General features: G+C 44.2%; 1 protein-coding gene across 1 annotated transcript; it reads right to left on the reverse strand.

Annotated features, from left to right (window-relative positions):
- Positions 1–51,965: 51,965 nt before the first annotated feature.
- amy2a (amylase alpha 2A) lies at positions 51,966–58,281 on the reverse strand. The gene is made up of 9 exons (XM_056597673.1): positions 58,045–58,281; positions 56,283–56,429; positions 55,291–55,488; positions 54,462–54,692; positions 53,855–53,988; positions 53,383–53,605; positions 52,942–53,063; positions 52,511–52,636; positions 51,966–52,196 (listed from the first exon to the last, which is right to left on the reverse strand). The coding sequence occupies exons 1-9, from the start codon at positions 58,210–58,212 to the stop codon at positions 52,007–52,009; spliced, it is 1,539 nt and encodes a 512-aa protein (XP_056453648.1). The 5' UTR covers positions 58,213–58,281; the 3' UTR covers positions 51,966–52,006.
- Between the last annotated feature and the right edge of the window lie 4,219 nt (positions 58,282–62,500).

Genomic DNA, 62,500 nt, shown 5'->3' on the forward strand with positions numbered 1-62,500 from the left:
CAATGTGTGCAATCATATTTTTAAATGATATGAGCAATGGACTAAAGAGAAAAAGAGAGTGAGGAAGAGAGACCGAAGAGAGAGAGAGAGAGAGAGAGAGAGAGAGAGAGAGAGAGAGAGAGAGAGAGAGAGAGAGAGAGAGAGAGAGAGAGAGAGAGAGAGGCCAAGGATACACCAGCAGAAAGAAGCCTGCTTCACCTTGCTGATCCCGTTGAAACTTCCATGACAGCCTTCCATGACAGTTCAGCGTTGGTGCTCAGACAGACACTGAGGCACCACAAGACGGCCCCCCCATCCCCATGCACACACACACACACACATATGCACACATGCACACCCACCCACACACGCACACACACACGCACATGCACACCCACACACATACAAACACGCACACACACATAAATACACATGCACACACACACACACTCAAACACACACACACACACACACACATAAATCTTCCATCAATATTTGAGTTCCTAGTTAGCATTTTCAGCGAAACAACCTTGGCGGACTCAATGTGTTTTTATTTTCTTTCTTTCTCTTTTCTTTCCAATTTGTTGTACCGCATGTTTCCCCCCCCCCACCCACACCCTTCAAGAACCCCAACCCCCCTCCCCACCAGCTGCCAGTCTCTGGTACCACCACCACCACCAGTAATGTGGGAAAGCTTTGCATTGCTAATTCATGGCAGGTTTTTCTTATTGTGGGTTATTGATTTTCCCCTTTTTGCTCCCTTTTAACGTGGTTGCGACGGCTGCATTTACGGTTGATAAATAGATCAAGCTATAAGTGCAAGGAAGATGTGCAACAAACTATGCATTATGTAATACTGTTCAACATATATTTATACACCACTGTGTAGAGAAGAGGCTGCCGCTGTATTTGTATTGCTGGTTATACATTCCACACAGCGTCTTTAGCTCAATGAATACCAAATATATACGTTACGTTATTGATATACCAACAACGTATATGGAATAAAATTGTGGCTAGCTGTTTGATTCAAAGAGAAACACATCTTGTAACTGTACCATATTTGATATTTACGCAGCTTGCTTGCTGCACTTAAGTTATGATTCATACACTTTAAGGCCATGTTTACGATTGAAGATCTGTTCTGAAAAAGATTTCAGAACTGAATTTATAAATTTATTTAAATTCTTACCAAGCAACGAAATAGATTTTTAAAGCATTAAACTTCAGCATAAGCGCATAAGCACACGTGCGCGCACATGAAAACACACACAGACACACAGACACACAGACACGCACACACACACACACACACACACTCTGTCTCTCTCACACACACACACACACACACACACAAACAAACAGACATACAGACGGAAAAAACACATAGTTGTGTTGCGCTCAGGGAGTGTCATTAAAGGTCATCCAGGGACCGTGGAGCACTCTAGGTCTTATCAGTGTGCAGACAGGGGGGGTCATCACGGAGTAGGGCAGCACAGGGATAACCATCTAGATTGAAAGTGAACCCCCGTCCACCACCACAGCCGAGGCACTGGCTGGCGCTGCAGAGAACTCTTTGGGGACCCCAGGGAGACTCCAGCGGCACAGCAGAAACAGAGGGAGCCTGTTCCCATCCATCCGAGACAAAGAAAACAAAGAGAAAGAGAGAGTGTAACATTTTAATTGAGGGGATTTTAGTGAATTTTTTGAAGGGGAATCTGAAGTTTGCAACACGAGCTAGCTAGAGATTATACTGTAAGTGGAGTGACCGTCATCGGGTAAACGGGAGTTATTGTTTGCTTGTCAACATTTGACACCGCTCCCAAAGCCATGTTTTGACCTAGGGCACATTCTTCTACCAAATTCACAGCCATATATGTGTCATCCAGATTGGCGGAGATCATCTACTGAGGGTTTTCTCGCACAGAAAAGGGTGGCTGCACATTCAGGTTCATCAAAGAGATCCTGGCCGTTCTCATTTGAAGGAGCACCATGATGATGATGATGAAGACGATGACGACGTCATGGCAATGAAAGACAAAGTCTTCTATTCTGCCATGTTTCAAATCCTCCCTTTCAAACCTTACCTTTTTGCCAAATAACAGGTCAGAAAATATACCATGACGAACAGGACAATCGACAATGGTGGATTAGGGAGAACCGACTTAGCTAATGCCAGAAGGGATTCAACAGACGGTTGGTCACCGACAAATGACGACCGCCGGTTATTGGGCCAGAGTGTCATAGCTGGGACGACACTATTGTTGACCTTGTGAACGTATTTTATATATTTTAACATTTGACGTCCTGTTTGACTTCTCGCTCCGACACCGACATGAAACAGAATCCAGATCTTTTGAAGTCGAGTGTCAAAAACATGACATTGACTTGTGAGGGAATAAGTAATGGCAATGCCACTTGGGGTCCGAAAAGGGTTCCTCACAAATCTCCTGGAAGATGTTTGACACGTTCCCAGTTTGTAGCTGCTTTTAGCCTAAGTTTCGAAATTCCCATTCCCAGAAAATGAATTGTTAATTCATCAATTAAAAAGGACATAAGTGGTTTAAATAAGTAATACAGGCCATGAAGGCCTACTTTGTATAAATTAAAGACATCGGTTCAGGTTTTCGTTTAAAGGTTTCTTAAATTTGATAGGGGCTTTATGAAGCATTGTAGTTTGCGAAACATTCTTAAATCTTCTTCTTAAATGTCAATTCCCAAATAAAAATTATCATCCACAAAAGACCACCCAAACCGCCAGTAGTCCCCAGACTGCCGGAGGGGTCACAGCGCCCTGTGAACTGGAACGCACCCATTCCCCAGAGCGGGTGTAGAGTGGTTTAATTGTTACATTGAGTGTTACATTGAGTGATATGTTTGCTGCGAGACTAACACTGATTCATAAATACCCCCCGACAAATCTATTGTGGGCTTTGAGAATCTGGTGGTCTATCCCCCAACCTCCGCCCCCCATGTGAATGAGCGTTGAACCCACACACACGTACACACTCACAGAAAAGCCCTCGATCCTAGTCCGACTCCCCCCCCCCCCCCCCAACCTTCCTCACTGCTCATTAAATGACTCATTTCTTGAGTCGCTCTAATGGCTCCTTAATTGTTTATGGGCCAATTTATTTTGTGTGTATAGAATCCTAACACACAGTCTTGGCATACAAACAAGTAATTATACGTTTGGCTGGATAGATAATTGGATGGGCCCCGCTCGGCGATAGATGAATGCATCTGTGGAATACCGCCTTTCAGACACGCTTTGTGGCTGGAAACTACAAGGTCTGCATCGCTGTGTCCAATAGGACCAAATCAATTGGAATATTTAATTTCACCCCGTTCCATTGGCTAATCAAATAGCATTGTTTTATGGGAGATAGATACAATAGAAAAGTTGAACACGTTCGGTCTGATTTGAGAATATATACAGGGCGCATGCTGAGCCAGTGTTGCACATGGGTTCATTGCATAGGACACAAGCTAAAAACGCATTATTACAGGTTTAGTGTCACATTTTAATATACTCTACTCCCACTGGAAAAGCGAGTTCTACATATGATTGACATATTATGACAAATTCACAAACTCAGGGGTATGTCAAGCACCAAAAACCTTATAATAATGTATTTATATAGACAAAAAAAATACATAATGAATGATTAATAACAGAGGCTGCAATACATTCATCCTGGAGTCATTTTAATCAAAGAGGTCATCGGCATCGCAACTACACACAACAAAATATTATCAAACAAGGTGCTTGCATGGCGGAATATCACAAGCCTGTTTAGAGAGTGGCAGCCCCACCGCGGTATAGATATATATATAGATATATATATGTAGAAAGAGCTGGCGGCTTTTGAATTGTGAGAAAAAAAACACCTCTCTCTTTGTTTTTTCTGATGGGAAATCTTCATTAATGTATTGCGGCGCCAGAACTCCAACCTCGCGACCGCGTCAACCCTGCGCATCCCCCCTCCGCTCGCCAGAGCATGAATGATTTATTCACGTGTCATTCCTCATTTGTTGAAACAAGGTGTCAACGTATTTGTTCTGTTGTGCCAGTCAAGTCTGTCGAGACGAATGGCGGAGGTATATCGGCGCCAGGACAGGCTCGTCCTTGAACAGAGCTAAAACCGGGGGAAAGTCAATGTGGTAATTTGCTTTCCGTCCTCTTTTTTTTTGCCAGTAAGGGCTGTTTTTTTTTATTTTCTCTGCTCGCTGTTTGTTGCTTGGGGCCGTTGGGGGGGGGGGGGGGGGGGGTGTAGGGAAAAAATGCAATTGCAGGAAGACAATGGCTTTTTGAGTTGTTCATAAAAGCCGGGAGGCGACCGCACAATGCTTAGGCGTGTGGCGTAGGCTTAGAGATAGTGAGGTGCTCTGAGGATGTTTTTTTGCGATGACATGATACACTGTCTGTTTTTTTCCCTAACACTCTTTGCTCTTGGCAGCGTCTGCACGTCACGCGCTCTACACATTCATGAATAATTAATTTGTCCATTTGGACTCTTATATCGGATTCAAACAAATTGGATGGCCCTGTCAGATTGTCAGGTAATAAGAAAATTGTTGGACAATCGATGTTTTTCAAATTGTCCATCCGAGGGCCAGACATAAAACCAACCTTTCTTGTTAACTGCCATACTGAGCAGTTCATCAGAATGACTGACTTTGATGTTTGCCCCTTAGCCAAGAACCACAACAGCCTGCTTGGCTTATCTTTTTGGCCATGTGATCTGTTGGTTTAAAGACAATTTCCCGAGGTAGGCAAACATTCAATGATCATTCACATATGTACATATTGTAAAGCTATGAAAAAATTGTATAAATAAATTATAAAATATAAATTATATAAAAAAGCGAATATAAACTGCTAAGTTTGCCAAAGGTTGATGTGTGCTGTTCTTCTCCAAAGCATTGACTTAGTCTTGAGCTGTAAATTTGCATGATTTTACGCAGCACTATGCATTGGTCGTTTCTTTACCCGACCATCTGACGTTACACAGACATATGCAGGAAAACCTTACTCTCTGACGATCCGAAAGCTTGCCTCTTGTGCTGCTAATCTCAGTTAAACTGTTTCAGGATGCAAATTTGGGATGAAATTAAACGTGATTTTCTTCTCCTGCGGGTGCGACAGGCTTTTGCAGATGAAGCAGGTATCTTTCATTATGGAACCTGAAATAAACCACAACAATCGTGGTTTTTCTATGTTTTCGGTAAACGCTTGACTTCAAACATGGTTGGCTGGTCTCTTCGCTGCCATCACAGCTGTTACCACCAACATAGACTTTGTCTTCAAAGATCAAATTGATGTGCCTGCTCATGTCAATAGATACCGTCTGTGGTGAATAACTTGCTCCAGACTGTTTTGAGAATTTTATGCAGAAGGCAGAAGGTTTTTGGGGAGATTTAGAAGGTTCTAGGGGGCGTCAGACATTAGAATATTCATGGATCGTGGCATACTAGATGAGGGAAAAGATCTGGAGTAAATATAAGCCATTTTAAGTCCTGTAGGGATTTCTTCATTTTTAAATAAATACTTTGCAAGTACTTTTATTGAATAGAGGAGGATTTCAACCACACCAGAAACGGGACTTTAAGAAAAATATCTAACTGCAGGTGTTTATACAACTTATTATGTTGTCTTCAGTTTTCGTGTCAAAGCATTTACATTTTACAGATCCAAAGTCATTTAGCAGACACTTATTTCCAAAACCAACTACACAAGAGGCAGTTTTATTTTAAATAATACTTCTATCTCCGTGATACATCTCAGAGATGGTCCACACCCTCCCCCCCCAACATGAGAGCTGAGAAATACAACAAAGTCCCCCAGTCAGTTTATGAGACATTCTGTTGGGGCACAGGGACTTTGCAGACTGTGGGAAGCTTTGCTAGATGCCTTGTCTGACAATTTTTATTTAACCCTAATGGATCCTGCTGCGTATTAATGTGTAATTGTATATGATCCATCACAATTCCTTCACAATGCAGCTAACTGTAGTATTTCTGTGCGATGCAGGCCTCCCTGAGGGGATCTATGATATTGCAGACCACTGGGCTGGGTCTTTAAGACGTGGATTCATAAATAATTAGATGTAGCGTATTCCGGTCGTGTTCCCCTGCATGTTTTGTTTTTGCATCAGTTAGTATGTTGTGATGGGATGGTTTTCAGGGTGTGTATAAACTCACACCAAGGATTCAGCTCATTCCCATTCATGCACAGACCGTGGCGAGATTGCACCCCCCCCCCCCCCCCCCCCCCCCCACACACACACACACACACAGACACACACACGTGCGTGTGCAGACACATACACACACACGCACCAGCTTAGCCAAACAAACGCACACCCAAACACCTTGGAGCGCAAACAAACAATCAAACACACGCACACACAGACACACACACACACACACACACACACACACACACACACACACACACACACACACACACACACACACACACACACACACACACACACACACACACACACACACACACACACACACACACACACACACACACACACACACACACACACACACACACACACTCCTGTTTGGGTGAGCTTGTCCTCATCCTGTCAGTACCGAGGCCGACAGACAGGCCGCTGTGTTACAAAGGAAGTGGTATGGTCTGACCCCATGGGAATCACTAACTGCACACTGCTGAGGAAAGACAGTGAAGGTGAGAGACCGAGAAAAAGAAAAACACAGCAGGAGAACGGACGAGAGGCAGACGAGTACTGCAATACAGAGGGGAGAGAGGAGAGAGAGAAAGACAAAGATGAGTGGAAGCGGAATAGAGAGGAAGAAAGGAGTGTGAAGGGGTGTAGGTGTAGAGGTGTGTACATGTGTGTGCGTGCGTGCGTGTTTGCGTGTGTGCGTGTGTGCGTGTGTGCGTGTGCGTGTGTGTGTGTGTGTGTGTGTACTGATGTTCCCCTGCTCAAACAAGACAAAACAGCATCCCTAAAATAAGCTCCAGCATCCTATCTTGTAAGGGCAAGAGGGATATTCAAAGTTCACGTTGCCAATATGCTATTAAACCCCTGGGAAAGGTAGCCCCTAAAAGAGCTCCTCTGCACCCAATTCCTGACTGACTCATTCAATTAAATAGCGCAGAAGAAAACTGAATTGTAGAAACATCTAAGTTGAGCATTTTTTTTTAACAATGGCATTCTTGACAACCCATTATAATGTTCTTGCTTTCTGAGAATAAAATGAAACCTCATTTATTCACTTGAAAAGTTGTTTCTTCTGTCAGGACAGCACATTGTCATATGGAAGCACACGCACAAAGACACTCACATGCAACAACTCACATTTCTGTTCTGGACAAACCTCTGCGGCAAACATTTTAAAATAAGACAAAATAAACCTTCAATCCCCGGACGGAAATTCAGATGTCATAGTAGCAATAGCCCTGACAAGAGGAGAGGTACAGGTCAGATAAAGTACAGTATTTTAAGTCGTTTGTGAATTATTATGGACCTTTCTGTTGCTAATAAGGCTAATGCTATACCTATGTAATACACATGAATGTTACTTCCTCATGAGTCCAGTAAGAGAAAGAAAACTAAAGGCACCGGGCTTTGGACATAGAAAAGGTCTAATGCAGGAAGGGATTCTGCTTGGTAGTCCAATTATGATGAAAGGGACATTTGGAAAAGCTGACATCAGAGATTGGGATTAACCATGAGTTTGTGTGTGCGTCTGTGTCAAATTTGTGTCAAATTTTTGCCTATTTCTGTCTGAAGTCTGCCTCCGAACCATTTTAAACTTTCTTTCTAGCCTTTTACGTGATTAGAGGCTTGATATGCTTTGCGAAAACAATCCCTGAAGAATTCCTCCAATTGAACTACTAACCGTACTACTAAATATATTTAACTGATATTAAATGTACATAAAAATGTATTGCTATATGTACATAAGTATACCGTCAGTATAACGTTATTAAAGCGTATAAAACCGTAGAAACTTTAGAAAAACATAATATATAAATTGTTCACAGCTAGTTTTAATAAGGCAGACACCAATTTATAGATGTTTGCGTCCAAAAGTCATCTTAAGCAGTTTAGCACTACGAATTTGAATAGGAATTTTCCTAATATTTATTGATGCAGTGCACCTAGATATGGTATTTCGAGTCTACAAAATGTACCAAAATTGGTTCAGAGCAACTTCAATTTCAAAAGCAATGTAAAAAACAGACTGGTCGGGTTGCTGTCACCAGGCTCCAGTGGGCCAGCAGAGTGTAACCTGAGACTTGGGGGATTTGATTAAAAAAATCCAGTTGTTGTTTTTTTGCAAACATTTGGCAAAAAACCTTGTTAAACATTTGAATAATGGCAGGCTTACAAATACATGCAGCTAGCATGTTTATAGCGGAGCGGGGTTCTGAACGCCCGAGGCCATCACAGCAGAGCGATTTGTACCCACGGTATCTCTCCTGACAGGGCTTCACATTTAGTGTTCCTCAAAAACGCCCAGAGTATTATGGTCTGGATAGCTAGGTAGATGGATGAATGGATGGATGGAGGGATGGATAGCATTAAAGTCAGTTATTCTAAAGTGCCACCACAGATATATTGATGTATAGGATGGATGGATATATAGATAAATACAACAACACACACACACACACACACACACACACACACACACACACAACCACACACCTACACATGGACACACCTTTAACCCATTTCTAATGTCTGTATTGATGTGCCATTTAAAAAATGAAGGAAAAATAAAAAGGCTGCAGAATGCATCATTCAGCATGTGCTCAGTGTGGCTGAATGGGGGGGATGACAGCCTGGGGTTGTCCTGCCTGACCGCAGAGATCCTTTCTACCTTAATCTCCACACTGGATTAAGATGTCACAGAGCAGGCTCGGACACCTCTCTATTCTATAGGAGCCGCGCTCTCCCCTGTGAACGTATATATATATATATATATATATATATTATACAATCTGCTTAATATTCCCAGACTGCAGCTCTGCGTCCTTCTGTCCTTCTACCCTTTAATTGCATATTAAAAGGGAGGTTCCCTGATCTTGCACATTTTAAGGCGAGCCGCCTGTTTTCCAACATGGCCCGCTTACCGCACAGCCACGACCCAAGACGACACAAGCTATTTTGCTGGGAATTAATGATGGGTTATTGCTTTTAGTTTATTTATTTATATATTTATTATTATTCCTTTTCAAACATATCCTGTCGAGGGAAAGTGTTGATGCAAAATGGGAGGTATTAAGGATTTTCAAGTGGTCCAAAGAGATTAACTTCATTATCCATTCATTAATTTAAATAAAAAAAGGAAGAAAAAGAAAATGAAGAAGGAGAGGAGCAAGAAATGTGGACGTGTTTTTGAATCCACACTGGGAGGACGATACCGGTGATATGTAAAACGACTGGAATAATTTAAACACAAGTCGATCTCATTTCCAGGCAGACAAATAGAAGGCGAGACAACAATATGCTGGAACGCCGACGTAATTACTTTTACAAACTAATTTCCTTCCTGTGCTGAATTAATATAAGTCATGGAAAAACATTGTTATTCTGATATTTTGCAAAGCCCCCTGAAAATGTCGATCGACAAGCAAGGTGCAGAGGAAGACCATTGGTCAAATAGTGCATCGGACTCACCTTTCAGTGTTCTGATAAGCAGTAAAATCAATAGGATGAACATACAATGTATATAAAAAATATACAAGATGAATGCAATTAAAAACGATTCTACTGTGCATTTGCTACTCCAAGCAGCAGCATCAAACAGGTCCATTCAGATGTCAACAAGACATCTCCCATAGCCATTACACAATACCTCCTAATTGCACTACCGCACTCCCCCCCTTTAAGACTATCCTGTGTGACCTTTACTTTGAATTGTATAACTCTGTAACCACAGATGCTTTCGCACAATGGGCTAGAAATTTCAGGTTCAGAAAATAAAAGCCCTCCCAAGTATTTAAAATCAACCATCTGGGTTTGATAATTGACAAAGGCTTGGAGAGGTGTATAAAAAGAAAAAACGTAAGTGGTCAAATGAGCTGGCAAAATGCAGGGTTGGAACAAGGCAGGGGACTCTCACTCTGTGAACCTGTGAGGATTATTTTTATCCACACCGCTGCTGTTATCCAGAGAAGTGTCTTCCTACACCTGACCACTCCTGTATTAGCGTTTTCTGACTGGTTCTCCGCTCTCAGTCGATGTCACCGCGGGGGAGCCGGTGAACTCTGACCCCGCTGGTGTGAGCGCCTCTGAGTTGAAGTTGTTTTTATTTATTTGTTTTTTATGAATTCATTTTCTGCCGTATTTCTCCCTCTCTCCCTCTCTCCCTCTCTCCCTCTCTCTCTCTCTCCCTCTCTCCCTCTCTCCCTCTCTCCCTCTCTCCCTCTCTCCCTCTCTCCCTCTCTCCCTCTCTGTTATTGCGGGCCCATAAGCGGCGACCTTGAGCATAGCGCTTAAGCATCACAGGCAGGGGTGGAGGATGTGGATGCTGTAGCGGGGGGGGGGGGGGGGGGGGGGGGATGCGTTTCGAGAGGCTGGGCGCTAACCAATCACAGGTAACGAGGCAGGGGAAGGCCAGCAGGAAGCCCTGTGGCTGTCGTTAAGCTCGAGGCACGGGGCTTATGGGAGGTGGACACACAACGCCGCGACACGTTCCGCCACTTCTCTTGATTCACTCCTGCTCCGTTACGAGTGCGCACTCTTCCTCTGCTATCTCTCTCACTCGCTCTTTAAACACTCTGTTTTTTATTTCCCTTCCCCTGCTCAATTGTCTGTGTGTGCGGTTGGGATCAATGTTTGTGTGTGTTTGTGTGTCTTAGTGTGAGTGTGTGTGTGTGTGTATGCATTTCGGGGGAGGTCGGTGCCTGGTGGAGGATATGTGTATGGAGGGTGTGTATGGGGTTTGCATGTTGCGTGTGTGTGTGTGTGTGTGTGTGTGTGTGTGTGTGTGTGTGTGTGTGTGTGTGTGTGTGTGTGTGTGTGTGTGTGTGTGTGTGTGTGTGTGTGTATTTCATACAAATAAGTATTCACTGTAGCAAAACAACATATATTGTAAAAATGTGGCAGTTGGGCGACCATGGTTAGACTAAGATGCTCAGATTTACCGAGACAGATTTAGGAAGATTCACATATTGCTCATCAACAGGAGGGAGTGATGGAGAGGGCAAAGGAAGTGAGTAAGAAGGGTCAGAAAGAAGGCAGGAAGGAACCATTGAGGGGGTAGGAGAGACGACGCATGGTGGGAGAGTATTTTCAGAGGAGAAAGAGAGAGTGAAGAGAGGAAGATTAAAGGGAGAGATGGAGAGGGAGATGGGGTGGATAGAGAACATGAAGGAGGCGATTAGGTGTGAGTAAAGTAGGATGGAGGAGGGGGGGAAGTGGTTTCGGGTGGGGTGGGTCTCATCTGTAAGCACTCGCTGAATGACTTGAAGAGTCTGATGGAGTAATCATACCCTGTGTTACATGGCCATAATATCAGCGCTAGCACGCGGCTAACAATGAGTGCCTGGCCCATCAGTGGGCTGGCATTAATGACTTCTCCCACTCCTTTCTCTGCTGCTCCTCTCCAGCTTCTCCTCCTCCCTTCCCATCTCTCCCTCCTTCACCTTCCTCCTCCTCGTGGGGCCTGCCCTATCTCTCTGTCTCTCCCTCATGCATCCCTCTCCTTGTCATTTGGTCATTATTGAGTAGGGACTTGGGAATTAAACATCCAGAAATGTTTTAATTATTTTCTAACGTGTAACTAGGCTCTGTTACATGCCCTAGGTTCACAGATGTTTCCCGGGCCCATATCAGTGTAACACACGCTTTGTGTTACATGCAAAAAGAGCCAAACCCATCAAACTTTTGAAATATGTCAGTCAAACTAATATAAAAGCTTCGATGAAAAAAGCAGCTTGCCCCTTCATGTCAAAGAAACCCCAGAGAATCACTATGAATTTGTCAGTTGATGGCATTCAGAAATGTCTTCTTCAACGTGAAGAATATATGATCGCATGAGGGACAAAAAGGATAGACTTTTGGTCTCTTCTACTCAACTCAAATAATGATAGCGAGAATGTACAGAGCTTGCCTTGTTGGTTTGCATGGTACAGTGCCAATTTCTTTCCCCCTATTTCATAATTATATTTTTAATTCATAATGCTAAGGTTGGTTTTCTGATGAGGAGGCCTTATCTTGGTTCTCTGGGTTCAGTTATGTTGAGAAATGGTCCATGTGTTGGTTCATGTTATGGTCATATATACACAAGCAAATCGATTTTCGGTTTGTAGTCGGGAGGTCTGAGGTATTACTGCAGAGCAAACGACCGCAATCAATGTGCCGAAAATCTCCAAACAATGGAGTTTGAAAAAAAAAAGGCAACAGAAGGAGATGATTGAGCAGATGAATCATCAGGAATACTGAGTGTGTTTACCTAACATAACAAAGTGAACACAACCCGGCACCAGATAAACTCCACTGGGACGCCTCGCTCAAGTAGCTCTCCTACCTGAGATTTTTCTTTACTCCATTATCTTAGACAAATATACAGATAGAACTGATGGCGTTTTGAAGAAATTTACATTCCAAAATGATTTCAGGTTTGGGGTAATTGCCTGTGCTCCGACTGGGAGTGTGCTAACAAAAGCCTTTTCATTCTTACTCATCTAGTCTCATCTTCCATGGTGTGTGTGTGTGTGTGTGTGTGTGTGTGTGTGTGTGTGTGTGTGTTTGTGTGTGTGTGTGTGTGTGTGTGTGTGTGTGTGTGTGTGTGTGTGTGTGTGTGTGTGTGTGTGTGTGTGTGTGTGTGTGTGTGTGTGTGTGTGTGTGTGCGTGTGTGTGTGTGTGTGTGATCAATTCATCCTGCCAATCACTTAAGATGTTAATGTTTTAGAGATTAATTCAGGGTGTCAGCATTTGAAATGAAAGTTATCTACACAAAGAAAGTCTAATAAAGGATAATATTCTACTTCCCAAATCACTTGAACCACGTCCTTCTTAATAAATTGCATATAGCAGACTGCCATACAGCAGAGAAAATGAATGAGTGAAAGGTGAAAACAGACATAGCACAAGTTTGAATAAGCTGGTCAATTGAAAGCCACCTAGAAATCAATTGTGAGAGAGACAATAATATGTGTGTGGCTTGTCTGTGGTGGAAGGCTGGGTTAAGCAGCCTCTCCTGGCCGCGAGTCAAACTGATTTGACTCTGGATGCACAACGACAATGCACCACAAACACCTGACTGATCAATGCACACAGGTTAGACCAGCAATCTGTACACACACTCAAGGAGATCTCTGGCATGGCAGTAAATACAACCTTGGCAGTAAACATGGTTCAAACATCCACACCCTGTGTCTTGGTCATGGAGGTTAGGGTTAGGGTTAGAGTGGAGGTGCCCAGTCACCGATGGCTGTTCTGGGCCCACTGTAGAGCGACCGCCGCAGCCAAGCTCCACCCAAGACCATCCAGACAGCCCTGCTACCGCCATGTCTGGCGACACCTCCCCCTGTCGCGGCAGCAGCCCAGGCCTCCGGTCTCCAGGATGGAGGGGGGCTGGGGTGGGGGGGTTGGCGTGTCGCACTGGGCAGGTGTGGGACAATGTCGTTTGGGGGTTGTTTTATTTTAGTCCTGGCAACTCTGGAAAGAGTCCAATTGTTCTTTTTAGGTATGGTCTTCTTTTCGTGAGGTGATTTTCCCCGGCCTCAATTAGGTGTGGATTGTGTTTATGTGGTTGTTTTTAAGCAGCCTCACATATCCTGAGTGAGACTGATTGGACTCTGGGGTTGGGGTGAGGCTTCACACCTGTTGAGTAATCAATGAGCACAGGTTAAACCAGCCATCCCCAAACACGCACTCTGGGAGATCTCCTGCATGGCAACATGGAGCACCATCTGTCTATCATTATACAAAACCTTTACGATAAACTGGGTTGTAACATCACCACTCTGCATACCCCCAGTAGAATGTTTTCTTTTAAGGCAGGCGGATGTCTAGGATACTATCAGTGATATCACTCGCAAGATGGCAGAATGGAAAATGCAAAAAAAGCCTAAACCCATCAAACTCTTCACTTACATTTTAAATATGTCACAGTCAAACGAATATAAAAGCTTCAATGAAAAAAGCAGCTTGCCCCTTCATGTCAAAGAAACCCCAGAGAATCACTATGAATTTGTCAGTTGATGGCATTCAGAAATGTTTTCTTCAACTGGAAGAATATATTATGTTAAATGATCGCATGAGGGACAAAAAGGATAGACTTTTGGTCTCTTCTACTCAACTCAAATAATGATAGCGAGGAAGTACAGAGCTTGCCTTGTTGGTTTGCATGGTACAGTGCCAATTTTTTTGCCATATCTTAAAGCCTGACACAAAAATCTGGCAACATTTGAAAGTTGAGGGATGAAGCTACAAAACTGTTATGAAGCATTCTTGCATGTGAAGCCACAGAATACATTTAAAATAAATAAGCTTGTCCAAGTCAAGTTGGACACAGACATACCGATACATTCATCTACATTCATCCGATCAAATATGTTTATCCATCTGTCAGAGTGACCATCTGTCTGTTTGTCCCTCCATCCATCCATGCATCAATCAATGGTATCAATGGTAGCACTTCAGAATGCCTTAAACTCTGCCTGAATTTCCATCCATCAACTAAGCTAGCTATCCAGACCATAATACTCGTTTTTTGAAGAACACTCATTGTGAAGCCCTGTCATGAGAGATACCATGGGAACAAATCTCTCCGTCTTGATGGCTTTGAAACAGTGGCATCATCTCCTGAGATCCAAACCAATACCCAGTGCTAAGCGTTGAAGTAGCTCGTTGTCTATATATGTGGGCCTAGGATAAACATTTGATAGGACTTTTCTGAGAAGTCTCCTCTGTTTTGGCAGACAAGGTGACGAGGATGAGTCTCATTTGTCAGCTGATTGACAGCCATAACGACCTCCATCCATAGAGTGGCGCTCAAAGGGGTTCATTTGCATATACAACGAGATGGGAAGATTTTTTTTTTTTTTTTCTGCCAATAACCCAGCTGTTCACCGTGGGTAACATTATGGAGATAATGATCGTACCTGAAAGATTTAGTGCAATCAAAATCTTCTTGGTAACCCCCCCCCCCCTCATCCCCCCCTCCCCCAGGCACCAAACAAACCCTTCCCAAGGATTTGCTTCTTTGCTTCAGTTCTGCACGTTCAACACTAACAAGGGCATCTTCAGGTAACTTGAATCCCAGTAAAAGCCAACGAAGACCACAGTGCATAATTTATTTACATAATTTATTTACCACGTCCGTTGAGGGTAATTGAGTTTTAAAATGCCCTGCCTCGACTCCCTGATTTATGACTTATCGATATACACGTAAACTAGTATTGACGATAGTTTAAAAGGCTGTTTACTTTCTTTCTGTACTACTGACTATACATGAGTTTCAGCAATTGAATAGAAAGTTATGGTGTGAAAGAAGAGCATAGAGACGGCCATCTAGGAAGAGAGACAGTACAAAGGAGAAAGAAACATTGATTGACAGGTGCTATACGAATGAGAGACAAGACAGATTTAAAATGTGTCAAAGAGCCCTCTATCCTGCAGAGGATAAAGAACATCTTCCAAGCCCAAACTCTGGCATTGTTGTTTCCCTTTGCATCATAATCATTATTCCAACCATGTGTGTGTGTGTTTGTCTGTTTGTGTGTGTGCGTGCCTGAAGTCTACATGTCTGTATGTATGTGTGTCTGTGTGTGTGTGTGTGTGTCTGTTTATGATTGTGTGCGTGCGTGAAGTCTACATGTCTGTATGTGTTACTGAATGCATATGTGTGTGTGTCTGTGTTTGCGTGTGTGCATGTGTGTTTGTTAGAGACATTAGTGTGTGTTTGTGTGTGTGCATGTTGGCACACACATGTCTGTTTCTGCATTGTGTACACTTGTGTGTGTGTGTGCACGGGTCAGTCTTCTGTAGTAATATTCCCCCAATGTCAATGTATGATTTCATACGATCAACAAAGGCCCACTATTGGGAGAGCAGCCTGTGTCTGTTAAAGAAAAGAATCATACCATTGCTCACTAGGGAACCACAAAAACACACAGTCCATCAAACAATGGGAAGGAAATAAATATAGGACGCGGATACTATACATAGAAAACAATATAGTATATCGACATAGCATTTATAGTGAATCCAATTTAGTATAGTGTTGAGTAATGCTTAATTTGGAAACCGATCATGCTCTGTTGTTCTGAACTGTGTGTGTGTGTGTGTGTGTGTGTGTGTGTGTGTGTGTGTGTGTGTGTGTGTGTGTGTGTGTGTGTGTGTGTGTGTGTGTGTGTGTGTGTGTGTGTGTGTGTGTGTGTGTGTGTCTGTGTGTGTGTGTGTGTGTGTGTGTGTGTGTGTGTGTGTGTGTGTGTGTGTGTGTGTGTGTGCACGCGCACGCGCGTGTGTGTGTCATGTGCGTTAGATGAAATTAGACATTAGATAACATTTGATTTCATTACGGTAGATTATCTTTATTGTGCTTTTCTGGAATTTTGGCTTTGGCTTCCCAATATCCTGGCCTCACAACACTGTATTGTAATCCCACGCCCCCCCCACCGTGGTCTCGGAATGTGATCCATTTCCAAACAGAGCGCAGGCCGTATCGACAGCACGATGGATCTGGTGATTAATGTACCCCCCACTCCCCCTACCCCCCCCACCCCCCAACTGGCATTCAAGCCTGGAGACATCATTTCCCGTGTGCATGATCAATAGAAGCAACAGCATAAATAAAGATTGGGAAAGGGAAGGGAAATAAATGTTATTTGGACGGGGAATTGGAGCCAAACGTCCCCCCCTGAGTAATTGTCATTATCCCCTCCCCCAATTACAGATCTCGTTTGGTTTAGTATTCATTTATCTTTTTTTACTTTTTGTTTACCGTTTTCAATTTACGCACTCTCACACACTCACTGAATAGCAATTGCAAGGGTTGAACTAGCCATTGCAAAGAGAAAAAAATATTGTGGACGAATATATATAAATACTGATACATTTTAAATAACTGAACGCTGATGACCAACTGGTTGCCAAAACAGGTTTGTTTGGCGATATTCCCTATAGCTCAGAGAAAGAAAGGTATGCAATACTTCAAAGTAGTACTACTGAGTCAAGGAAGTCCATATAAAACAAACCGATAATAAGACTTCAACTAGTCCTGCTGACCGATAAACAGATCAACTTTAGCCATTAAGAGTGTTTCAATTGCAGAGGTTTGATTCTGGGATATGAACTAAGTTAAGTAGTTTGGAATCATATAATCAACTAGGGCAGAAGATGATGGATGTATACATATAAAAAAAGGAAGCGGAAGTTGTGTGACTACAGCGAGACTGCTGACCTCTCACTAACGTGACGAAGAGAGATAAAATATGTATAGGCAGCCCACTAAATATAGCCACCGTCTCTTCCATCATCACTCTCCAAGTTTGGTGCTAAAATAAGGACCAGGGAGAAGGCGTGGGTCATTTGGAAACCTTATTATCTTCTAGGAATATTACAGAGGATTGTCCAGAGATAGAGAGTGTGTGAGGCTGTCAATGTGTGTGTTGTTTTTTCATTACACCATGAGCCACTAGCATGTGAGTAAATGGTTTCTATCACCTGCCTGGGAGAGCTCACCTTTAATAGAAGTGCCAAAGTTTATTATTATTGAGACACAAAAAAAAAAAAATATATATATAATGACACAGCTATTGCGTGCAAAGATTAAGTAACATCCTGATCCTGCCAAATTGTTGGAATGAAATTCATCGATAGTGTAAAAACAACAGTCGTTTCTATACTGAAGACTTAATTTCTAATCCAATGATTGCATAGAGAATCTTAAACATATACAACGTACGTTCTTCATTTTTTTATTTCAAAACAAACGCCTCTTTATCGGAGAGCTGTCGCAAACAAACCAACCGGCCCATCGACAAAACAAAGAAAAACAAAAGGCAAAATAAATCCATAAATTAAAACGTGATTCATTGATAGTTTTCTCAAGTTCAGTGTCGGTTGGCGGCCACTGATGACTTTGAGAGAATAATTAAAGTGCAGGCTGAGCTGTTGCCCGGGGATATTTAACATGCAGTTGGGGTGGAGGGGGGGGGGGGGGGTAGAACATTAGCAAGGTGGCACGGTGGGGCGGGGGTGGGGTGTCGTCGGGATGGAGAGGGTGGAGGGTTGGCGGGTTGATATTGATTACAGCTGGGATCCCAGCACCACAAGCAAAGCTCTCAGTCCAGACGATGTAATCACCTATCCCTGTACTTGCAATATGCAGGTCACTACAACCACCGCAATCACCTCCTTTCTCCTCCCAACTGAAGAGGAGCAACGCAGGAGGGAGGAGAAGGTGGGCACGTGGTGTGGGTTGAGTGCAGGAGGAGGAGGAGGATGGGGAGGGGGGGCTCCAGGAAAGCAAGCAGATGGAGGGCTTAATGTTTTCATCTGCCGTAGTGCTTCTGCGTCTGATGAATTTGAGGCCTTGAACTCACGGAACGGTGATCGGACGAGGTCTTAAAAAATGAGAAAGCAGCATTGAAGGTTGATAATCCAGATCACAATAGACCATGTCAAGGTGTGAATGGAGCCGAGTTGGGGCTAATGTAAAAAAGAAAGGGCTTTCATTTTTGGAGCACCTGCTCTGATGGACAAACGGCGTCCCTTGTTGTTGGTGTTATATAAGGCATGTAAGATGTTTGCTAACATCCTGAACCCATTCTGTCCTGCGCTCCATTTGGTTGTCGTCCGGAGCTGTTGGACAGGATCGACAAAAATGTAATATTGTCTTCCACGCCTACTTTACACTCTTGTCATTGTATAAAAATAGAAAGATATTGTTGATTGTAGTTTATATTCTAAATACAAAACAAAAATAATAATAATTAATTGAGGCAGCCAGCCCTTCAGTCCTGTCGGCTCTGAAGGCTTCCTAAGACGGATGCTGAGACTCATTATTTTTTTAACTCCTTTAACTGGCACTTTTATGTTCTGTCGTCCATCATTTGAACATTCATCAAATGCCGATAGAGGCCCATTAAAGGCTGCAACCCTGGCAGACGAGGCTGAGGCGATGCTAATTAACTCTTAACGCGGTCACGTTAATTGGCTTGTGTTAAAAGGTGTTTGCCACCTCTTTCCTCGTTTGTGAAGATAAAGTTGGGCAACTATAGGGGAACACTTTAAGAATGACTGCAACTATTGTGACTACGTCAACAAGGCCATAACTCAGGGGTTGTTGTGAAACAGGGCAGATTAAGAGAGCATGACTTTTTTGTGCCCTAAAGCGAACACACATTTAATAAATCTATTTGTGTAGGTTTTTCTAACTATAAAGTCTCATACTTAAGGGAGCTCACGGTAGCCTATATGGGCGTACGTTATAGTTATGTTCCTGAGAGTTTTTTTGATGATGCTGCCAACACTGCCCAGTCGGGGCAGAAGCAATTGTTTCACAGTTTGGATGTGACAAAGCTTTCAAGGGGGAGAAGTTCCAAAGGAGCGCCCTTGAGATGGTCAAGGGTAGCACTTTATTTATTTATTTTGAGGACTTCTTTTGTTGCGCCGTACAGCCCGGAGGGCGTCCCTTGAAACATCTTCCGTCTGAAGCGCCGCGTACGAAGCCAGAACATCTGACGTGCGCCGGGCCAGGTGACAGCACGCTCAGGGTGCCTCTGTCCTCGCCAGGCATGAGTGACATACATTTACCCAGCGTCACTGGCAGAACTTTACTCACAGCCTCACACAGGTGGCACGACTCACGCCTAATCCCACGACGAGCCCTGCTCGATTACGACAAAGAGAGTGAGCGAGAGACGAGACGTGTTGAGGTTTTGTTTTGTTCCGTTTCGTTAGCCTCATAGCGTAATTGCTGAAGTCGTGTTTAGGCCAGATTCTGATATCTAACCTAACTCTACTCTCCTAATGCTGCTGATTCACTGTGCCTCAATGGCTGTATCCTAAGCCAGTGCTTTTTACATTCCATAATCACTTTCTGCCCAAACCATCTATCTGACTAAGGCATTTTTCCCTCTAAATACGTGATGAACCTTAAAATATAAGTTATTCTTATTTTTACTATTTTTAATGTTCGATTTAAACTTAAAGAATTTAGACTCCAAGTAATATAATAGGATTCTGTAAGAACAATACTTTTATAAGGCACGGAGGCCCTTTTCCATCAAGGCTTGTGATATTTTGTGTTTTTCTTACCCTTCATAAAACACCAAACCAACAACGTGCTCATGCTCTTAGTATTGACTTTCTAGTCAAAGGGAAATAGATACTCACCTTCAATGCTTCCTTGTGATCAGGGGGCAGAACACTGACACAAATCTCCCCTTAAAAAATCCCTATGTACATCTTCCCCTTTCCCGAAAATATTTTTTGTGTACCAACTTTCTAGAAGATTTGGGTGTAGGGAAAACACTGCATATGCAAGCGCTTATTCACTTCAAAGCAGTTTTATGGAATGGAGATTAGGAGAGATCAACAATATAAAATAAATAGGAGTAGGCCGACCCTAATAATTTGTGATAGCCCTTTTAAATTCACCGCTTTTAAAAAGAAAAAAATCTTTTGAAAAAAAGCTTTAAATAGTTTTCATTTTCTACATCAAAAATACATATTTGATCAAGATTGAGTTCAAAGAACGGTATAAGATTTGGTTGGAATTAGTGTGCACCTTTCGTACAAATGCCAGAATATAACAGAATACCCAAATATTTGAATGTGCGGGTGAAAACAGGGCAGTTAAACAAGGAAGAAAACCCACCATCCTTTTTCTGATAATCAAATCCTGTTATTGTCAAAAAAACCTCATGGAGAGTTTGGGTGAAATGCTGTTTACTGCCAACCAACTAAGAGTTGAAACACCTTCACTAGGCTGATGGTGGTTTGGTGTAGCAGCGTTTAGCGTACATCTTCCAGTACCCACAATCCCTGCTTCCCCCGAAATCCAATCACCAGCTGCAAGTTAACGTTTTTCCAATTTACAGACAGACATTCCAAGACTTTCCTCATCCACATTCGAAAAGAATGATTAATTTTGCATTTCTTATAACCTTCAGTGGAGAATACAAAATACAAGCCAATTACAGCCGTGACATTCTTTAGACAAAAAAACCCATTATTTTTTAGAAAGGAAACTTTCGTTTGAGGTTGAACCAAGTTTACAACCAATATTGGAACACCGAGTAAACTGAATTACAAGGCCTGTGAGGTTGGAGACCAAGAGTCAGGGCCGGAGTTCGAATCGGATTGAAACATTGTCAAATTAGCATCAAGATCTTAGTAAGAATCGTTTTTTTACTAAAAAATACAAAAAGACAAGGGCAGGAAAGCTGCAGCAGTTAAAAGTAAGGTTGCTTTTTTACACCACTCGCGAGTGTAGAATCACAAGGGTGTTTTTGAGGCAATAATGTTGCATTCTGGGAGACATTTACCTCCCAGCTGTAACTGCTGTATTGGGATAAACCTTCACAAAACCACCCCCCACCACATGGGAAGTGAAGGAGCAGTTCTCAGTGTTCAGTCAATACTCAATCAAGACCTGGATCGTGGTGGGGGAGGGGGCGGCTGGGCTCTGGACTTGATCCTGTATAATTAAGTAATTCAACTTCCCCCCCCCCCCGGGGTTATTGAGATTAGAAATGGTCAAGATTAGAGGTATCCTCTAGATGGGGGGCCCCTCATGTGAGTGACAGGACGATTGGGGGAGGGGGGGGGGGGGTGAGGGTTGGTGTTGGGGGATGGCATGATGGAGACCTAATATCAGGGAATATCAGAGTTGCTAAAATAGGTGATATGCGAGTCTACAGGGATCATTGCAAAAGCTGAATTTGCCATGATTTGGTCCAGCCTCAGCCGGTTCAAATTCATGTCTGATTTGAGTGAATGAATGGGTGTGAACCCACCTTTCACATCTGAAACTTCAGAATTATACATGTCTAACAAGGTAAAAATCAAGGAATAAACTATGCAAAAACACACCACTGAAACACCGAAACAAATCATGTCATGACTTCACACAATTGCACTCTATTACATCAGCAAGTCGACCTAAATAAAAATAAGCAACATACTAGACCAAAAAACACAGATCAGAACCCTCCCTCCATGTCTTGAAAACCCAAACTAGGCGACAGCATGTGACCAAAGTACGGTACAGCTGGAATGTGGGCACCGATAATTGTATTGGGACTCCCCGTACCGGTACGGTACCAGACACCCAGATTACACCATTTGTTTCACCCCCCCAAAAAAAACACATCTCGGTTTTTTAAAATGAATGGATTCCAATTAAACTGAACCAAATGTGTTCCCCTCCCCGTCTCCACTCTCTTGCGTGTGTGTGTGTGTGTGTGTGTGTGTGTGTGTGTGTGTGTGTGTGTGTGTGTGTGTGTGTGTGTGTGTGTGTGTGTGTGTGTGTGTGTGTTTGCCTTCGCCGTCGGAAAACAAGTCCAACTGGCATGGCGTTGACTGAGCCCAAACACAGATGTTCAAACACGTGTGCATAGGTATGGACGTCCACACGCAACGCGCTGCTCTGTGGAACAGATAAGAGGAGGAAAAAAGCTTGAAGGTCGCCATCACGCAACCAGAATAAACGGAATTATCAAACCCCACCCCCCCCCCCCCCAATGCGTCCTCACAGGTGAACCACACAAACCCTCTGTATGGGCTGAAATGTGTCATTGAGGTAAAGGCAACTTCACATCCAATATGTGCACGGTTTTGCTTTCTGTTTGTCCGGTTTGTCTGTCTGTTTGTTTCCTTATTTGTCTTGTGCTGCCAGTGGTCTACGGCAGATGTGGATTTTCTGGTGACTAAACAATTGGTATGGGTATAATGAGCTAAAGTATTATATATATATATGGATGGATGTATATATATATATATATATATGTCAGCAATATCCGTTGTTAATTATTGGTCTTTATCGCAGAGGTGTAATAGCAGGGGAGGGGACCAGTGTATCTCGTTAAGTTAATTAGGGGGCTGTATGTCATACAACCGTGGTCTCCCCTACAATTACACCTGTGTAATCACATCTGTGAGGAAGGCCTATAAAGCCTGTTCTATGACCCGATGTTCCCTTTTACACCGTCAATAACTCATAATTGCTGATGTATAATTATTAATATTATTTATTTTTTTGCAAGTTCTGCATGTAAAAACAACCTAAATTTAACCTTTAATCAACAAGTGTTACCTCTGTTTCCTGTTTCTGTTTCCTCTGTTCTCCATGTCATTTTCCCACAATGCTCTGTTCTCATTCAGCAGATCCGTTCCCCATGTATTTATCTTACAATTCCCACAATGCTTTGCTGTCATTCAGCGGATAAGGCAAGTTCTTAGAGACAGTTTGCCAAGCGACCTTAGTTCAACCACTTCTACCTGCAGTGCAACATGGCAGATGGCATAAAGTCAGGAAGCGAGAGAGCGAGAGAGCAAGAGAGAGAGGTAGGGAGAGAGCGTAGGGAGAGGAGATATCTACAGAGGGCCATCACAGAGACGCCACTTATCACAGAAGGAGTGGAGGGAGATAACCCAGGGGCCCCCAGATAAGTGAATCTAAACACCTCAATAAAGCCTGAGCCCACGGGGGGAGAGAGCGAGAGAGAGCGCAGGCATGAGGGAGAAAAAGAGAGAGAGAGAGCGAGAGAGAGAGAGAGCGAGAGAGAGAGAGAGAGAGCGAGAGAGAGAGAGAGAGAGAGAGAGAGAGAGAGAGAGAGAGAGAGAGAGAGAGAGAGAGAGAGAGAGAATGCATGAGCGAGGGAGAGAGTGCGAGAGCATGCGTGAGAGAAAGAGAAAGAGAGGACTTATGAGAGAGGGAGAGAGAGAGCGTGCATGAGCGAGAGGGAGAGGGAGTGCGCAGCCCAGGCAGGTATTAGGCCATCCATCATCCGGAACAATGAATCACAGGCTATAAAAAAGCACGAGAGAGAGAGAGGAATCCTCGTCCCTAATCCTTCTTCCCAGTTCTCTCTATCTCTGTCATCTGCACCCTCAAATAATCAGCCGAGGCCCACCACCTGATCCCCGATGACGAGTGATTGAGTGAGTGAGTGTGTGTGTGATGGGGGGTCTCTGAGAGAGAGCCTGTAAAATGAACAGAGGAGAACCTTTCCCCGCAACTAGTGAGTGTGTGTGTTTGATTTTTGTGTGTGTGTTTGTGCTTGTGCGCGCATATGTGTGACTCTAGTGTGTGTGTGATTGCATGTGTGTGTGGGGGTGTGTGTGTGCGTGTGTGTGTGTGTGTGTGTGTGTGTGTGTGTGTGTGTGTGTGTGTGTGTGTGTGCTGTGTGCCTTTCTCTTGAGTTGAGTTTGTGCAGAGAAATAACCCAGTCTCGTTAGGCATAAGCGTGGACGTGGCCATTGGCTGTCACTAAACAACACAGTCTCGTTAGGCATCAGCGCGGACGCGATCATTGGCAGTCACTAATTGAGGAACGCGTGTGCGAGTGCGCAGCTGCAATTCGAGCAGACAGCTGCAGGACGTATGAGCATACCTTTAGCATATGCTGTCATCATGCATCACATATGGCGCTACTTCTACCTCGGCTACAGATGTTCAAGGACTTTGGTTCACGCAGGTGCTGTTGTTTAAGGCCTTGAGGTAATCGACACGAAAATAAAAACTAATGTTAATTCATGTGGAACCGAAGAGAACAATGTGAAAGATGTACAAGCTCCAAGGCTGTTTTCCAGACTTTAAGCTAGCATACCACGTGCGAGAACAATTTTTAGTATGTCCGAAGGCATGTTTACACAAACAAAAAGGAAAACTGTTTACTTAAAGCACGCGGATGGCGTAGTGTTTAAAGAAATGTGTACACTACGGTTGCTTGGATCCCCCACAATGCATTTGTACAGCAGGTATAACTGTTTATGAATCCCAACTGTCTTAACAAAAACTTTTGTATTGTAATTATAATACAAGAGATAATAATAAAAGAGAAATAGATAGAATTTGACAATATGATATGGTTACAGTGAAACTCAATATTTGACAAGAAATGGCCCGATAAAGGTTCACCATCTGGTGAATCTTTGGGATCATTTTGTGAAACTGAAGCTCAAATAAGATTCAAATGATAGATGAGACGATATGTCTTCTGCAAATTAAAAATAATATATTTTTAAAAAGATCAAAAAAATAAGTGAACGTGGCTAAAGTGCACTATGACCAAAGCGCAAACAGCAGGGAAATGTTGCTGAGTCTAGAAAAAGAAGCACAAAAATAAACCTATATCTGTAAGGGATAATGTATAGAACGCCGATCATTATTGGGAAAATAAACCCTGACAGGGGGAACAAGACACCAAAAAGCAGCGGAGGTGTCTTGCTTCGCCCTGAAGGGGCTTATTTTCGATAATGACCGGCAGCGTTATATACATTATCCCGCTTATTACATGGCTACTTGCCAAAATGAAAAAATAACCTCACATGGTGTGTCTTTTTACTAATTATTTTGTTACCAGCATTCGTAGTGTTGATCAGCAGAGAAAAAGTCGGCCAAAGGCATTGACGTCGCTTAGCAACCGAAGACGCTGGGGTTGACAAGTTACCGGAATACTTGCGGAGTGGTACGAAAGACGTCATTATAGGCAAAAAATCCTTTGTTTTCCTTGACTGCGGCCAATTATACTTAGCAACGGTGAATTATCAAATATAATTCACCGCCGGAAGTTGTGAAGGGCCCATGCAATTGAACAGAGCGTTTCACGGCATTGAGAAGACCCGTGTAATAAATGTATATATATATATAGCAAACTGACCCCCATGTGCAGCCACCACACAGGCTCCACGCGTTTGACTTCCCGGAGAAGAGATCCGGAGGGGGTTGGATCAGCCCGTCATTCCCGATGTCCGTCTGTTGTCCAATCTGCAGGCGGGCAACGTTGGCCCCCACTAAAACTCAGGCCAGAGGTCAACGGCGGCAAATTAATGGCAAGAAGCCGGGCCACGCGGGAAAAGAGCGGTTACCCACGTGACCTATTGATCCCATCGATCGCCACCTGTTGAATATGCAAACAACCCCCCAACTCCTCCAAACCAAGACGTCTTTGACCAAAACGACTGTGTGTAATGGGTGTGTATACAACACAAAAACAAGGCTGGAATGACAAATTCACACATTCACATTCTCCACTACACTGTGGGTGTTTTGACCCACCCCCATCCCAAAAGTCTTAAGTGTGAGGTTGTGAAACACTCTATATGCTAAAAACATTATGCTAATTACAAACATCATTAGATCATGTTAAGACAAAGAATTGGAATATGCCTCATACCAACCACTGAATTCGCCTAAACCCATTTTTGCAAGAACGCAAAGTTCATTTTTATCACAATATGCTGGGTGTTTTGCTGCTGCTGCTGTTTTCACTCTCATTATTTTCTTTGTATTTATGATCTGCTGTGATTAAGCAGAGAAAAATGTCAATACATTTTAGTGGTCTTTAGGGTAGCAATTTAAACATATGGTCTAAGGATCAGGATCTGAAGTTACAGATTTTAACTCCACTCGAATGTGTGTGTGTGTGTGTGTGTGTGTATGTGTGTGTGTGTGTGTGTGTGTGTGTGTGTGTGTGTGTGTGTGTGTGTGTGTGTGTGTGTGTGTGCGCGTGTGTGTGTGTGTGTGTGTGTGCGCGCGCTTGCGTGTGTGTGTGTGTGTGTGTGTGTGTGTGTGTGTGTGTGTGTGTGTGTGTGTGTGTGTGTGTGTGTGTGTGTGTGTTTGTTTCAAGTGTTTCAACTTTAGTCCTGGAGATGTCCTCCTTCCTCCCCTCACTCTTGTTTCCCTGCATTGTCCTCACCTATGTTCATTAGCTAATTGTGTTCACCTGTGTTTTCCCTCATCAATTGGCCTTTGGCTCTACCGTGTTCTCTTTGTCAGATTGGCAGCCGTCATTGCTAGAAACCCTTGTATTCTCCGGTGAGTTCTCGTTTTCAGTCATATATTAGGCGAGCTTCAGATGAGGCATGTGGCTTCGTTTGCCATGCGTCAGAATGCATTCTGGGATGAAAAACGTCAGAAATACCTGGGATAACTTCCGATGCGACGAGTCACCTGGCTTTCAAAACACGCGGTAGTTTCAGGAAAACAACTTCCGCCTGCTTTTCTGGGCATTTGCTCTCGAGCGTGGACATAAGACACTCCCCTCAACATATCAAACCGTTGCCCTGGTTGGTTGGAATTACCACGTGGAATTTCCATTGTGAGAAATGATGACATAACTCCTTTCAGAGAGGCGTGCCTGGTGCCCTCTCCAAAACTATGCATATTAAAAAGAGACGCTTTTGTGAACTTTCACTTCATCACTCATCATGTATTTTCTATTTTGAATGAGGGGCTGGAGATTGTTCAATATGAAACTACATTTGGCGACCAAAATCCCTTGGTTGCAGAAAATTCAGCACCTTTGCTCCTCAGCTTGCATCAATAAGGGGACATCCAATGCGTCAAATTCGTCTGCTATTAAGAACGCAAGAGCCACTTGGTATGCCATCCCCCTTGTTGACGAGTTCCGCCGGATCTTCTCAAGATTCAAGATTCAAGATTCAAGATTCAAGATTCAAGATTCAAGATTCAAAAAGCTTTATTGTCTAGTATGTTGCCATACTAGAAAATTGTCTTTTGACTGAAGGCTTGGAGGTGTGTGTGTGTGTGTGTGTGTGTGTGTGTGTGTGTGTGTGTGTGTGTGTGTGTGTGTGTGTGTGTGTGTGTGTGTGTGTGTGTGTGTGTGTGTGTGTGTGTGTGTGTGTGTGTGTGTGTGTGTGTTATTTGTGTGAGTTCTTTGAGGAATGAGTGTTCTGTGTGTGTATAGCTATGGGGATGAATGATTTTTTGTAGATAGCTTTCCTGGCCAAAGGCATTCTGAATCTTCTGCCAGAAGGAAGTAGATCAAAACAAGGATGGAGTGGGTGGGAGGGATCTAAGAGGATGGAGTTGGTCTTCCTTCCCACTGCCTGGATATACAGATCCTCCAGCGCTTTCTGGTGTATTCCTATTAGCTTGCTTGCTTGCTTAGTTAATCTATTAAGTCTGCTTTTGCTTGCGTTTGTGAGGAAGCCGTACCAGGATGTAATGTTGCAAGTGATGATGGATTCCACCAGAGATTGGTAGGCAGTTGACAAAATGTCTTTGCTGACATTGAAGGTGTCTAGTTTCCTCAGGAGATACATACGTTGTTGTCCCTTCTTGTAAACCCCATCTGCATGCTGGCTAAAGGACAGACGTTGGTCGATCTCTGTGCCAAGGTATTTGAACTTCACCACCTGTTCAACCACTTGTCCTTCCAGGGTCAAAGGTGAGGAAAGTGGATGTGGGGTGTTGGATGAGTCTCGTTGATAAATGCGGTCCAATGCAGACGATCTGAAACTCGCCTATTGTTTTAACTAGATCAGCAGTTTGATGCTCATTGGACGGTCCTCTGTTAAGTCATCATATCAAACACGCGCCATATCGGATAAACCGCTGTGATTGGCCATATCTGCTGGAAATCAGTCAGAACAGCAGGGGGGCCTGACACGAGCCAGCGCAGATAAAACATGATCTCGCAGATCACTGGTTCCGTGGCCATTTTAGCCGTGCAAATTCTTAAAATTGTTGTTTGCATTAACTTTATTAAATACTTATTCGTGCCTGCATGAGAGACTGACAGACTGAGACTGCCCTTCAGTGTGACAGTGGCAGACAGTGTTTGTGTGTTTTTGGGGTAGCGTGGAAATCAGTGAATGAATGTCCAACAGAGTGGCGTCCATGTGCTACTTCGAGATAGTGTGCTTACTGCTTGCCTCCGTCGGCAACCATTCTTGGTTGCCGTCGACACCCGCTGGTGGTTTCCAGGTGTGTCGCTTCTGTAATTATAGAAAACTAATATTCGGGTGTGAGATTCACAACAGCCATCATTTGTGTCATATTGTGTCTGTAAGTAACTTTACAATGTCTGTACAATAAATAAATAAGGTAACTCGCTCTATTATATTCCTAAAACAGATATCCTCACTGACCTACTTTGGCCTTTAACGAATGGAAAGTGGTTATCCGGAAATTGCTGCAGAGCCGCAGTGAAAAAAATGAATGCCCACTTCGCCACCCTGCATTGACCCATCATTTCAACATGTTCACTATCACCTGATCACACACAAACACACACACTCGCACAGGTTAATAATTACCATCCCCTCTGAAGCAACGCCTCAAACCCCATTGCCTCTTCAGTCCCTCTGCCCGGCCGCAAAGACAACAAAGAGCTTCATCAATAAACTGGACCCCTGTGTTAAAATACGTGTGAAGCGTGAGCACGACTCAGCACATCTTTAATTCTCCCCATCTTTGATTCTCCCCGTCACAGCTTGAAAAGGCAGTCCAATAAAGCATGCTCCCTGGTATCCTGGCAGTGCACCTGGGCCCCGTGCTGTGTGGCCCTTCAGTGGCCATGTAACACTGTTATGATAAGCAATCAGCCCTGCACCGAAAGGCCCCGAGTTGGGCCTCAAGTACACACACACACTCACACTCATTTTAAGTGCCCATCAGCATTTTACTATTCTGTTTTTATTTGAGTGGAAAAGTAGCCTCCTCTGAAAAAGTGAAATGACTGCGTTCCTGTGGTCTCCGGGCGTCGGGCATGAATACCAGAACCCAGAGGAGAAGGGGGAACCCATGGTGTGTTATTGATAACTATTCAACTGTTGAGCACTAGTTGAGCTGAGAGCAAAATGGGACTTAATTCTTTTTTAATTAAAGTGGCTTGCTTGCTTCTGAACCCAGCTAGGGCAATGCCCGTCCCAATTCGAATGAATCGGGTAATTTTCCATTTTAATGCAAATGAGGAAGACGACGACAGACTTCAGCGAAGAGGAGTTGAGAGCAAAATGCAACATGGGGACCGAAACTCTGGCGTCTGCCACATATCATGCTGTGCGCTTCGCAACAAGTGGAATGACTGGCGCGTTTGATGTGCGCCGAGGGAACGCTTTGTAAAGTATTTAAAACTGGAGGGGAATATATACACTGCACCCTCACAGTAGGACGACAGAGGAGGCTCCCTTTGCCGGAGACAAAAGAGACGGGAGCGGCTTTGGCGTTCTGAAACAGAGCAGGGAGAGCATTTGAAGCATGTTCCACGCTACCAATACAAGTAACACGATGATATGAACCTTGTCCTGGCTCACGGTCGGAGGAGCAGAGAGGAGGATTCTCCTCTTCTTTGAGCTGCCGTCCTGGGCAGCTGCAACGTTAAGGTTGGTGGTTCGGGAGAGCGTACGTCGTGGAACCGCCAGATGCAGCCAAGGTCAAAGTGATGACGCTTCCGTCAAGGCACGCGTCTCGTTTCTGCCTCTCCTTCCACCTCGGAGTCCATTATTCACCAGAGGAGGTGTTCTGAGTCATGGTGGACAGGTTGCTCCCATTTGTAAAGGGAGGTGAAGACGGAGCGAAGTATACGCCGATCCACAATCACAGATTTTTCACCCAATTTGTTGTATCTGAATCAGCTATGGCTTTCAGCTCCCACGCCTCAAAGTTACCTGGAGAACCTCCGCAAGATGAGGACCAGTAAAAAACGGAATCAATCAGAACTTTTAAGGCCACTCAGAACCTAAGGGTCCCTCAGATCCTCTGTCCATTGACCTTGTGCCGGACCGAAGACAAGGGGTGAACACTCCTTGTCTGTTGAGGCACCTTCCCTGTGGAACTGCATCCAAGCTCTTAGACGGCGCATACTGTAAAGGAGACCGGTCTTCCCTTTCTGGTTTTGAAAACAAACTAGTTCAGACAGGCTTATTATTAGTAGCGAGTCTTCGTTTTTACTACTGTATAGATGCCTGTTTCTGTCGCTCTTATATTTTCTGGGACACACTTTGTCACTTTTTGTTTTGGAAATAAAGGACAACTTACCGAGTCCAGAATATCCTTATTCAGGGGATCAACCGCTCGAGGCAGGGGCACCCGTATATTAACATCAGGCAGAGATGAGATGCAGCAATGCTGGTTCTACTGTCCAAACAGAGGTCATCACCTTATGTGAAGAGAGCCTGACCAAACAGGCTAATCATCGAAGTATATACAGCTTTTACAGTGAAGGATAACCAAAACAACAAACCAAAACATTCGATACCTCAGATATTTCAGTTTGCTAGAAGATTCTGTTGGAGTGTGTATGTGTGTTGGTGCTGTGTGAGTCTTACTTTCAAGGACTCAATCCAAAAATACTTAAAATAATATGAATTTATATATATATATATATATATATATATATATATATAATTATTTGTTTATGCAAGGTGTGATCCTAGTCTCAACATTAGCCCAACATCACTCTAGCTACCCATAACAGGGTGGTAATGATGTATGGCGGGGGTTCGCACTTCAGTCATCTGCCCGCACATCTCCTAACACAAATCCTAACACACACTCACACCTAAGTGGTTTAGCGTTGATACCTCACGGTTAGACGGTTCCGGTTTCTGTCTGGAGTTTGCACGTCGTCCCCGTGTTCATATGGGTGTCTAATTTCCTCCCACAGAACGGTTACAGGCAAGACAACACTCCGGCCCCGCTCACCACCGAGGCAGGGCTAGGGCCCCTACACCTGGAGTAGGTTCCTGGGCTCCGCCCTGTGAGGCAGGCAGCCAACGGCTCCTAGCTCAAAGCATAGGATGTGTTACTGCAGAGACTGAATCTCCCTATTGGGATTGATAAAAGTATATAAATATATAAATAAATGATAGATGAACGATGGACAGACACACCAAGCCGGAAATAAACACAAACACACATATAAATGCACACACACATACACCCACTTATGAATGCAAGAACACGCGCACACACGCACATACACACACACACACACACACACACACACACACACACACACACACACACACACACACACACACACACACACACACACACACACACACACACACACACACACACACACACACACACACACACAGAAATGCACGCCACATACCCACACACACAGAAGCACACACGCAGACACACATTCATCCACAGACACACCCACACAGACACACACACTAGCATTAAAAGATCTGTGCCTTGGGAGGGAAGCATTCCGCAGAATACCAAAATACGAGAACCACACCAGGTGCCGGCTAAAAGAAAAAAAGCAACGAAAAAAGGGAAAAAGAGAAAAATCAGCCAGAGCCTAAACAGAAATGCATTATTTAACAGACAACTGAGACGCATAAATAGAGCAAAGGCATGACAAGACCCGGGCAATCTGTAGCCCCTAATAGGCCCCTGGGTGGTCTTGGCATGGTCTCCTTGAGTCCCCCCTCCCTGGCCCCCCCACACACTTGCTCCCTCGACGCTCAGGATAACACACAGTTCTTGTCTGACGCTGACCTTGAATGCCCATTTCCCAGGCAAAACCAGGATAATTCGGCCCAGTCGGAGGGCCGTGTGAAATAATAGCTCTGCGGTCGGGGAGAGGGACTTGGGGTGTTGGGGGGGGGGGGGGGTATGAATGTTATTAAAGTGTGAACCGCGGCGGCCTGTCGTCAGCTAAGTCGGTGGCGCCCTTGATCTTTGTCTATGAGGGAAGACACCAGGGTGCCTGCTGTTGCTATTGGAGCTGCTAGTGGTATGCTAGTACTATGCTGTTAGCTAGTGCTAAACCGCGATGTTGGTAGTGCTGTACCGCGGTGTTGCTAGTATTGTACCATGAGTGAATGTGTTTTTGTAGGCGGAATCCGGGAAATTCATGAATATTAATGAGTGGATAGCCGGAGATTATACAATCATGTTGGTTCAAATCCCTGATCCAATCCAAAAAGGCAAAAATCTGTCACGTGACCGAAGGGTCAGGGAAGGTCATTTAAATTGTAATGTATATTAAACTAACGTTAGTCAAACACGTTTCTCTGATAGGGTTAGGGTTAGGGTTAGGACAGCATGCGAAAATGACTGACCAACCCTGGCGTTCGAGGCGGGACTTATCCCTGATTGGCCCACCCCTCCCCGCTGACAGGACGCCGGCTGCAGTGGTGAAAGATTCCCATACAGGAGGAGATTGCCTTGTGAGAGGGGGGGGGGGGAGCTGTAGGGAGTGAGTTGGCCGAGCTTGTGGGGTTTAGCCCGCAGCGTGTACGAATGAGATCCAAGAGAACGCTTTGCAGCCCTAACTTTCATCCAATCTGGGACTTTCAGGCCTGCTGGGATGAATACAGAGGGCTCCCTGAAAAGCTTGTTCTTACAATTAGCAAAAATGCAATCCAACAGAGATTTATAAAGATTTTTATCTATATATATATACAGTACATATGAATATATTTTGCTTTTAAACTGGTTGGCTTCCTCTATTCCAAAGACACCTGTTTCTCCATCGCAGTGCCATTAACAGTGTTTCACTTACGGAAGTGCAAGACTCCAGTGAGTAATCCTCATGGAATACTGGAGTTGTGCGGGTGCGCCACATCTCATTAAAACAGGCATGATCCCCCCCCCCACCACCACCTCCCCATCCCAGCCCCATGCCGTGTTTCCCACTCTCACCGCTCCCGCCTCGCCGCCCGGCAACCATATGGACCCCATACCGACTCTCATTATACGCCACAAAGTGAATTCCTTTCCACCAGGACCGGTCCGGGACCCCCCGCACGGCAGAGGAAAATACACGGCTTATCAGGTAAGTTGGTTAAGTCTGGGGAACCAAGTCAGTCGCATGTGGTCGTATCCATCGAGGGATTGATCGATTATTAGACGACTTGAATCAGATACCTCCAATCCACCGAGCCACTGTCAAATCAAATGATTGCATGTGTGGAGTTTATAGGAAGTCAATACTCAGTGTTGATCATCAGGCTCTGAGGGTCTGGTCAGATGCAGCTTGGTGTGACATGCCCAAGGCCCGAGGATCAGAGTTTAACCATGAAGAGTGCTAACCGGTCCGCCCCCTCGTAGTTTATCACGGTGTGTCATGTCGCCAATCAAGCTTTGTTTTGAGTGCCTTGTGCTAGCGGCTGTTTTTCTGGTCCACCAGCTCTGAATCCAATAAAGCACCTTTGTGATGCAGGTTGGAATAAGGGGTTCACATCATGATTGTGTGAAGGGCAGCCCTGCAAGAGATGTTGTTTGAATCTATGTCCAGGTATAAGGGTCCCCAACCAGTATCCTTGATTGGTGTAGATCTCATGGAGTGGCCCCTGGGTGATCCAAGTTAAGTTCCTTTTTAATTTGAAAGCAGTTGTTTTACACATCATGGAGGTAAACGGGACGGTGCACATACCATGCGTGTTTAAATTTTACTCTATACAATGTCATATTCTTTTTTACATCGTTTATTTGCTACGGATCAGACCTAAAAGGAGAAAATGTGTAATGTTTTTGTGAAAAGTTCAATGTGAAATGGGGTTTAGTTTATTCAACATGGATACCCAACACAGTTGGGCCAGAGTTGGCTAAAAACCTTATTTGCATCTGTGGTCCCTAGGTAGGAAAACGTTTTCTTCACACTGGCAGATCGTGTATTAGACCTCCAACAGAATACAGGTAACAATAAGAGACAGAATAGGCAATGCCAATTTCAATCATTCATCTGTTTTATTGTTTCACTATTGGTGCTGCATTTAAACAGAAGAAGACAAATTCAGAACTCAAAATTGCATTACCGGGAGGTACTCCTATGATTCAATTCTAAACCATAATTATAATTCTTAATATGTTTTTTGTTTGCTTTGTCCTCATTGACAGGTGATCCATAAACGCTTCATAAAAACAGCCCAGAAATATTTGTATGCTACGTGTAGGCTACAGTAAATGTAAATGGTAATGTTCGACACACTCACACTAAATGTTCCACTTGGACTCAAGGGCCGGACCTATGCTCACAGGACATGTAATTGAGAAAATGTTTTGCAATTCAATCTCAGTGTACTCACTTTGTAAACAGCAAGAGGCAGGCCCGGCACTAGAGAATCTAGCGTTGTGAATCGCACACTCTGATAAGTATAATTGAAAGTTAGAGGGAAGAGGCTCCCTGAAAGATATGGTTGCATTCTAATAGAAAGAAGCCCGCCAGGTTTGTGTATATGCATATATGCTGTTGTTTAAGGCCTTTTTTATTATAAAAAAGTGTGCTAATATTTATTATAAATTCTTCTAGGACATGAACGCTTATTTCCTACACAATATTATTAACAACCCCAAACCGATTGGTCCTTGGTTCCTCCGCTAGGAGCAGGGCGTTTTGCCGACGTAAATCAATGTTTATGAGAAACAAGAAGCGCCCAACTGCTGATGAAATGTGCTCCCGCGTGTTTTTTCTTTGAGTGATTCCATGCGTTTAACATGTGTGAGTGTGTGTGTGTGTGTGAGTGTGTCTGTGTGTGTGTGTGTGTGTGTGTGTGTGTGTGTGTGTGTGTGTGTGTGTGTGTGTGTGTGTGTGTGTGTGTGTGTGTGTGTGTGTGTGTGTGTGTGTGTGTGTGTGTGTGTGTGTGTGTGTGCGTGTGTGTGTGTGTGTGTGTGTGTGTGTGTGTTTGTGTGTATGTGTGTGGGTGTGTGTGTGGGTGGGTGCGTGGGCGTGTGTGTAGGGTGTTGAAATGTAGACAGTAAGGATCCATCGGTCACTTTATCAATTTTATTGAAGTATTCCTGGAAGGCCGGATCAATCAGGGTAGTTAACCCTGGAAGGAAGGAATAAATGTTGACTGAAGGTGCATGAATGGTTGCTGTGAAGGTATTTAAGAGGAGGTAGGCGGGGGTGTTTCTAACATAGTGACCTATGCTATAAAGGTTGAAACCAATCATTCAATATGAACCATAGATGATCATGTAACTTACACTGAAGAGTGAGACAAGTGGAAGGCCCCATATTGAATCTTTCAGCTAAGATAGATTCCAGGGGTAAGAAATGAAAGAAAACCAATGAAACTGTGCAGACTTCATGAAAACAATGAATTAGTGGCAGCTTGAAGGGAAAAACCCTGCTGAGCTTCAGTTCATCCACTGACATTAATCGTTTACACATGTCCCTATAAAACATACGTAATTGTTTTAATAGAGCAGGCCATTTTGAACAAGTTTTACAACCATTTTTCCAACAAAAACACAGATACTAAAAACATATACAAACCAGAACGAACAAAACCCAGGAAACAAGAAGGGCAGGAAGGTCCAACCTCCGCAGAGCGTACACGGGGCATTCTCCTGTTCAACAAAGACTCCCGTCCCTCAAGCGTTCCTGCTGACCGGCTCCTCCGTCAGCTGCGCTATAGCTCGATGTCTTACAAGGGGCCGGGACACCTACCGTTTCTACAGAGGCCTCCCTGAGTGATCCAGCAACCCCCCTCCCCCCCACACTCCCCTTGTCTGCTGACACAACAAAGTGAACATCTCTATAATCAGGTGACAAGCGCAGGGAAATTAAGCGGGCGAGATGGAGCGGCCCGGCGGCTGGAGAAAGTGTCTATACGTCTATATATATATTCTTTCCCTGTTGCCAAAAAGCTAAAAAGGCAGTGGTGGTGGTGTGTTCGTGTCGTGTCAGCCAGCTCATCAGGAAATTGGGTCGTCAGCTAGCTGTCAAGTTGCATTGACCTGACCGGGACGGTGGCACAGGCTAGCTGCCGTTTGACGTGTCAGACCCACCTCCCAGCCAATCCATCCTTACCGACAGGGGAAGTGATCCTTTTTTTTTGCTGAGAGAGAGAGAGAGAGAGAGAGAGAGAGAGAGAGAGAGAGAGAGAGAGAGAGAGAGAGAGAGAGAGAGAGAGAGAGAGAGAGAGAGAGAGAGAGAGAGAGAGACTCGAAGATAGAAAGAGAGAGAGAGAGAGAGAAAGAGAGAGAGAGACTCACAGATAGAAAGAGAGAGAGATATGGAGAGAGAGCAAGAGAAACTGGGTGGTTTGGGGTCTGTTTCCTGTTTGTTCTTCATCACGTTTATCCTAATCATCCTCATCTTCATATTCCTAATTTCCTTCCCATTCATCATAATTGACTTCATCCAATTGATCTTAATGATAATTCTCATCTCCTTCGTCTTTTTTCATCATCGCCACTGTCTGATGTGTCTTGTCCTATATCTGTGATAAGCCAAAGCAGGACATGATGAGATTCCCTCCAATATTGAAAACACCAGAAGGAGGACTGCAGTGCCACCACAGTAGGGCTGTGATTTACAGTCGATTTGACAAGGTTCCCTATGATAGTGCCTTAAGCGGTACACCTGAAGGTGAATGATGGAGCAATTCATTTACATCCCGGTTCTCATTTTCCTCAAAGTTCCCAGAATGGAGTCTTCCGGCAGTGAGGAGACAGGGCTGATGCTGGTCCTAAATTCAACTGCCAGTCCTCGCTGTCCGCGCCTGGTGCAATCTGGTTTGATCTACACAGGACTCACTGTTCTATAGTGCAACTCAGTCTGGGATAAATGTCCACTGACGTGTGATGCAGATGACCTTAGAGTGGTTTGTGTGCGTGACATCGGATGCATTTTAAGACTGTATAGTCTTAGTCAAAAACTTCAGACTAGTAGCGGTATTTGTAGTCGCAAAGAACACACCACTAGGAAGTGTTAACAGTCGAACAACATGGACAAATGTAAAAAAGGAAGCATTATGTTGCTTCTTAGACCAACACAGGTTTCCTCAGCACCATGGTATCTAAAGACTTACACATCAAGGCTCTCCCCTGCTGGGTGCACGGATATGAAAACCAGGTTGGTGGCCGGAGAGGTCAAGCAGGTTTGCTGAGGCTGGTCGGAGTGCAGCCAAGGAGAACAGCTTTACGTGTTCCGAGTCTGGAGTCTGACTGAAAGACCAGGTTTTTCTGACTCCCCTACCCTCTCTACCCTCCCCTGCCCACACACACACACACACACCACAGGATAAGACACACATACACGTGCATGCACGCGCGCACACACAGTCCCCCCAAAAACACAGACACACAAACACTCTCTCCTTCTGGACAGCTTGGACATGTCAGCTTTCTGGGACACAGTAGATAGGCTCCCCAGGGAGACCTGAGCAGAGAGAGAGAGAGAGACATATAAAATAACACTTTTTGTTCACCTTGGAGAAACCATTTGCCACTTGCTGTTGTTTTCCTCGACAGTGCACTTCAAACTAAACCAAATTCAGGAAACGGACTGCAACTTGGAATTGTCTCCAGCCTAGTCGCTGCTTGGGTCGTTGGTGCATTGTTTCATTAAAGGTAATGTAGGATGGAGGCGATCTGACTACAATGGATTTTAATTTCATTTCCTTCTTAGCGTATACACAAAACAATCTGGCAATAAAAATGTAAAATGAATGGAAACTATCGCATTGTATGCAAACACACACAGTTAGAGTAAAAAGAAAAGCAATAAATATAGACTAAGAAATAGACTAAGCGCAAGTGCAGGAGATGAAGACGACAAAGAATTTCTGTGAATAAGAAGTGTGTCTGTCTGTCTGTCTGTCTGTCGCATACAAATATTAAATAAAGGATGCATTCCGGGTTCATAATGCAGTTAAGACATTTTCTATCCAAAGAACTGCCCTTTCTTTTTATGTAGATCTTCGGCCGCAGTCAAAATGCATTGGTCACATTTCAAGCAACAGAAAACAAGCAACAAGGAGAAGTATGCATAAACCTTTTGGTTTTGAATCTGACCGCTTTAGTGGCTTATTAGGTGGTATTAATATTTAAGAATTCGATTAGATAATCAACATTACAATACAATAAACATAACATAAACTTTGCAGGCATCTGGAACATTGCCATAGCTGCGAGGGATATGTAATGCCAAATTCAGTGTCTGTAATCGGTCTGCTGAGAACCGCCTCATGGCAGTGATATTCCCTCATCACGAAATTTGTTAAAGCAGGTAACTTAGCTGGGAATTATTTGGCGGGAAGTAATTAGGAGGGGACTGAGTATGCAGCCTTGAGGGGCCCCAAGGCTCAGGGTAAGTGTAGAGGAGGTGAGGTTCCCCATTCTCACCCCCTGGGATCTGCCGTCAGAAGTCAAGGATGCAAAGGGACGGGTTAAGACCTAGGATCCTGAGCTTGGGAAAGAGGTTTGCCAGCACAATGGGGTTAATTTCTGAGCTCTAGTCTATGAACTCCATCCCACATACGTGTTTCCCTTATCCAGGTGGGTGAGGGTGGTGTGCGTAGAACTGTTGGGGCGGTATGCGAGTGAAAGGGTGTGTCAGATGGAGGAAGGGTGGAGAGGAGACAGGCTCTGACTAGCTGCTCAAAGCACTTCATGATGATGGAGGACAACACATCCTCCCGAAAACAACGGCACATACACACAATCATCATCTATTTTGGACTAAACAATAAGGACAGCAACCCAAACTCATCATATTCTCCAACGCCACCATTTACTTCCCCAGCATCAATTATTCACCCGCACTCACACCATAACAACAACAGAACATCAACAACAGACATACATTGGAAACCTACCACAGCCTGACACATTCGCTCCCTCTAGTGTACCCAATTACATTTCCAGTAACACAGAGCCTCACTCAGGACATCCACAATACAAACACAAACAAAGACACTTGAAATCCATCCACTACACATCAAACAACAACCTGGACCCTCTCGGAACGGCCACCCAAATACTAGAATTACTGAAGATCTGCCTCACCAACAATAACTTTTGACATTAAAGAACCTTTTTAAAAACAGGATAGAACTATGGGCCAACCGGTGCCTTTTTTTTAAGTTACTTAGGCTGACAACGTAGATTTCACACCCAATCTGGGCTAGAGGACACAAGCATCGACAGGCCAACGAACGCAAGGGGAGAGCAGCAGCATCAGGTGCTGAGCTTGGGCAATGAGTGGAGGAATTTCACTAAGAGATGATGGCTGCAACACGGATTTGTAGCCTACTGTCAGGGCCAATGTCAGGGTTTCTCATTTGAGATTACTTGTGATGCTTAAAAGACATACTTCTTCTTTAAGTTTTTCTACGATTGGATCTCTCAGGCTACTGAACATTAATACTAAATAAAAAAAGAATTTGTGAAATTGCACCGCTTTAAATCAAGATCCTGCTTTTGTCACTATGTGAGTTGGCAATATACCCCTAATTTTTATGATTTTCTATACTCTGATTTTAACTTTTCAGTCAACGACATTTTGCACATCATTAAATAAATTCCCGGGCATTGGATGGACTTTTGAAATTATGGCCATATGTTTTATGAAGAGAAATATCTTACAATGGCTTCAACAAAAGCTCATCACTAGACCCGAGGTTGCTCGCATCTGAATGCTTGGAAATGCCTGGTGTTTGCCGCCCTAATGATGCACCAGGACAGGCATGTTGCCCTGCAATTGGCTGGATGGTCAAGGGTGGCACAGTGTACTTGTTGGAAATGCAGGGACACGCCTTAGGACTGGGAGAGATAATGCAGTCAGGGAACCGGCCATCTGTGTAAGCAGGCCGCCATATTTCTCCCAGTACGGTGGATGAAGACTACTTACGTATTCAATGGCAGTACAGGGGGAATGTGACAGTACTTTGCCAAGCCAGAGAGCCAGGGGAAGACCGGGAATACCGTTATGGTGCCATTAGGCATTCAATTGACTGGCAGCATGCCCCTTTAGGCTGAAGAAACTGGCTTGTCATTCCCTCTTGCTGTGCATGGAGGATTAACGACCAGTTCTCTGATTCCAATGTCTAATTCTCATAGACATGCTTTGAGTAAGAATAAGAAATTTCTTCTCATTACTGGCCCCTTTGATCGGTAAGTGAACTGCAGTCCGCTCAAGCTTGTGCAATTTTGGTCACTGGAGTGAGAGCTCTGTCGGGTGGGAAAATAACAATACTCACCTCTTGTCTGTTATAATAATAAATAAATAAATAAATAAATATTCTGTAATCTGCACTTAGATGTCACTTCTTTCCTTTTTTTCAGGCGAAACCGGCCCCGTTTAACACAAAACAGTTACAAAAGGTCATTATAAAACAAAACTATCCATTGAGGTAATTGTCGTTCAAGATTAAACAAAATTCCCTCAAGGAATTAATGAAGCGACATTAGAGGCTGGAAGTTCTACGAAAATGTCTTTACCAGGGGAAAACTTTGGCAGGGAGAAAGAGGTAGAGAAGATAGATGAAGAATCTGCCTGGTTGGAACTTTCTGATAATGTTACAGTATTTTGTTATACAACTAAATCCAATCTGTGTCTTGGCTGTCCAAAAGACTTCCTGCTACTCTGTGAGATGCTGAGAAGAGAGAAGCACAGCAAGTTCCTGAGATCCACGGAGTGACTCTGACAGGATTACATTTTTGCCACAATCTGGAACACCTCCTCCTGAAGAGGGAGTAACCGGAGGAGCAATAACTTGAAGAACAAAAGGAGAAGGAGAACCATAATGTGACCTCTATGGACAAGGAGATAATCCCCTCAAATAAGCTTCCAAGGAGCTTTGGTTCAGCCGGGCTGCTGAGAGGGTTACGAGGTGGCTGGCATGGCTGAGGCTAGATGGGCCCTCCATATAGAGAAAGAATCAGGCGAAAAATTGACACCTTAGGAAGGAGAGGACTGCACGTCGGACCTAAAGAAAGTCCTTCGGATCTGAGAAGTCAGTGATCTTATACGAGAAGGAGTACTTTGACCTGGAAGAATCAGAGATGGCCATGCTGAGGAAGGTGAAGAGAGAGCTAACGGTGAAGATAGAGTAAATTCACAGGGAGGAGAAGTTGAATGAAGAGGGTGCCGACATGGCTGAGGATAGGATAGGAAAGAAAGGCCTACATTGTGGTTAAGGATAAGATCTCCAGTGAGCCAGAGGCCTTCTGTCTGGAAGGAGCAGAGTCAACAACAACATCAAGACTCTGCACATGTACCTGAACCCGAACTCTGTCCCTACCTACAGCACAGGCCCTGTGCTGAAGAAAGCCAGGAGTCTTTGGAGTTGCCATTTCAAGGAAGGAATGGCAAGTATAATTCTGGACACTGCTCTGAACCCCAAACTGGCAAGACATGGTAAAGCAGGGACACTGCGGTAATACCCCTTCCTTTCTCCTTTTTACAGTTATAATATTACAGTGGCTCTATTTTATAAACAATAACTGCAGTTAGAATGGTGATTGCATTTCCAGACATGAGATTTCACTCTGTGTACTATTTAATATAGGAAGTCAACTAGCTAAAATTATTCAGGTAAAAAACACCAACATACATCTATGAATCAAATCCATATAGACAGACATGTTCCCGTAAAGCGAGTCTCCAGTTGGGCAGTTAAAACACGTTTTAAAGAATTTTGTGGAATTTGCCACCAAATGCCACCAAATTTGAGGTTATAATTTAATTTATAAAAGTTTTACAAATTTGAAAGGACCCAACACAGTAGCTGAGTGTATACTGTGCTGTTGTAACTCAATTTATTTTAGCTGGCAAGCTTTGTCTAATTAATCCATGATTATTGGCCACTATCGTTTTTCCTGGCAGAAAATAATTGGAACTGGAGTTATGTTGTCTGCTGATTGTTTTAAAAATTGTTTAATTACATAATGTGTGTGTTAACAACACAGTAATTATTGTTTAATAATTAAAAAGATGCTTCAAATTGACTTAGGAACATTCAAACTCATTGAACGTTAAGGATTTCAGCATAGGGTGGAAAAATAAAGAGAATATACAGGACGACCAGCACTGCTCACCCAACAGGACGGTGACTTTACTCTGTCTAAACCAAGAGGGCCTGAGCCATACAAGTTTTATGTAATGTGTTGCCAGGGGGGCCCATGTATAATTAAACTGTTTCTATGGGCTCCCCCCTGCAAATGCTGCGACACTCACAGGGAATTAGGTGGGAAGAGGGTATTTGAAACACTCACAGGAGGTGCAAATAATATGCCATGCTATAGCCAGGGAAAGTGTGACACCCAGTATATATGTTTACAAAATAATCACACTTTTTTCACAATTTTATTCGTACTTGGTTGGTGTGGAGGAATATATTCTACATTAAAATATAGTAGGATTGTATATATTGTGATTCCTGCAACTGAATACACTGCACTCTGGAAGTTTCTCCATAGAGAGTTTGCCAGCTTGCTATCAGGATTATCAGACACACACAAAACATACACACACGCACACACACACACACACACAAACACACACAAACACACACACAGACACACCGCACACACACACACACACACACACACACACACACACACACACACACACACACACACACACACACACACACACACACACACACACAGACACACCGCACACACACACACACACACACACACACTGATACACACACCCACACACACACACACAATCATAAAACACACGCATACCACCCTCCGCACATTCACACAAACATCCACTCACTCACCCACATACACACATACCACCCTTCCCTGCACACACACACACCCAATCACTCAGCCCCACAGAGACACACACATACCCTCCTCCTTCGCTCATGCACACACATCCACTCACTCACACACATCCACCCACACACACACATTCACACAGACACATCCGTAAGCAGCGGAGAGTTGTGTCTAAGTATATCCCCTCCTCACGCTCACGCACAAACATCCACTCACTCACACACATACATTCCCCCCCTTCCCTGCGCACACACACACACACACACACACACCACTCACTCACCCTCACGCACACACACACACACACACACACACACACACACACACACACACACACACACACACACACACACACACACACACACACACACACACACACACACACACACACACACACACACACACACACACACAAACACACACACACACACACACACACACACACACACACACACACACACATACCCTCCTCCTTCGCTCACGCACACACATCCACTCACTCACACACATCCACCCACACACACACATTCACACACAGACACATCCGTAAGCAGCGGAGAGTTGTGTCTAAGTATGTCGGCCTGCCCCGCTACACACCACCGCCGCTGCACCGTACACGGTCAGCCGTGTGTCAGCGTGGCCACATAATGACCTTCATGAGTCAGCCATGCGGCAGTTCCGCAGTGGGGATGGGGCCGTTTCCAGCGCATCAATTATAGGTAAGAGTGAGCCGAGGTGACGGGCCGCACGCGAAGCGATGTGTGGTGGTGTGGTGGTGTGGTGGTGTGGTGGTGTGGGCGTCGGGGAGCTCCTGCACTATTCATGACGCCACCATCTGTTCCCTCTCCGAAAAAAATATGGCCTGGTGTCCGGGCGCGGGCAGCCCCTCTCTCTTGGGTGGGCCCACCGCCGGCCTTGACCCGGGGTTTGCCGTGCGCCCCAGCCTCTGGACGGATGATGCCGCTTTGAAATCAAAAGCCGCGACTCACGTATCACCTTCTGACGCGCGCTTCTGAGCGCCGGCCAGAATCTGAAAGCAGCACAACGTATTGCGGTAAACACAAGCAGAACTGGCGCTGTGTGTGTGTGTGTGTGTGTGTGTGTGTGTGTGTGTGTGTGTGTGTGTGTGTGTGTGTGTGTGTGTGTGTGTGTGTGTGTGTGTGTGTGTGTGTGTGTGTGTGTGTGTGTGTGTGTGTGTGTGTGAGAGAGGGAGCTGTGTGTACCAGTGCATGTGTGTGAGAGAGCAAGAGAGGTGTGTGTGTGTGTGTGTGTGTCTGTGTTTGGAAGTGAGAGGGAGCTGGGTGTATGTGCGGAAGAGAGGTGTGCGTGTGTGAGGGGGCAGTTCAGGGCTGTCCACAGCAATAACTAGGATCAACACTAAAGTGCAAGGGTTCCAGCAAGAAGGGCCCGCCACGGGGAGATCTGAAAGCCCGCATTAGGCAGCACACACATGAAACATGAATGATGCGCAATATACTTTTTTTCGCTGCACATCGCTGAAGACGTTATTTTTTTCTTTCCCAATCAATCCGTGTCAAACTGAGGGCCATTTTTCTTGTATAGCTCAGACTACAATCGTCCAAGCCTCTCTGAAGTTGTCTTCGGGCCCCGGGGGCCCCGGCGCTTCCAGGAGGTGATCAGAACCAGCCGAAGGGTTAATTGAAAGCGTTGGTTTGCACTTGCCTACGTGTGATGGTAAAGTAAATCAGGGGCCTGATTGAATGTAATATCCAGAGTGAGTGTCTGTGATGGGACCCAAGCGCAATCTGACGGAGGCATCTTATCAGTATGCAAATTGAACAGCTCACTTTGCTCATTATATTAAATGAGCCGCGACTGAATGAGTTTGTCTCAATTATTTCCTTGTGAGCCGGGCGCGTGCGTTGCTCGCAACTCACACAGAGGTGTTTCGGTGAACCTATTACCGTCAGAACCCGGGGTTTAACTAGTGTGCTTCTAGCCTTCGTGGCTGATGCCTGAGGCGCGCACGTGCAATCGCACACACACATACAGACACACACACACGTGTGTGTGTGTGTGTGTCTGTTTGTGTGCACACAAATGCACAAACACCTTAGCTTGCACATGCGAGAGCACACCCACACACACACACACACACACACACACACACACACACACACACACACACACACACACACACACACACACACACACACACACACACACACACACACACTCTCTGTAATGTTTATTGGCCCCCCATTGGGATGTCAGTGGTAAAGGATGACTAAAAGAAGCCAATGGTATCATTAAAGAATAGAAAGCACAGTAAGGTATAAGGAAAGGCCAAGCTCAACCTTGCTCAGTGTGTTGCTGTAATACTTCTTGGCAGGGGGCGGGAATTAACTATCTCAAAGTACAGATGAGGTGTAGGGGAAAAAAGACTAACGATGAGACGAAGCGATGTACAAATGTTAATTTATTTTCAAACATCACAAGACCTAGGCGGGCACTGACGTGTTTATTTATTTAAGGGAAGGGAAACATGTTAAGGTTGAATCCTTTAAGCTCTGGTAACAACTTGTGCAATAGTATACTTTTTAGCATGCTTTCGTAACTGCTTCTTTGTATCCTTTAGCATCCACTTTCTGGTATGCCTTAATATGAATCGCTTTAGGATTTAAGCTCCACGACAGCCTTCACATCGTGGCATGACACTGGAAAAGAATAAATGGGATAAATGTATAAGACATGTCTGAACATATGTTGTGATTCTCCTAGACGAGACAATTTTGTTCGAACTGTTTCTATTATGCATTGATCGTGAAAAGCTCTCGCCAGTTTCCGTCCCTTCCATACGAGTTTGTGTGAATACATTTTTTGTGTGTTTTGGATTTTCTTTCATAGCGGAGAAGGTGTTAGCCTTCACATTATTCTCCCGCTTTGCTTAATGCAAACGCTAAATCCCATAATTAGTATCCACTTAACACATAAAATATGTTAATGTAATTTTTAAATACTCAAACTAGCACCATATACATCTTTTTCAGACAGTGTTCACAAGCCCAAACTAACAATATGCAGCCCCCTTTGCGATGAAGATGGAGCAAGAGCAACAATAAGAGCAGTGAGACTGAGAACCCGAGTGACACCTATTGGGTGAGGAAAATGCCAGCTTGATGGGACCTGCCAGTGACCACAGAAAGAAGGTGACATGCTGTCAAGACCCGGGAATCAATCTAGTGCTCCTCTGGGTGGCTTCGTAAAAAAGAAATGATGCATCCACAGTCCAACGAGTTTTCTACACATAAACACCGAAGCAATACGAGAAGGCTAGAGGCTACGCCAGACTTTTTTAAACGATGTATTTAACCCCGATTTAGGTCATTGAGATCAACATTCTCTCTTGTCCAAGAGAAACCCATTGGACATGAGGGCTTTTCCAACAAAGAAAAGATACCACCAACTATGTTGTAAAAAGACTGATAAGACCATTTTCTATATACTGAGACAGACTGTATGGATATTTAGCTTTAGAAAGGTAGAAACTAGTGTGCATAGATATAATAGATATAAAAATAGCTATAAAAATAAAATGTAATTAGAAAAATAGTGTATATAGAAAGGAAGAACCGAGCGGGTGGGTCAGAGGTGTAGTCGTGGACGGCGTATACCGCCGCCACCCACTATCCGTCGACCCCGAGGCTTGGACAAAGGGTGGAGCAGTGTGGGATCCCGCCACTTAAACCTCAGCCCGGACCAGCCCGAGGGTTGGTCCTGGATGGCCGATACCACCGTCACCCACCAGACGGAGACGGGTTGGGGGACACCTGGCCGAAAGCCGAGGAGCCATGTTGAAAGGAGCACGAGGACTGACATTTGGGCAGACCAGGAACGGGAGCGAGAGAAGGAGGAAGCGCTCGGGTCAGCGAGCAGCTAGAGGCCCACGGAGGCCCTAGAGACCGCGAGTACATTATATGAGTTAAGTTGTCTGTAATAAATGCCGAATGAGGCTTTAACCCTCACTGCCAAGCGTGGTTTATACGTGGAACCCGGTGACATCGAGGACCGGGTTGCCACAGTATATATATATATATATATAATAGATTTATAGAAAAATAGAAACTATTGCATTGATATATAGAAATGTAGGAACTAGTGTGTGTGGAGAGAGAGAGAGAGAGGGAGGGAGGGAGGGAGAGGGAGAGAGAGAGAGAGAGAGAGAGAGAGAGAGAGAGAGAGAGAGAGAGAGAGAGAGAGAGAGAGAGAGAGAGAGGGAGGGAGGGAGGGAGAGGGAGAGAGAGAGAGAGAGAGAGAGAGGGAGGGAGGAGAGAGAGAGAGAGAGAGAGAGAGAGAGAGAGAGAGAGAGAGAGAGAGACAGAGAGAGAGAGAGGTGGAAGGCAGACAGGAAGGGGAGTGTGGCCCCTTAGGCTCCTAAACCCTGGCTCTAGTGACAGGTGCCAGTGCTGCAGTGAGGTGAAACAAAAACTATTTTTTCTTTCTATGTATCTACAGACTAGTGTATGGATACATATCAAACCATACCAAAAACAGGCAGAAACAGAAACAGGTATAGAATTCAGAGAATGTCAACTTTAATGCAATACATTGTTGGTGGATCATGAAGAGATCACTCCACCGGCTGCATCGCAGCACAGAGGCGTGTCCTATATGGAGGCTACCATCAACATAGCATAGAGGCCCATCAAGACTGCAGTAGCCCTACCGTATAGTCCAACTAAAGAACACACCACCAGCCTCAACCTCCTAGTTTCAACTTCAAAGCACCTGGTTTCATCCAGCTGGCTTTCAACCATTGATAACTTTTATTTATTCACACGTTATATTCAAATTCCTCAGTCATAAAAGCTTGGTCTTGTTATTCTTCTACATTTAATTTCACAAAGAACACACCAAGAAATGATCTCCAAGCCCTTCAACAGGTCTTTGTTGAGCGTTCAATAGGGTTTATTGTTTCAACACTGCCCCCCTGTGACTGAGGCATGAACATGACGTGATTGTCACAGGCTCATCGAAGGGCGCGTCCCAATGTGACTTGACGCGGTGGCTATACGCTGTTTATGTTATTGTCAGGAATTTGACATTGCGTCTCTTCTGATGAATCCTTAACCTTGTTGCATCTTTAATCGCATAACTACATTATTGGTGCGTTTTCTTGCACGTTGATGTTTTATTTTATTTGTAGCGGTTCTAAGTGACACACCTGCATCTTGTTTACTTTGACTGCTCTGTCACGCTATATGTCGGGTGTTGCTGCTGGGCAAAAGGGGGCGACCCTTTATTAAACGTGACATCTCTCCCCATTTCATAAAGAAATATGCTTGAAATGAACTTTCAAATCAAATGTGTTCTCTGTTGTGCTGACCGACCTCGTCCTAGTCTATATCTGCTACTGCAAACTGAAGTAAGCTACCTGAGGATTTTTCATCATCACCATTGTTGTCCATCGCCTGTCAATAAATATAACCTTTTCCTTGTAAAGCAGCCTTTACCCATGTCTATGTCTGGTTCACAGCTAGACTTTTTCTATTTTAATCATGAGGTTGATTTAACCTGACCCAATGTTACACCAACACATTTGAATGGCACTATAATGATCTTTCTAATAATAATCTATCTAGGCCTATTAAAAAATCGCATCAAAATTATAAAAACGAATTCCCCACGCATTACGTGTTCGGTTTAACCTTGAAAAAAATTAAATATGTACATTTTTTTCTAGTTGGAATTATGTAAAATCATACAGGTTCTAATCTTTTATTTTTTTGGGGGAACAAAAATTATTCAAGCCAATATGGAGTTGACCTTTTGAGTAATGTTAGAAGGTTACAGAACAGATCACATGACATACGACCCAAACCACAAATTGTCATTTCTGACACAGAACCCGAACAACTATAGAGTCCAAACTCCACAATTGAGTCCCCCCCCCCAGGAATCAGCCAACGCGTCACCCAAACCTGACCACTTCATCGCCCCCTAACTCAGTGGACTCCCTCCTTCCTCGTGGTCGGTGGTTGCTAGCTGGCAGCCACGGTCGGGAGTTTCTGGCGTGGCCATTTCATGAAATATGAAACAGGACGGCAGCGATTGACAGCGGTGTCACAAAGCATCAGCGAAGGATGAAGGCACCAAAGACCCGGTATGCCTTGCCTGTTGCACTGACATCGCTGCGGCTAATCGGAAGGTACAGAGCCCTCGCGGCCGCCTGACCATAAAGACGGAAGGGAGGCTCAATAATTTAGCAGGTGCAATATGTTGAGGCGGCTAGTAGCGCCGCACCACACTCACCTTACCCCGCTGTATGTGTGGGTGTGTGTGTGTAGGTGTGCGTGTGTGTGTGTGTGTGTGTGTGTGGGTGTGTGTGTGTGTGTGTGTGTGTGTGTGTGTGTGTGTGTGTGTGTGTGTGTGTGTGTGTGTGTGAGTGTCGGTGTGTACGCTTTTATTTAGCCATTCCACTTCTGCTAAGAAAAACATTGCGAAAAAATAAGTGTTCTTTTTTTTTGTCTTGTATTAGATCTATTCTCGGTTCCTTCGCTGCATGTATAGTGGGGGAACACACATACGGAGAACTTTTAAACTGACATCTAATCAGAGTTGCAATGGACGTTCTGCACATTTGCAGACATTTCGATATATCGTTCGCCGCTTTGAGGAGCGGAACCCTCCGTGTTTACGTTATTTATAAACCAAAATGATGCATTCATCAACCGGTTCCGCTACGACCCATTTCCTCTTGCCCTCTTTTGCCATTCTTTTAAAAAGAAAAGCACACACGCACAGACACACACACACATGCACACACTCACACACACACAAACATGCACACACACACACACACACACACAGACACACAGATGCGTGCAGAAACCTTTCTCAGGTGTCGTGCGTCGGTTTCCTAATACACGTGAGTCGCGTCGCCATGACAACAGGAGCCGAGCAGAACGGCACCCGGCAGGTGTCACCTTTGCTGTCTCACCTCTGGGGGCTGGCGCGTGTGATGATGTCACGTTGCGTCCAGGTTCTGCTGCTGCTGAAGGCTAACCAGTAGGTGGTGAGAGAGAGAGAGAGAGAGAGAGAGAGAGAGAGAGAGAGAGAGAGAGAGAGAGAGAGAGAGAGAGAGAGAGAGAGAGAGGACATAAGGAAGAGAAGGGCGGAAGGCAAACAGGAAGGGGAGTGTGGCCCCTTGGGTTCCTAAACCCTGGCCCTAGTGACAGGTGCCAGTGCTGCACTGAGGTGAAACTGGAGTGGCTGCAGTGTGATGCTGAGGAGTCATCGCTAAAGTTATGAGGGCAATACACTATGCAGAGAGGAAGGAGAAAGTTTCCCATGCAGAGACCTTGCAGGGACCTGGATTGGACCCGGTGACTGTCTGTGCATGGCTGTCTGAGATACTGCTTCGTGAGAGGGAGGGAGGGGAAAACTCAAACTCCTGAACTTTTTTCTGGGAATGAAACACATCCAACCGTGTTGTAATCTTGACAAAAATAATATATTCTCAGCTTTCCGTCAGGTGTTATTTTAGCCGGAGAGAGTAAATGGATGGGGCCTTATGTTTCAACCGGTTTCATTGGATTACTCGGAGAATCATCCCCAAAAATATTGCTTGTGTTTTTCCTCAGGCTGTTCACTGATTAAGTTCTTTTCACCTCTATTTTTGGTGTTATAACGACATACATGAATTTGCATTGCGCATAAAGAGCTCTGCAATGCCTGCAATCATCATTTTAAATCTCACGCCCTTGCTTCTTGAGACAAGTTGCACAAATATTATGCATATTTATACTTACTGGATCATGATTGGCTTAATATATTTGTTGGGACAGAAAATGTGTTTGCAACTGCAAACTAAATCTTTCCCTGTTCAGTTGAAGAGGTAAAGGCAGTCTATTGACGAGGTCCACACTTATAACAAGCTGTTAGTCATAGTCATGCTTCAAGGAAGATTAGAGAATGCATAAAAGTTTCCTCCATAAAACTGTTCTTTTACTCCCTCGCCCATTACCTACCTCTCACTCCCACCACTCTTGTGAATATATGTGGACTTAGATCATTGCCTTTTATTTCATTAGAATATTAACCTTTTTGCATCCCTACCCAGCCGTCAAATACCTTGTATGTGCCTATGTACTTTCACAGTAAACCTGGTTCAAGTTTGGCAATTAAACCCGTTTGGCAATCACCCCCGTGTTCTGCCAGAATCGTAGACAGAACATTTCAGGGAATTGTATAAGTGACTGACAGCAGGCAACTTTAAATCTTTCCTTCTTCGTGCCTGCATCCATCCATGCAGCTACCCGCCCTCACATCCATCTGCCCATCCCTCACACCTCCTTGGCCTGGGTGTCCAGGAGGACCCTTGCTGTGGAATGGCATGTTCACCCACCACAGGCGGCTCAGGAGCCTAGAGTTGCCGCGGAGCTTACCTCATCCTGAATAATGACCAGAGGATCCCAAAAGCAAATAAGGTTTACTGATATATCAACCCTGCTATGCATTACTGATTATTCTACAATTGAGCCATGACCTTAAGAGCAACACTACAGACAAGAAATACAGAAGACTCATGGAACGATTTAAGGTGAGATTACATTTTATTGGAAGGTCCTTTTGTTAAACAAAGTGTCTACAGCTTGGAATCGGCGTGGATAGCAACGAAAGGATCCTCATCTTGGTTGCTGATCTTGAAGTGGGCGCGGCCATCGCCGCCCACCTGGATCTGTTTGCCGCTGCACCTCCCGCCATCTTTGTTGCCAGAGACGACATCACAGTATGTGCCGCCGGGCATGCCGGTGTTAAGAGTCACATCCAGATTCCTGAGATAGAAATAAGAGGATTCAGGTTATCGGGTTATGGGTGATGGTTGTTATCGACAATAGCCCTTCTGGTCTGCAGAAACAGTCAAATTAAACATGTTATTTAAATATAATTTTTTTGTTGAGCTTTATTTCGTTTTTGAGGCCAAAAGATGATTACAATTGTGAGAATGTGACAATTATTTGCTTATTTTAGTGCTTTTAACACCTCTTCGTTGATGCTATATAAGTAGTTTAAGCATTGACCTTGCAAGGGTTAGGGTTAAGTAAGGATCTTGTTTCAAGCCAAACCCAAAATGATCTGCTGGCCTTACCAGTCGTCGTTGTTGAAGACGATGAAACCACGGTTACCGCGTCCGAAGGCGACCTGGTTGCTCTGGTTGTCCCACCAGTTGGCGTGGGGCTGGCCATTGACCACATTACGGAAGGTTGCCATGTTCCTAGCAGGAGAGAAGCCATCAGACTTTCATGCTGCAACTCATACTGTTGAACTTAACTATAAGAATCATGAATCAAATACGTCAAATCTAGTCTTTTATAATCAATTATGTTACGAGCATAAAGTTCAACAAATATATTGAACAAACTGTGTCTCTATGCTGATTAGGAGTACAAGACTTCACCAAGGTCCCGGGGTGAATACGTTTCAATGTAGGAGCCGTACCACCTAGAGCCATAGCGACAGCACTCTGTGTTCTCGGAGGGGGGCAGCAAGTGCCCTGTCGTCTGTGCTTTGGGGACTCACTTGATCTGACGCCACCTGTGCTCACACACCCAGCCGTCTCCACACGTCTGGTCAGGGTTAATGGGAACTGGCTTGGTGGCTCCGTTGCCGTGGCTTGGTGGACCGATCCAGTCATTCTGGTCCTGATGCGTCGCATGACGAATGAATGAATGGATGGATGGATGGATGGATGGAAGGATGGATGGGTGGATGGGAATGGTTGGAGGGATGGATAGTTAATGAATAATGAATGAATGGTGAATAAATGATGGATGAATATATTAATGAATTCCTTAACTAATGGATGATAAGAATAAAAGAGGGATCAATAGATTCCTAAATGGATTGACCCTCATGGCCAATGAATGGGTGACCTCATGGAATGCATGAATGTATAGCTGTGTGGATGAAGCAGCAGAGGGAACTGATGCATCTTCTTTCGGAGCCGGAACGCACACATACCTTTCCGTTGACAAAGTTGCGGTCCCAGCGGAAGCTGGACATCACCCTGGCAACTCCGTAGGGGTGAGCGAGCATGTAGGCCACGGCCATCTTGTGGATCCTGGGGTCCCAGAAGGTGGCGATGGCGGCCCCACCGGCGCCATGGCCCCTCTGGTTGTCGTGGTTGTCGATGAAGACCAGGGCGTTGCCATCGGGCATGAAACCCCATCCCTCTCCCCAGGATCTGTTTCACGTTTTACGGCAGCTGATAAAGTAGCTGTTTGCTTTTTCCAATGTAAGATGTACTGACTTTCAGGGGGTAAGTTTAACAACACTTGTGCCCAAAAAATAAATCAGAAATTGCTTGTTTGTTAAGAGCAAGGGGTGTGTGGTTGTAGTAATTTTCAAAAGGGAAGTGGAAAGAAGGTTTCATAACACAGCGAATGGAAATAACGGATGTCCTACTGGCACAGCATGTTCACAAAAAGCATACTTAGTGTGAGACAGCTTCTCCCCGTTCCATTTGCGGAAGATTGTTCCCAGCTTGGCACCGTATTTGAACTCAGTCACTCTTCCAAGATGGAAGTACTCCCTGGACGTAATGGGCTCACCACCGAGATCAATAACCTGAATGCATAAAAAAACACAATACACTCGGTTGACGGGTGAAAAAAGGTCTCCCGAATGATTTTCTGTTTCCGCTGATATTTTTTTGTTATTGCCCCTCACCAGGTTTGCTTTAGAAATCAATCTTCCACTACTTCCACTTGCCCAACCTGTGCCTGTGGATCGATACCAGGTGCATGTGTATTCATGCGCATGTCATTTACCCATGAATATCGTGTGTTAAATGAACCGTAACGAAAACAGAACCGGCATCTCCGCCCTCTGCTTTCTTCTCCCAACAAATAAAGATTTACATTTCAACAACTGCTTATTTTTCTTTTGTTTTTGATGGTGGGGGTCATAGCATATTTGTTGTACTCCAATAAATTACATTAAACATGGAAAAGATAAAGAGGTAAAAATCGACAATTGTGCAGATATGAAAAGGTAGAAACTCTTAATACAAGAAGCCGAGTCAATCCCTGGAGCCGTACCTCCTGGTAGATGAAGGGCCGGGAGCCTCCGGAGAACCACTTGGTGTTGAGGTTATGCAGGCGGCCCAGGGTGTTCTGCAGGTCTCCGGGCCACATGTGCTTGCAGGCGTCCACTCTGAAGCCCGCCACGCCCATGTCCACCAGCTTGTTCATGAAGCCGGCCACCTTGCCCCGAACGTAATCCTTCTCCAAGGCCAGGTCCAGCAGACCCACCAGACGACAGTCACGCACCTGCAAGACGGCGTAAACACAGAGATATCTGGGCCTGAATTTATGTCTGATTATTTTCCATTTCTTTATTGTTTGATTTTGTTTTCTTGTAAAGCCGGCCAGCTGCTTTAGATAGAGCGGGGGATTTGGATAGCGATTGTTGGTTTAGCTTCCTGGTGCTTGCATATACCTGTATATCCTGAACATTAGGAAAGGCTATGTTTTGTGAATTAAATGCAGCTGTAATATGCACCAGTGATATACTAAGAACATTATGCGATATACATGTAAGGGCTGACTACTACAGGATATATGATATTGAAATAGATATTGTAGCTTAAGCAGTGGTTGATAACACCCTATCTCGGCATTCAAAGTGAGTCTGTCCCATTAATACCATTATTACATCATTTTGAATTTGAACCCAAGCCAACACGATATAAAGAGCTCCCTTTTTCACTCTAATATGAGTGAACGCTCCTCTGATGAATGTTAACAAACAGAACCATCCGAGGCTGCAGCCTTTTGTTCGGTACAAGCCCCCCTGACTTTAACTTGACCCACAGATGACTCTCATTCATCGGGCATCCTTCCCCATGGACACTCATCCACTGAATACCTGATTGGCGTCCCCATAGTTCTCGATGTTGCCGCTGCCCGTCCGGCACTTGTGGTCGTTGAAGTCCATGTTGGTGAAGGGGATGCTGGGGAAGTCCTTCCTGCTGGCACTGAACCAGCCCCCACACGAAGAGTGGGTGCCCTCTCCACCACCGGCACCACACATGTGGTTGATCACTACGTCCACGTAGATGTTAACCTGCCCAGCGACAGGGGGTGGGAGGGGGAGAGGGATAGGGTAGTCTTAGTGATTGATTTTACACTGTCATCGCTCCTCAGATTGAATGCTGTTAATTGTTAGATTGCGATTGCGGATATTTAGCTTCTTCTGTTTTATTACTAATGTAATTAACTTAGCGTTCGCACTTAGATAAGCGCTATATAAATACAGTGGATACATTCTTATTGTTATTAATAAGCTTTTGTATTGTTGTTATCGTATTGTTATCATCATTATAATTATTACTAGTATTGATTGAGTGAAGATGCTTCTAGAAGCACAAACAGCACTCATCATACTCTTGAAATCATTGAAGTTATGTTTCTTTTGTGTTTAACTTGGTGGTTTGGCGTTCTTGTTCCTTGGAGGAGCCACATATATCACACGGTTAACCGCTTGAAACTATGGCATTAATAACAAGCCTGGGATCTTAAAAATTGAGATTTATATTATGGTGCTGAAGCCCAACAGTGTGTAATGGCAACCTGGGAGATTTTTATATTGTTTTATGTGGTTGTACCGAATGGATGTTGTATTATTTTATCTTTTTCTTTATCACAACCTTTTATGTTAATCCATAAAACAACCCGTCAAATATTTTTGGTTTCAATGGATATTATCGAGCATGAAATAGGCTTGTTTTGTCTCATTCACTTTACAACAGGTGCTCACTGCTAAGGGTGTGAAGGGTCATAAAGCAGAGGTCAACGACGTACCTGATAGGACACAAAAAAACACTTGAATGTGCGTTAGTCGTGACGGTTCTGCCTTACCCCGACGTTGTTGCATCTGGTGATCATGTCTCTGAGCTCGTTCTCGTTACCCGAGCGGGAACACAGGTTGTAGCCGGTGGGCTGGTACCTCTGCCACCAGGGATACCACGGGCTGGTCAGTGTGATGTGTTCATTAGGAGGGGAGATCTGAAACACAGTGCACATAACATGAAAACGCACCATCCGACACCAAACCACAGTCAGTGAATCGAGAGTTCAGTGCATGCCATAAACCGTCACACACTGAACCAGGAGGCATGGACCTTTCTTTATGCAGGTTATCAACAATTTAGGCCGTTTGTGTATACTGGATGCGCTTCGAGCTATTTGTTACCATCGATATTTTTGTTCTGTGTCCAGATTCAGAACAAAAGAGATACCTTCTACCGATGGTAAATGCAGGGGTACATCATAAACTATGTTATGTATTTAAAAAAAGTACAACTAAAGCCAGTGAATAGCCATAAATAAGCCATACAAAATGTAGAATGTAGAATGTAGAAAATGAAATACCAATGTAGAAAGAGGCCAATGTAGAATCAGTCATTATCCTATTTCCTACCAATGACAAAACACATTGATTTCGTCAATGCTATTCAGGCCTGCTGTCAATGGCGGTTCTACACGGGGGCCTACGGGGGCCTGGGCCCTTTTAGACATGTACCTGGCCCACCCCTGTGTCCCCCTGTGCTGACCAAATAAAAAAATATGACTTTACTGAATTTACCGAACTAATGCGACGCAAGGTTCTACACAGGTAAATAAGAGCATCGCACCCATGTCAGCATCCTTGCTAGGTCTAGGCTACACAATGTTTTGATGTTAACCACATATTTTCATCTGTTTTGGCTGTTGCATTGGGATAACATATACATTTGAGTAAAGAGTAGTAGGCTATCTGCCAATGTTAAGTAGGGAGGGATGGTTATGCAACGAAATGTAATGCATGCCCCTACGTTTAATTTCTTCTAATAGCAGCTATCATGAAACGAGGAAAGAACAGTAGAACAGGGATGTTTCCTTTGAGCTCTTTAGGCTGTGCAAGATTGCTGTAACCCTTCCTGTTAGCTCAGCCTCTTGGGTACACAGTTTCTCCACACTGAAACTGATCAAATAAATAGGAAATGGCACATTGTTTTGCACTTGTTTGTACCCTGGAGTTTTTTTTCACATTGACACGTTGTATTTTTACCCTGTACTTTATTTTTTACTTTTCATTTCTAATGGCCCTACCTCTCTTGCACGCTTGTACAAAACACATTTTTATATGATTTTGATGATTTAGGGCATAAGCTCCACCAATTTAAGACAGTTTGACTGAAAAATGCAGACTGGTGAAGTTATAAACTCTAGTACAAATTAAATGTTTGATGATTTTAAAGTTAAATTAAGTTTATAATCTTTAAATATCATATTTTGCCATTTATTTTGTGTCCCTCTGGTTAAACAATGGTCCCTCCTTGTCCCCCCTAGTAAAATCTGTCTAGAACCGCCAGTCTCTTTTGTGAACACCTTCTTTATTTCATTTCATGGTTAAGGCAGGTGTAGGCTACATAAGAAAGTATGTTGGTTATTTAAAAAGTATAAAACAAATACGAATAATTGAAATACCAATGTAGAAAGAGGCTCTGTCCGTCATTATTCTTACAAATGACTAAACACATTGATTCCGTCAATGCCTCAATGCTATTCAGACAAGGCCTGCTGTATTCTCCAACCTGGCTAAATACCCGTGCGATAGAACACAACCGTCAAAGCGTACCTGAACTCCTGCATAGCCGTTGGGGGCCAGGAAGCGCTCGCACTCGGCAGCGATGTCCGCCCAGCGCCACTCGAAGAGGTGGACGATGGCCGTCCTGCCGTGCTTGGTGTGGGGGTTGTGTTGAGCGGCACCAAGCCCCAGGAGGGCTAACAGGATGAACAACTTCATGTTGAGGACCAATATGTAGCGAGAGTGCTCACCTGGGCCCTATATACTTGCTGGGTTTTCAAATCCGACCAATTAGGAGCCTGGTGAGCATCAATACTTTTCCTGCCGGGCAGCTGTGCTCACTCGTGTTTGTCACACGGTCCCTGGTTATTATCTCATTTTGGATTCACGAGCAAATGGGGGCGGAAGATATCAAAAACATTTGAGAAACAAGACCAATGTTTGTGTCTTTACAGATCCTTCAAATAGGAAGATTGAACTCATATTTCTGAGAGATACTAGACTGCATATTTATGCTTTGTAGGCCTACGTGTTTGTGCTTTCTTTTAGTTTTGCCTTGTTTTTTTTTCATTACTTTGAATGAATGCAAAACCACAATATCTATTTTTTTCATATTCTTTTAACCCAATGCACGATTCTTTTTTGCACTTTAAATATGTGATGTTGAAAAATGATCACGATAGCCCTTTTGAGGTATTGTGTTTGTGTGTGTGTGTGTGTGTGTGTGTGTGTGTGTGTGTGTGTGTGTGTGTGTGTGTGTGTGTGTGTGTGTGTGTGTGTGTGTGTGTGTGTGTGTGTGTGTGTGTGTGTGTGTGTGTGTGTGTGTGTGCGTGCATGCCTGCAGGCATGTTTATGCATGGCATGAACATGTGCATGCGTGTTTGTGTGTGTCTATAAATATCCAGTAGGTTTTCAGGGATTACGTGTGTGACGTGACCTTAATGTATTGCAAAATGGGAAAGCGGCCCCCCTACTGATGAGATAACGCTTTATGAAACACTCAAGGGGGTTATGTTATGTGGAGCTGACCTTGGCATGGATTTTTCTGTTTGTTTATTGATTCTGGCTTCTGTTTTGGAAATGTCCACGTCAGTGAATTTTTCCCCATCAAATATCATTATGTCACATATTAAATACTGAATGGCTGATTTTAGTTGAGCCGGTTGACAAGTTTTAGCAAGAGGTCTGCCTAGCTTGATGAAGACTCCGGTCATACTCAATGGTATACTCACAGGTAGGCGGATATTTACGGATTTATTTTTCGTTTTTCCTAGCATTTGAAAAAAAACAGGACAGGATAACTAATATATTCAATGTAGGAATCATTATTATGAGAAAGTCCTTGAATAACCTCCCCATTCTGAGTATATACTACAACCCATGCTACAATCCATGACCGACACAGATAAGGTGCTTTTCCCAGTGTCAAAGTTCAACCATGCAAGAAGCAACGTACGCACACAGGTTTTCACACAGGAGCTCCCCTTTCTGACCTGAAACAGGTGCACATTCATTGCACAAACATTACTTTTCCCAGTCACAGAAGAAAATAGCTTTTTACTCCAAGGGGTACATGGAGAAACTAAAGTGTAACCGTGCTGGGCGAGAGGCATAAGGTTACGCTGGAGGCAAGCCGAAACACAGGGGGAGAAAGATACCACATTACTCCTCATAGTCACACGAGAGCATAGCGTATTTAATATTCACACGACACACTCGTAAAAATGTTTACTCTCAATTTTTATTTGTATGCCTCTGGAATACCCCCAAAATGGCCACAAAGAAAAAAAACATTTTATTCATGGTAGATTATTAATGACTCCGTGGTCCGTATTAAACTGATTACAGTTCTAGGGAACACATGGATTGCTCTCCAGGAAACGTTGAGTTAGGACAGGGGTGGTGCAGCACACTTTGATACGACACTAGCTCCCCCAACGGATCCAACACGATATTGCCAGCCACATTTATATTGCGGTGATGTCTTGTTGCTGTAGGTTTATAAATATATCAAGATTTCATGTTGAAAAACCAAAAATACATGATCCATATCGAAACTTGTTTAGAGATCGCTGCCTAATTATTAAAGCGGGGTTTCATTTCAAACTTATTGTGGCAGGTACTTCTAGTACCACACAGTGGAGTCTCTGCCTGCAGGTAGCCCACTAAATGCCATAAGGGCTTGTAAGTGTGCTGACCTGTTTTCAATGATTCCCAGATATAGGCCCAGGGATGTACTCCAGTGCTGCACACACACACACACACACACACACACACACACGCACGCACGCACGCACGCACGCACGCACGCACGCACGCACACACACACACACACACACACACACACACACACACACACACACACACACACACACACACACACACACACACACACACACACACACACAAAGACAAATGCACACACACAAAGACAAATGCACACACACACACACACACAGGCACACACACTTAACCACCCACACATACACACAGGCACGCACAACCACACACACACTCACACACATCCACACAAACACACACAGACCGAAAGACAAACACACACACAAATGCACACACACGCGCACCCACACATACACCCACCCACCCACCCACCCACCCACACACACACACACACACACACACACACACACACACACACACACACACACACACACACACACACACACACACACACACACACACACACACACACACACACACACACACACACACACACACACACACACACCTCAAAGCCAGAAGCCTCACCCCTGCAGAGAACTTCAGTCACATGGGCTCATAGGACCTGACACACACGGGGAACGGTTCCGGATCACCTCCCTCAGTGAACCCTCTCTGAGTTGCCTTCATGTAAATGTCCAGGAGCCAGACAACTTTATGGCTGGAAAGAAACACACACACACACACACATACCCGCGCACACATATTCACACACACACACACACACACACACACACACACACACACACACACACACACACACACACACACACACACACACACGCACACACACACGCACACACACACACACACCGACACACACACGCATACACACCGACACACACACGCATACACACCGACACACACACACACACGACACACATACCCACACACAAACCGACACACACACACACACACACACACGCACACACACATACACACCGACACACACACGCATACACACCGACACACACACACACACGACACACATACCCACACACAAACCGACACACATACACACGCACACACACACGCACACACACAGCAGCCTGGGGGGAGTGCCACCGTGAAGTGCTGGCAGAAATGGTGTCATTTACAAGGATGATTGGCAGCTATAAGAGTGCATGGAATGAAACTTTGACAGGGGACAACAGAGTTTTGTTCTATTATATGCGACGGGATAATATGGAATTAAAAACAGTACAAATAGTACAAATTTGACAACATAAACATTTACTACAGTAATGAATCTGTAATTTCTTTAGGAAAGTATATATGTGTTTGAATGATCAATATTAACAGTGGCTAATAATAAATAATCAACAATTCAATAATAAAAAAAAATACAGATGGTATTTCAAATAAAACCTACTATTAAAAAAGGAACATCAAATAGATAAAGGATTAATGGAAAAGACGACAAGGAGTTAGCATCCATTACCTTGTTCAGCATACTTTGATTGTCGTTTGTTCCAGCCAACATATTATTCACAGGGCTAATCCAGTTTAGGGCGGTGTCGTCGCGCCATCTTGTGCCACCTACGCCCTGCTCAACATCTGCCTTATTTCATGCAGAATGGACTTTATTTTTATCTCCACAGACTTTCCTTCAGACCGGTCTCAGACCGTCTGAGCCTTTGTCTGAGCTGTTCAGTGCAAACCATCTGCCCTTTGAGTTGACATTCTGTACAATAGTGAATTACAAATGTATTGTAATGCAGATGCTACCAAATTAAAATAAAAATTGCCACTGCTCAGTCTGTTTGATTCCCAAACATAAAACACAATGGGTTAAGTAGTAGTCTGTTTAGTATGCCAGTCGTCATTTCATTGTAATATAACAACATCTTTTTCATATTGAATGAACTTGAACTAACACGAAGGTGAACTCTTGCTTCTAATTAACATAATTTTCATCATCGTATTGCTACTACTACTTCACATTTCAAACGATAAAGACTGAATTTAGCCCTTTGTTCAGTGTGTGGGTAGTTAAATGACCACTATCTCTGGAGATACGTGATTTTCTTTCACGTATTAACCTATCATGAGAACACAAACCCTCTATATTGATCTGCCTTGCATTAGAGGTTTTATAATTAATAAAAGTGATATGCATCGTATAACCACTGAACCAGGTTCTCTGATGCACTTGATGTCAGAGCTCGGTGTGAGCACTAATCTAAATTGTAGCTAACTAAATGTTGCACTAAAGGGACACAATAGTTTGGATGTTTATTTAGGTAAATACACAAAAGGTTGCTGA

This window comes from Gadus chalcogrammus, chromosome 8 (assembly GCF_026213295.1).
Source record: "Gadus chalcogrammus isolate NIFS_2021 chromosome 8, NIFS_Gcha_1.0, whole genome shotgun sequence".
NCBI classification, from domain to species: Eukaryota; Metazoa; Chordata; class Actinopteri; order Gadiformes; family Gadidae; genus Gadus; species Gadus chalcogrammus.

Coding starts and splice junctions, on each gene's coding strand:
- amy2a (XM_056597673.1), bottom strand. CDS start 58,212: ATGAAGTTGTTCATCCTGTTAGCCCTCCTGGGGCTTGGTGCCGCTCAA. Junction 53,064..53,382: donor GCAACTTTGTCAACGGAAAG/GTATGTGTGCGT, acceptor GCGACGCATCAG/GACCAGAATGACTGGATCGG. Junction 52,637..52,941: donor CACAGGTGGCGTCAGATCAA/GTGAGTCCCCAA, acceptor CTCTCCTGCTAG/GAACATGGCAACCTTCCGTA.